Genomic DNA, 72,089 nt, shown 5'->3' on the forward strand with positions numbered 1-72,089 from the left:
ACCTTTTAAAACTAGTTTGGATTCCTTTAGACCTCAGCCCACCGGCAACTACGACTAACTAAACACTGATCTAGCTATATGGCTTTCATCAGTGCATCAACAGCAGCATAACTAGTATTAAAATAGTAATGAGTTTTTATTAAAGCATATATTCACATTAAATCTTGAATCTAAAGTCTAAAGGTGTCAAAACTAGATTTAGGTTAGGTTAGGTTAGAACATGAATACGAGGGGTGCCCGGCCACAGGCCGGGCACTTGGGTTCAGTTCAGTCAAAAATTATATATTATTTACTATTATTTATATTTGAATGAGAATGAAAAATAGCAATTATTTTGAATAGTTTTCAGAATGAGACAGACGGGTGTGGTAGGGTAAAATCTCCAATTTAAAGTTCCCTTATTGCGTATATGTTATGTGTGTTTGCATAGTAGTTTACTATAATGGTAAGCGGTTCGTGTAACGATCTTGCGCGTCTATATTTACAAGTGTGTGGGCAGTTCGTGTATTGATTATTCGATGACGAGACCTCGTAAGAGTCCCGTATCGTTATTTTTCGTCACTACCTACCCGTACCTCCCCCCCCGTGCAGGGAGTGGGTAATTTGCGCGCCTGCTGCCTTCCTTGGATGTGGTAGCAGTTTCTCAGGCTCCCTCACCGGAATCGAACCCTGATTCCCCGTTACCCGCGACAAACAATGGTAGTCGCAGAAACTCATTCCGATTACGAGACCTCGTAAGAGTCCCGTATCGTTATTTTTCGTCACTACCTACCCCCCTACCTCCCCCCGTGCGGGGTACAATATTGATATGATATTAAAAAAATACCATTAATAAATAACATAATAAAAGACCACCACTTTTATAGAGACATAACGCCACATAATTATAAAAAGTATAGTGTGTGGATCTAATCAACCACCACTGGCACCAGACCCTCAATGCCCTTAAATTTTACCTCGTTAAAATATTTAAAGTGTACTCATTCCGATTGCGAGACCTCGTAAGAGTCCCGTATCGTTATTTTTCGTCACTACCTACCCGTACCTCCCCCCTGTGCGGGGTACAATATTGATATGATATTAAAATAATACCATTAATAAATAACATAATAAAAGACCACCACTTTTATAGAGACATAACGCCACTGTGTGGCGCCGCCATCAGTCTCCTTAGACTCGGTACTTTGTCGTCGCCGTCGACTTCGCACCTTCGCCCCATATAGTAGTGGCGCGGCGCGACGGGCCTAATGTGTAAGTGAAAAAAAAAAAAAAAAAATTAAATTAATTGTTATTTTACAATATCTTCTAATATGAATAAGAGTACTTTGTATTGGTACGTTTTGTTTTTTGTTTTTTTTTTTTTAAACGGAACTGAACCTAAGTGACCGGCCTGCGGCCGGGCACCCGTCTTATTCATGTTCTAACCTAACCTAACCTATCCAAACCTTTTAAAACTAGTTTGGATTCCTTTAGACCTCAGCCCACCGGCAACTACGACTAACTAAACACTGATCTAGCTATCTGGCTTTCATCAGTGCATCAACAGCAGCATAACTAGTATTAAAATAGTAATGAGTTTTTATTAATGCATATATTCACATTAAATCTTGAATCTAAAGTCTAAAGGTGTCAAAACTAGATTTATTATTTATATTTGATTTATTATTTATATTTATTTATATTTGAATGAGAATGAAAAATAGCAATTATTTTGAATAGTTTTCAGAATGAGACAGACGGGTGTGGTAGGGTAAAATCTCCAATTTAAAGTTCCCTTATTGCGTATATGTTATGTGTGTTTGCATAGTAGTTTACTATAATGGTAAGCGGTTCGTGTAACGATCTTGCGCGTCTATATTTACAAGTGTGTGGGCAGTTCGTGTATTGATTATTCGATGACGAGACCTCGTAAGAGTCCCGTATCGTTATTTTTCGTCACTACCTACCCGTACCTCCCCCCCCGTGCAGGGAGTGGGTAATTTGCGCGCCTGCTGCCTTCCTTGGATGTGGTAGCAGTTTCTCAGGCTCCCTCACCGGAATCGAACCCTGATTCCCCGTTACCCGCGACAAACAATGGTAGTCGCAGAAACTCATTCCGATTACGAGACCTCGTAAGAGTCCCGTATCGTTATTTTTCGTCACTACCTACCCCCCTACCTCCCCCCGTGCGGGGTACAATATTGATATGATATTAAAAAAATACCATTAATAAATAACATAATAAAAGACCACCACTTTTATAGAGACATAACGCCACATAATTATAAAAAGTATAGTGTGTGGATCTAATCAACCACCACTGGCACCAGACCCTCAATGCCCTTAAATTTTACCTCGTTAAAATATTTAAAGTGTACTCATTCCGATTGCGAGACCTCGTAAGAGTCCCGTATCGTTATTTTTCGTCACTACCTACCCGTACCTCCCCCCTGTGCGGGGTACAATATTGATATGATATTAAAATAATACCATTAATAAATAACATAATAAAAGACCACCACTTTTATAGAGACATAACGCCACTGTGTGGCGCCGCCATCAGTCTCCTTAGACTCGGTACTTTGTCGTCGCCGTCGACTTCGCACCTTCACCCCATATAGTAGTGGCGCGGCGCGACGGGCCTAATGTGTAAGTGAAAAAAAAAAAAAAAAAATTAAATTAATTGTTATTTTACAATATCTTCTAATATGAATAAGAGTACTTTGTATTGGTACGTTTTGTTTTTTGTTTTTTTTTTTTTAAACGGAACTGAACCTAAGTGACCGGCCTGCGGCCGGGCACCCGTCTTATTCATGTTCTAACGTAACCTAACCTATCCAAACCTTTTAAAACTAGTTTGGATTCCTTTAGACCTCAGCCCACCGGCAACTACGACTAACTAAACACTGATCTAGCTATCTGGCTTTCATCAGTGCATCAACAGCAGCATAACTAGTATTAAAATAGTAATGAGTTTTTATTAATGCATATATTCACATTAAATCTTGAATCTAAAGTCTAAAGGTGTCAAAACTAGATTTATTATTTATATTTGATTTATTATTTATATTTATTTATATTTGAATGAGAATGAAAAATAGCAATTATTTTGAATAGTTTTCAGAATGAGACAGACGGGTGTGGTAGGGTAAAATCTCCAATTTAAAGTTCCCTTATTGCGTATATGTTATGTGTGTTTGCATAGTAGTTTACTATAATGGTAAGCGGTTCGTGTAACGATCTTGCGCGTCTATATTTACAAGTGTGTGGGCAGTTCGTGTATTGATTATTCGATGACGAGACCTCGTAAGAGTCCCGTATCGTTATTTTTCGTCACTACCTACCCGTACCTCCCCCCCCGTGCAGGGAGTGGGTAATTTGCGCGCCTGCTGCCTTCCTTGGATGTGGTAGCAGTTTCTCAGGCTCCCTCACCGGAATCGAACCCTGATTCCCCGTTACCCGCGACAAACAATGGTAGTCGCAGAAACTCATTCCGATTACGAGACCTCGTAAGAGTCCCGTATCGTTATTTTTCGTCACTACCTACCCCCCTACCTCAATAAATAACATAATAAAAGACCACCACTTTTATAGAGACATAACGCCACATAATTATAAAAAGTATAGTGTGTGGATCTAATCAACCACCACTGGCACCAGACCCTCAATGCCCTTAAATTTTACCTCGTTAAAATATTTAAAGTGTACTCATTCCGATTGCGAGACCTCGTAAGAGTCCCGTATCGTTATTTTTCGTCACTACCTACCCGTACCTCCCCCCTGTGCGGGGTACAATATTGATATGATATTAAAATAATACCATTAATAAATAACATAATAAAAGACCACCACTTTTATAGAGACATAACGCCACTGTGTGGCGCCGCCATCAGTCTCCTTAGACTCGGTACTTTGTCGTCGCCGTCGACTTCGCACCTTCGCCCCATATAGTAGTGGCGCGGCGCGACGGGCCTAATGTGTAAGTGAAAAAAAAAAAAAAAAATTAAATTAATTGTTATTTTACAATATCTTCTAATATGAATAAGAGTACTTTGTATTGGTACGTTTTGTTTTTTGTTTTTTTTTTTTAAACGGAACTGAACCTAAGTGACCGGCCTGCGGCCGGGCACCCGTCTTATTCATGTTCTAACGTAACCTAACCTATCCAAACCTTTTAAAACTAGTTTTGATTCCTTTAGACCTCAGCCCACCGGCAACTACGACTAACTAAACACTGATCTAGCTATCTGGCTTTCATCAGTGCATCAACAGCAGCATAACTAGTATTAAAATAGTAATGAGTTTTTATTAATGCATATATTCACATTAAATCTTGAATCTAAAGTCTAAAGGTGTCAAAACTAGATTTATTATTTATATTTGATTTATTATTTATATTTATTTATATTTGAATGAGAATGAAAAATAGCAATTATTTTGAATAGTTGTCAGAATGAGACAGACGGGTGTGGTAGGGTAAAATCTCCAATTTAAAGTTCCCTCATTGCGTATATGTTATGTGTGTTTGCATAGTAGTTTACTATAATGGTAAGCGGTTCGTGTAACGATCTTGCGCGTCTATATATTTTACAAGTGTGTGGGCAGTTCGTGTATTGATGTATTGATTATATATTTAACAGCAGCATAACTAGTATTAAAATAGTACTGAGTTTTTATTAATGCATATATTCACATTAAATCTTGAATCTAAAGTCTAAAGGTGTCAAAACTAGATTTAGGTTAGGTTAGGTTAGAACATGAATACGAGGGGTGCCCGGCCACAGGCCGGGCACTTGGGTTCAGTTCAGTCAAAAATTATATATTATTTACTATTATTTATATTTGAATGAGAATGAAAAATAGCAATTATTTTGAATAGTTTTCAGAATGAGACAGACGGGTAAAATCTCCAATTTAAAGTTCCCTTATTGCGTATATGTTATGTGTGTTTGCATAGTAGTTTACTATAATGGTAAGCGGTTCGTGTAACGATCTTGCGCGTCTATATTTACAAGTGTGTGGGCAGTTCGTGTATTGATTATTCGATGACGAGACCTCGTAAGAGTCCCGTATCGTTATTTTTCGTCACTACCTACCCGTACCTCCCCCCCCGTGCAGGGAGTGGGTAATTTGCGCGCCTGCTGCCTTCCTTGGATGTGGTAGCAGTTTCTCAGGCTCCCTCACCGGAATCGAACCCTGATTCCCCGTTACCCGCGACAAACAATGGTAGTCGCAGAAACTCATTCCGATTACGAGACCTCGTAAGAGTCCCGTATCGTTATTTTTCGTCACTACCTACCCCCCTACCTCCCCCCGTGCGGGGTACAATATTGATATGATATTAAAAAAATACCATTAATAAATAACATAATAAAAGACCACCACTTTTATAGAGACATAACGCCACATAATTATAAAAAGTAGTGTGTGGATCTAATCAACCACCACTGGCACCAGACCCTCAATGCCCTTAAATTTTACCTCGTTAAAATATTTAAAGTGTACTCATTCCGATTGCGAGACCTCGTAAGAGTCCCGTATCGTTATTTTTCGTCACTACCTACCCGTACCTCCCCCCTGTGCGGGGTACAATATTGATATGATATTAAAATAATACCATTAATAAATAACATAATAAAAGACCACCACTTTTATAGAGACATAACGTCACTGTGTGGCGCCGCCATCAGTCTCCTTAGACTCGGTACTTTGTCGTCGCCGTCGACTTCGCACCTTCGCCCCATATAGTAGTGGCGCGGTGCGACGGGCCTAATGTGTAAGTAAAAAAAAATAAAAAAATTAAATTAATTGTTATTTTACAATATCTTTTAATATGAATAAGAGTACTTTGTATTGGTACGTTTTGTTTTTTGTTTTTTTTTTTTTAAACGGAACTGAACCTAAGTGACCGGCCTGCGGCCGGGCACCCGTCTTATTCATGTTCTAACCTAACCTAACCTATCCAAACCTTTTAAAACTAGTTTGGATTCCTTTAGACCTCAGCCCACCGGCAACTACGACTAACTAAACACTGATCTAGCTATCTGGCTTTCATCAGTGCATCAACAGCAGCATAACTAGTATTAAAATAGTACTGAGTTTTTATTAATGCATATATTCACATTAAATCTTGAATCTAAAGTCTAAAGGTGTCAAAACTAGATTTAGGTTAGGTTAGGTTAGAACATGAATACGAGGGGTGCCCGGCCACAGGCCGGGCACTTGGGTTCAGTTTAGTCAAAAATTATATATTATTTACTATTATTTATATTTGAATGTGAATGAAAAATAGCAATAATTTTGAATAGTTTTCAGAATGAGACAGACGGGTGTGGTAGGGTAAAATCTCCAATTTAAAGTTCCCTTATTGCGTATATGTTATGTGTGTTTGCATAGTAGTTTACTATAATGGTAAGCGGTTCGTGTAACGATCTTGCGCGTCTATATTTACAAGTGTGTGGGCAGTTCGTGTATTGATTATTCGATGACGAGACCTCGTAAGAGTCCCGTATCGTTATTTTTCGTCACTACCTACCCGTACCTCCCCCCCCGTGCAGGGAGTGGGTAATTTGCGCGCCTGCTGCCTTCCTTGGATGTGGTAGCAGTTTCTCAGGCTCCCTCACCGGAATCGAACCCTGATTCCCCGTTACCCGCGACAAACAATTTATTTTATTTATTAAACTCTTTATTTGTATACCACAACATTTAAAATGTAACAAAAACAGAAACATCGAAAGAAGTAGTAATACAAAAGGCGGCCTTATCGCTTAATAGCGATCTCTGCCAGGCAACCTTAGAATTAGGAAAAAAAAAAAGAAGAGGAGAATAGACTGCTGGTGGTACAAATATTAAAATACATACAATGGTACAATGGTAAACAATGGTAAAAAAACAATGGTAGTCGCAGAAACTCATTCCGATTACGAGACCTCGTAAGAGTCCCGTATCGTTATTTTTCGTCACTACCTACCCCCCTACCTCCCCCCGTGCGGGGTACAATATTGATATGATATTAAAAAAATACCATTAATAAATAACATAATAAAAGACCACCACTTTTATAGAGACATAACGCCACATAATTATAAAAAGTATAGTGTGTGGATCTAATCAACCACCACTGGCACCAGACCCTCAATGCCCTTAAATTTTACCTCGTTAAAATATTTAAAGTGTACTCATTCCGATTGCGAGACCTCGTAAGAGTCCCGTATCGTTATTTTTCGTCACTACCTACCCGTACCTCCCCCCTGTGCGGGGTACAATATAGATATGATATTAAAATAATACCATTAATAAATAACATAATAAAAGACCACCAATTTTATAGAGACATAACGCCACTGTGTGGCGCCGCCATCAGTCTCCTTAGACTCGGTACTTTGTCGTCGCCGTCGACTTCGCACCTTCGCCCCATATAGTAGTGGCGCGGCGCGACGGGCCTAATGTGTAAGTGAAAAAAAAAAAAAAAAAATTAAATTAATTGTTATTTTACAATATCTTCTAATATGAATTTTTGGTTTTTTTTTTTTAAACGGAACTGAACCTAAGTGACCGGCCTGCGGCCGGGCACCCGTCTTATTCATGTTCTAACCTAACCTAACCTATCCAAACCTTTTAAAACTAGTTTGGATTCCTTTAGACCTCAGCCCACCGGCAACTACGACTAACTAAACACTGATCTAGCTATCTGGCTTTCATCAGTGCATCAACAGCAGCATAACTAGTATTAAAATAGTAATGAGTTTTTATTAATGCATATATTCACATTAAATCTTGAATCTAAAGTCTAAAGGTGTCAAAACTAGATTTAGGTTAGGTTAGGTTAGAACATGAATACGAGGGGTGCCCGGCCACAGGCCGGGCACTTACTTGGGTTCAGTTCAGTCGAAAATTATATATTATTTACTATTATTTATATTTGAATGAGAATGAAAAATAGCAATTATTTTGAATAGTTTTCAGAATGAGACAGACGGGTGTGGTAGGGTATAATCTCCAATTTAAAGTTCCCTTATTGCGTATATGTTATGTGTGTTTGCATAGTAGTTTACTATAATGGTAAGCGGTTCGTGTAACGATCTTGCGCGTCTATATTTACAAGTGTGTGGGCAGTTCGTGTATTGATTATTCGATGACGAGACCTCGTAAGAGTCCCGTATCGTTATTTTTCGTCACTACCTACCCGTACCTCCCCCCCCGTGCAGGGAGTGGGTAATTTGCGCGCCTGCTGCCTTCCTTGGATGTGGTAGCAGTTTCTCAGGCTCCCTCACCGGAATCGAACCCTGATTCCCCGTTACCCGCGACAAACAATGGTAGTCGCAGAAACTCATTCCGATTACGAGACCTCGTAAGAGTCCCGTATCGTTATTTTTCGTCACTACCTACCCCCCTACCTCCCCCCGTGCGGGGTACAATATTGATATGATATTAAAAAAATACCATTAATAAATAACATAATAAAAGACCACCACTTTTATAGAGACATAACGCCACATAATTATAAAAAGTATAGTGTGTGGATCTAATCAACCACCACTGGCACCAGACCCTCAATGCCCTTAAATTTTACCTCGTTAAAATATTTAAAGTGTAGTCATTCCGATTGCGAGACCTCGTAAGAGTCCCGTATCGTTATTTTTCGTCACTACCTACCCGTACCTCCCCCCTGTGCGGGGTACAATATTGATATGATATTAAAATAATACCATTAATAAATAACATAATAAAAGACCACCACTTTTATAGAGACATAACGTCACTGTGTGGCGCCGCCATCAGTCTCCTTAGACTCGGTACTTTGTCGTCGCCGTCGACTTCGCACCTTCGCCCCATATAGTAGTGGCGCGGTGCGACGGGCCTAATGTGTAAGTGAAAAAAAAAATAAAAAAATTAAATTAATTGTTATTTTACAATATCTTTTAATATGAATAAGAGTACTTTGTATTGGTACGTTTTGTTTTTTGTTTTTTTTTTTTTAAACGGAACTGAACCTAAGTGACCGGCCTGCGGCCGGGCACCCGTCTTATTCATGTTCTAACCTAACCTAACCTATCCAAACCTTTTAAAACTAGTTTGGATTCCTTTAGACCTCAGCCCACCGGCAACTACGACTAACTAAACACTGATCTAGCTATCTGGCTTTCATCAGTGCATCAACAGCAGCATAACTAGTATTAAAATAGTAATGAGTTTTTATTAATGCATATATTCACATTAAATCTTGAATCTAAAGTCTAAAGGTGTCAAAACTAGATTTAGGTTAGGTTAGGTTAGAACATGAATACGAGGGGTGCCCGGCCACAGGCCGGGCACTTGGGTTCAGTTCAGTCAAAAATTATATATTATTTACTATTATTTATATTTGAATGTGAATGAAAAATAGCAATTATTTTGAATAGTTTTCAGAATGAGACAGACGGGTGTGGTAGGGTAAAATCTCCAATTTAAAGTTCCCTTATTGCGTATATGTTATGTGTGTTTGCATAGTAGTTTACTATAATGGTAAGCGGTTCGTGTAACGATCTTGCGCGTCTATATTTACAAGTGTGTGGGCAGTTCGTGTATTGATTATTCGATGACGAGACCTCGTAAGAGTCCCGTATCGTTATTTTTCGTCACTACCTACCCGTACCTCCCCCCCCGTGCAGGGAGTGGGTAATTTGCGCGCCTGCTGCCTTCCTTGGATGTGGTAGCAGTTTCTCAGGCTCCCTCACCGGAATCGAACCCTGATTCCCCGTTACCCGCGACAAACAATGGTAGTCGCAGAAACTCATTCCGATTACGAGACCTCGTAAGAGTCCCGTATCGTTATTTTTCGTCACTACCTATCCCCCTACCTCCCCCCGTGCGGGGTACAATATTGATATGATATGAAAAAAATACCATTAATAAATAACATAATAAAAGACCACCACTTTTATAGAGACATAACGCCACATAATTATAAAAAGTATAGTGTGTGGATCTAATCAACCACCACTGGCACCAGACCCTCAATGCCCTTAAATTTTACCTCGTTAAAATATTTAAAGTGTACTCATTCCGATTGCGAGACCTCGTAAGAGTCCCGTATCGTTATTTTTCGTCACTACCTACCCGTACCTCCCCCCTGTGCGGGGTACAATATAGATATGATATTAAAATAATACCATTAATAAATAACATAATAAAAGACCACCAATTTTATAGAGACATAACGCCACTGTGTGGCGCCGCCATCAGTCTCCTTAGACTCGGTACTTTGTCGTCGCCGTCGACTTCGCACCTTCGCCCCATATAGTAGTGGCGCGGCGCGACGGGCCTAATGTGTAAGTGAAAAAAAAAAAAAAAAAATTAAATTAATTGTTATTTTACAATATCTTCTAATATGAATTTTTGGTTTTTTTTTTTTAAACGGAACTGAACCTAAGTGACCGGCCTGCGGCCGGGCACCCGTCTTATTCATGTTCTAACCTAACCTAACCTATCCAAACCTTTTAAAACTAGTTTGGATTCCTTTAGACCTCAGCCCACCGGCAACTACGACTAACTAAACACTGATCTAGCTATCTGGCTTTCATCAGTGCATCAACAGCAGCATAACTAGTATTAAAATAGTAATGAGTTTTTATTAATGCATATATTCACATTAAATCTTGAATCTAAAGTCTAAAGGTGTCAAAACTAGATTTAGGTTAGGCTAGGTTAGAACATGAATACGAGGGGTGCCCGGCCACAGGCCGGGCACTTACTTGGGTTCAGTTCAGTCGAAAATTATATATTATTTACTATTATTTATATTTGAATGAGAATGAAAAATAGCAATTATTTTGAATAGTTTTCAGAATGAGACAGACGGGTGTGGTAGGGTAAAATCTCCAATTTAAAGTTCCCTTATTGCGTATATGTTATGTGTGTTTGCATAGTAGTTTACTATAATGGTAAGCGGTTCGTGTAACGATCTTGCGCGTCTATATTTACAAGTGTGTGGGCAGTTCGTGTATTGATTATTCGATGACGAGACCTCGTAAGAGTCCCGTATCGTTATTTTTCGTCACTACCTACCCGTACCTCCCCCCCCGTGCAGGGAGTGGGTAATTTGCGCGCCTGCTGCCTTCCTTGGATGTGGTAGCAGTTTCTCAGGCTCCCTCACCGGAATCGAACCCTGATTCCCCGTTACCCGCGACAAACAATGGTAGTCGCAGAAACTCATTCCGATTACGAGACCTCGTAAGAGTCCCGTATCGTTATTTTTCGTCACTACCTACCCCCCTACCTCCCCCCGTGCGGGGTACAATATTGATATGATATTAAAAAAATACCATTAATAAATAACATAATAAAAGACCACCACTTTTATAGAGACATAACGCCACATAATTATAAAAAGTATAGTGTGTGGATCTAATCAACCACCACTGGCACCAGACCCTCAATGCCCTTAAATTTTACCTCGTTAAAATATTTAAAGTGTACTCATTCCGATTGCGAGACCTCGTAAGAGTCCCGTATCGTTATTTTTCGTCACTACCTACCCGTACCTCCCCCCTGTGCGGGGTACAATATTGATATGATATTAAAATAATACCATCAATAAATAACATAATAAAAGACCACCACTTTTATAGAGACATAACGCCACTGTGTGGCGCCGCCATCAGTCTCCTTAGACTCGGTACTTTGTCGTCGCCGTCGACTTCGCACCTTCGCCCCATATAGTAGTGGCGCGGCGCGACGGGCCTAATGTGTAAGTGAAAAAAAAAAAAAAAAATTAAATTAATTGTTATTTTACAATATCTTCTAATATGAATAAGAGTACTTTGTATTGGTACGTTTTGTTTTTTGTTTTTTTTTTATTTTTAAACGGAACTGAACCTAAGTGACCGGCCTGCGGCCGGGCACCCGTCTTATTCATGTTCTAACCTAACCTAACCTATCCAAACCTTTTAAAACTAGTTTGGATTCCTTTAGACCTCAGCCCACCGGCAACTACGACTAACTAAACACTGATCTAGCTATCTGGCTTTCATCAGTGCATCAACAGCAGCATAACTAGTATTAAAATAGTAATGAGTTTTTATTAATGCATATATTCACATTAAATCTTGAATCAAAAGTCTAAAGGTGTCAAAACTAGATTTAGGTTAGGTTAGGTTAGAACATGAAAACGAGGGGTGCCCGGCCACAGGCCGGGCACTTACTTGGGTTCAGTTCAGTCGAAAATTATATATTATTTACTATTATTTATATTTGAATGAGAATGAAAAATAGCAATTATTTTGAATAGTTTTCAGAATGAGACAGACGGGTGTGGTAGGGTAAAATCTCCAATTTAAAGTTCCCTTATTGCGTATATGTTATGTGTGTTTGCATAGTAGTTTACTATAATGGTAAGCGGTTCGTGTAACGATCTTGCGCGTCTATATTTACAAGTGTGTGGGCAGTTCGTGTATTGATTATTCGATGACGAGACCTCGTAAGAGTCCCGTATCGTTATTTTTCGTCACTACCTACCCGTACCTCCCCCCCCGTGCAGGGAGTGGGTAATTTGCGCGCCTGCTGCCTTCCTTGGATGTGGTAGCAGTTTCTCAGGCTCCCTCACCGGAATCGAACCCTGATTCCCCGTTACCCGCGACAAACAATGGTAGTCGCAGAAACTCATTCCGATTACGAGACCTCGTAAGAGTCCCGTATCGTTATTTTTCGTCACTACCTACCCGTACCTCCCCCCCCCGTGCAGGGAGTGGGTAATTTGCGCGCCTGCTGCCTTCCTTGGATGTGGTAGCAGTTTCTCAGGCTCCCTCACCGGAATCGAACCCTGATTCCCCGTTACCCGCGACAAACAATGGTAGTCGCAGAAACTCATTCCGATTACGAGACCTCGTAAGAGTCCCGTATCGTTATTTTTCGTCACTACCTACCCCCCTACCTCCCCCCGTGCGGGGTACAATATTGATATGATATTAAAAAAATACCATTAATAAATAACATAATAAAAGACCACCACTTTTATAGAGACATAACGCCACATAATTATAAAAAGTATAGTGTGTGGATCTAATCAACCACCACTGGCACCAGACCCTCAATGCCCTTAAATTTTACCTCGTTAAAATATTTAAAGTGTACTCATTCCGATTGCGAGACCTCGTAAGAGTCCCGTATCGTTATTTTTCGTCACTACCTACCTTCTAATATGAATAAGAGTACTTTGTATTGGTACGTTTTGTTTTTTAAACGGAACTGAACCTAAGTGACCGGCCTGCGGCCGAGCACCCGTCTTATTCATGTTCTAACCTAACCTAACCTATCCAAACCTTTTAAAACTAGTTTGGATTCCTTTAGACCTCAGCCCACCGGCAACTACGACTAACTAAACACTGATCTAGCTATCTGGCTTTCATCAGTGCATCAACAGCAGCATAACTAGTATTAAAATAGTAATGAGTTTTTATTAATGCATATATTCACATTAAATCTTGAATCTAAAGTCTAAAGGTGTCAAAACTAGATTTAGGTTAGGTTAGGTTAGAACATGTATATGAGGGGTGTTCCTGGTACGCCTCTGACGGAGTTTGGAGACCTTTAGAAGGTCCCTCTGTGAAGGGTCTGCCTCGGCAGACGCCGCTGGCTGGGATGTGGAAGATTGCGCAAGTGTTCCCATGTCCCAGTCACCAGGCGACGAGTAGGAACATCGCTGGGTTTTAGTGGGTATTCTGGCCGCTTTATGCCGGTGAGTCCCACATACCCCTCCGGAAACGGCGCAGCTTCGGATGCGCTGTTTCCGGAGGGGATGCATAAACGCATTGACGCGCAAACGACCTTGCGCGTCTATATTTACAAGTGTGTGGGCAGTTCGTGTATTGATTATTCAGTACTTTTGAAATATTTATAATTCTCAAACTTAACTCTATGTCATTACCAGTAATTGTACTCAAAAAAAAAATTCAAAATTCAAAATTCAAAATTCATTTATTTCAAGTAGGCCTAATACAAGCACTTTTGAAACGTCAAGTCTGTCCGTGTGTATTGACTCTACCACCGGTTCGGAAGGCAGATTCTACCGAGAAGAAGCCGGCAAGAAACTCAGCAGTTGCTCTTTTCCAACATCAAAAATTTACATTTTATATTTTAACATTCATTTTTCTATCTTGTGAGAGATGAAAGCGGAGCCGGATGCTTCCAAGCAACCTTGTCATTAAGAAACTCATCAATTGTATAATAACCTCGCTGTAATAAATGTGTTTTAACACATTCTTTAAACTTATGGATTGGTAGGTCCAAAATTACCTTAGGAATCATATTATAAAAGTGTATACTCAATCCCACAAATGACTTCTGCACCTTTCGCAGACGATATGCAGATGTCACTAATTTATGACCATTTCTTGTAAGTCGACTGTTTATATCCACTTTTTGTTTATAAAGACTAATATGTTGTCTTACAAATACTATATTGTTATAAATGTATTGTGAGGCTACCGTAAGTATACCAATTTCTTTAAATTTTTCACGGAGGAATTCACGTGATTTAAGTTTATATATTGACCGTACAGCTCTTTTCTGCAATATGAATATAGTTTCAATATAAATCAAGCAGAGCAGCATATTATGGAGCAGCTTTGCCCCATAATAATATCCCGTAAGACATCACACTATGAAAGTACGCGAAGTAAACAAGTCTTGCTGTTTCTACGTCAGTAATCTGTCTAATTTTCCTGACGGCGTAGGCAGCCGAGCTTAGTTTACCTGCTAGTGTATCTATATGGGTACCCCACTGAAGCTTACAATCCAAGGTCATGCCCAGAAAAACTGTGGAATCTTCCATTTTTAGTGATTCTCCATTTATTATTATATTTTTATTAACTTTCTTTACATTTGGTAAAATAAATTCCACACACTTAGTTTTTTTTGCATTTAAAAGTAAATTATTGACAGTAAACCAGTGCGACACATGCAACATAGCACGGCTTACATCGTCAGAGTTGTCTCTACCTCTATCAGTTTTAAAAATTAGAGATGTATCATCAGCAAACAGTACAATGTCACAGGTTTCACTGACATGGTGTGGTAGATCATTTATATACACCAAAAATAGAAAGGGACCCAAGATTGAACCCTGTGGGACACCCATTGACGTAGCCGACCCCTGCGACTTAATGTCTTTTATGCAAACCCTTTGGGTTCTGTCACTGAGATAAGAGGCAACCAAATTTAGTTACACACAAATTATCTCTACTTTTGTATATGCCAATAGTTGCCCAATCGCTAAACTTTATTTTTTTATTGAAATCTATATGTTTGAAATTGAATATTTTGTTAAATTCATTTTCTATAATATTAAAGAGCGTACCATAAATGCTGTCAGGATGACCGTTCTTAAAGACAAGGGCAGGAATTTTGGATGATATTTCACCTTTGAATCGCGTCAATTTGCTCTTAGTTATCGGCCTACACTTGACGATATGTTTATCTTTGTTTATATTATTCAAAACAGTAATTTGTTGGCCACAATGATCTGATCTTAAGTTGGTTATTATCGATTTACCTAAGATATCACAGTTGAGAAAAATATTATCTAAACACGATGCTGAGGTTGCTGTGATTCTAGTAGGTTCACTAAAAGCATAATTTAAATTAAAACATTTAAATAAGTTTAGCAACCTAGTCGTAGTTGCATTACTAAGTAAAATATCAACATTAAAATCCCCGCATACTATTGCTTTTTTTGTGGATACAGACAATCGCTTAAGCACATCTTCCATTACATCCTCAAAAAGGCTAAAATCACCTGAGGGGGGACGATATACACACACTATTATAAATCGCTCCAGCTCCACTCAAGATAGTTCTACAGTGCGTTCAACAGAAAGACTAACTATGTCTTTTCGCTCCTTACAAGTTATATTATTGTGTACAAAAATTAAGGACCCACCATGAATTGCAGTCCTTCTGAAGAACACACTTGACATTTTGAAATTCCTTAAGATAACTGCTGGATGTGCACCAGTGAGCCAATGCTCAGTAATACACAGAATGTGTATATTGAGTTTTTCCACAAACAGTTCTATTTCAATTTCTTTGCCGGTTAAGTTCTGTATATTTTGATGTACAATGTTCATATTGGAGAGCTTCTCCGTTGTCTGGCTATCTAGTTTAAATAATTATAAGAAATTTTCTTAGTACTTGAACAAGTACTTGGGTCATTATCAGAAATATTGGTACCTAAAGTACAATTTGTAAAGTTGTCAATAGACTTAGTTACAACACTTGTAACTGTATCATTTAAATTGTAAGCTAATAATGAGGCTATATGTTGCTTACATTTTTTTGACAGATAAAAAGTATCCCTAGTCAATAACAGTGGTGAAATAAATTTATTCACATCAAAATAACTAACTAAAAAAACTGCCTCACTATGACGGCATGTCAAGTTATAAATTAATAAATTTAAATTATAAATTTGCTTATTTCGCTTAGAACTAAGTGTGCCACAGTACGGAAAGGCACACATAAAAACTGTACTGGTACTTATATAGGATAATTATAAAAAGTATAGTGTGTGCATCTAATCAACCACTGGCACCAGACCCTCAATGCCTTTAAATTTTACCTCGTTAAAATATTTAAAGTGTACTCATTCCGATTACGAGGCCTCGTAAGAGTCCCGTATCGTTATTTTTCGTCACTACCTACCCGTACCTCCCCCCCCGTGCAGGGAGTGGGTAATTTGCGCCTTCCTTGGATGTGGTAGCAGTTTCTCAGGCTCCCTCACCGGAATCGAACCCTGATTCCCCGTTACCTGCGACAAACAATGAAAGTCGACGTCACCTTCGCATCTTCGCCCCATATAGTAGTGGCGCGGCGCGACGGGCCTAATGTGTTAGTGAAAAAAAAAAAAAAATTACTTATTGTTATTTTACAATATCTTCTAATATAAATAAGAGTACTTTGTAGTGGTACGTTTTGTTTTTTGTTTTTATTATTTTTTAAACGGAACTGAACCTAAGTGCCCTGCGGCCGGGCACCCGGCTTATTCATGTTCTAACCTAACCTAACCTACCCAAACCTTTTAAAACTAGTTTGGATTCCTTTAGACCTAAGCCCACCGGCAAAAAATGGTAGTCGCAGAAACTCATTCCGATTACGAGACCTCGTAAGAGTCCCGTATCGTTATTTTTCGTCACTATCTACCCCTACCTCCCCCCCGTGCCGGTAGTGGGTACCCAAACCTGTGTGTGTTGCATGTATTGCATAGTACTTTACTATAATGCATTCATTTAGCTATCGGTAAGAAGATTATCGTTTGATATACATTTATATATTGAAAAATAGTAAGCGGTTCGTCTAACGATCTTTCGCCTCTATATTTACATGTGTGTGGGCAGTTCGTTTATTGATTCTTCGATACTTTTGAAATATTTTGACGTGACAACGTCTTATAAATTGGTTTGCCGGGTGACACTTCAAGAAACTGCGTTACGCTCCGCTCACGTTATGCGCTCACAATGAGAGCGAGTGAGAGGCACGCGCCCGCCTAAGAGCGAGAGAGACAGACATAAAAAGTGAAAGGCACGCGTCCCTTTGTAGTAAACGCTGTTTCATTGTACGCAAATGTATTGCAAGTTATTGTATGTATATTTGTATATAAATACGTATGTATGTGTAAAGGTAAAAATAAAATTTTGTTAATATGAAATTCAGTGCGAGATTCTTTGTATAAATTAATGTTTTAAATATAATTCTTTGTATAAATAAATGTTTTAAATTGTTACTATTATTTCATCCTTCTTCCTACTATACGAATGAATATTCACATTAAAATTATTTTACCACTCAAAGTCGTTGTCACGTAAAACTTTCGCCCGTATACCGACTTTACAGGCAACCAATTTTTTTTTTAATTTTCAAACTCTATGTTATTACCAGTACTTGTACTTGTACTTGTACTTGTATAGGATAATTATAAAAGTATAGTGTGTGCATCTCTAATCAACATATATAACCAAACGACCAACCTCACCTGCAACTATTGCTAAGCTAACACTGATCTAGCTATCATTATCATTATCAACTCGGCTCACCGACGATATGCTCCTCAGACGTGTTAGTATCATCGCGCATACAAATGCAACTACGAGCTTTTTAATCGCAACAATTTTAGTATACGCTATTGGAGCTGGAATTACCGCGGCTGCTGGCACAGACTTGCCCTCCAATTGTACCTCGTTAAAATATTTAAATCCATAGTCACTGACCGTTAGGGACAAGCGAAATTTGTATGAGAGGCTATTATTTTCTCCTAATTGACCTATTTTTATTTGATAAAATAATACATTTTCTGTTTGTTGTCAGCGTGACTACGGCGTTTATTGATCTAATCTATTAAATTGCCAAAAAAAATAATAAAATCATTAATATTTTAGGTTTTATTGAAAAGAAAAACTGCTAGGGACAACATTTGGCAAGGAAAAGTTGATCCACCCAAATATATTATGATATTTTATGGTTTATTTTCAGGCAACCAGTAAACTCTTATTGCCCGTTACTTTTCGCAATCTGAAAGCAAGTCATCCGCAAACGTCTTAATCGTTTGCTTCCGTTAATTATAAATGACAGCTTTGCGTTCTAGTGTCTTTGAGGCGTAAGAGGGCGCCGGTATCTTCGCGAAGAATCGTTCAGTGCTGTTTTAGGTTGGAAATGGGAGAATAGGAACACCAATGAATTTTTAAATATTATTTACAACTTAATTATAAGTTGGCGCAAACAGTTAGGCCTTCCAATTGGTAGTTTGGCTTCGGCTCGGCATTTCACGTGATATTTAAAAAAAAAAAACAAAATACGCCGACCACATCCTTGCCTTTCACACTCTTGGGCCGTTCGATAGCATACTGGCAGACCTTTCGACCTTATTGGCCCGGAACGGTTCGATATTTTTTGAGTTATTTGAAAGAAAAAAAGGAATTACGCCGACCACACCCACCTTACCTTTCCCGCTTTTAAGCCATTCGATAGAATTCTGGCGAAGCTTCCGAAAAGTTTTAACAATGTTCGGATCGGCCTAAAAGTTTTCGGGATATTCTTGTTATAAGTTGACATAACCCAACACACATTTTTTACAATAGGTACATGTTTCACCCAACCGACGAAAGTCAGCGACATCAAACAAAAAAATGTGTGTGCCGTCACGGGACGCCTGGCAGATGTGAAACGTTGAAACTGTTTTTTAAGTTATATGCATAAAATAAGATATAGATTAAGCGTACTGAAAAGATCAAATTCAAATATCTGGCACTTTTGATGCGTACTTCACATGTAAAATATGACATAGGAGTGAGTTGATGGCGATAAATAAATTCGTCAACTTAAAACTAAAGCTACGAGGGTTCCAAACGCGCCCTGGTCTACGAAGAAGCCCACAACAAACTTAGCTGGTTGTTTTTTTTTTTCTTATCACCATCTCATATTGTCATTTAAAAAATTAAAGAAGCAAATTGGTTAGAGCAATAATTTACACCCAAGCATTTTTATCGTTGACGTAGTCCTTAATACTATAATAGAACTTTTCTATAAGCTTACGTTTAATACAAACTTTGAACTTTTTCGGAGACATCTCCAAGATATCAACTGGTAATTTATTGTAAAATTGTATACAATTTCCTTTAATGAATTACTTATTTTATGTAGTTTAGTATATTGTACTGCAAGTTTATTTTTGCTTCTAATGTTCAAATTATTGCAGTATTTCTATAAATTCAAAATTCAAATTCAAAATTCAAAATTTCTTTATTCATGTAGGCACTTATGAAGCGTTCATACATATTTGTTTACATAATTGTAACGGGATGGTGATAACTTCGTTCGCCAACTTAAATCTAAAGCTACGATATATATTATAACAATTATATATCTTCTCTTAAACTTAGATATATTTTTGTGAACATGCATTAAATTTTCAAATATTTATTGGCTAAAAACTGTCATTATCTTTACATCTTTAAATTGATCTCTCAATGACCCTCTCGTACCCATTTTATAGATCGCACTAACAGCCCTCTTCTGCAGCACGAAAATAGTGCCAATATCAGCAGCATTACCCCATAGTAAAATTCCATATGACATAATGCTGTAAAAGTAGCTAAAATCGACTAGCCTAGCAGTTTCTATGTCCGTTATGTGGGAGTATCTTCTTCACCGCATAGGCGGCTGAACTAAGCCTGTTCGATAAATTATTTACATGAGGGCCCCATTGAAGTTTAGCATCTAACGTTATTCCTAGAAAAACTGCCGTTTCCACCAGATTCAATTCCTCATTATTAAGTAGTAAAGTGGTTTTTACATGTTTAACATTTGATAATGTGAATTTTGTGCATTCGGTTTTTTTCCATTTAGAACCAAATTATTGGCTTCAAACCACTGTACTACTGTACACTTTACACTGTACTACTGTACACTGTACACTGTAATACTGTACACTGTAATACTGTACACTGTACACTGTACACTGTAATACTGTACACTGTACACTGTACTACTGTACACTGTACACTGTACTACTGTACACTGTACACTGTACTACTGTACACTGTACACTGTACTACTGTACACTGTACACTGTACTACTGTACACTGTACACTGTACTACTGTACACTGTACACTGTACTACTGTACACTGTACACTGTAATACTGTACACTGTAATACTGTACACTGTACACTGTACACTGTAATACTGTACACTGTACACTGTACTACTGTACACTGTACACTGTACTACTGTACACTGTACACTGTACTACTGTACACTGTACACTGTACTACTGTACACTGTACACTGTACTACTGTACACTGTACACTGTACTACTGTACACTGTACACTGTACTACTGTACACTGTACTACTGTACACTGTACTACTGTAGCGAGAGAGTTGTTTACATCGTCAAAATCGAATTCACGTCTATTTATTTTAAACATAAGTCATGTAAAATCATTAAAAATTTGTTCCAAAAAAATTACTGTTTATTACATTTTTATTAAAAACAAAATCAAATTAAAAAAAGAACAAAGAATTTATTTAAAATTGCGACAACTCAACTACGTATACTGCATATATTCCATGATATGTATTGCGCGGCGATGCGTCGCTACGGTCTGTGTCGCCACGCCAATAATCCTCCACCTATAGACGTTTCACATCAAAAACCAAAACATTTAAAGGGACCTGGATTTAATGAGTTTCATTCATTGTTAGGGTCCCATTAAATCAAAGTACAAAAAATACATAATATAAAATATTACAAGAATATTAATATACAAGATTGATGTAAATGATTGGAGATAAGATTATTGAAGATTAACAAAATTTATATGTTTCCTGACAGACGGACAAATTGCAATTTCACCCATGCAAACTCGGAGGACACGTAGGTTAAATGAATAAAACACAGTTTTGTAAAAAAATTGCATTTTAATTATCTAGTCAATACTATGAAGATCCTATTAGCTCACTCATTGCTTTTAATTTAATTGGTTACAATAATTATTATATAACACGAAAGTCTAACTAGTATACGTCGCTAATTATAATTCCAATTGAGATTTTTATAGTCTCCTTTTATAAAAATGGTGCTAGTAGGCCGCCCTGCCAGGCGTGCCGCAGGGGCCGCGCTGGAGCCGGCGTCGATGGCTCAGCGTGCTGGGCGTAGCACCCGGGGCCACTTGAGTCAGTCGGCATCTCGGTTTCATATGAGAATGTCAATGCCGGCTTTTTATTACTCATGTTCAGCAATACGTTTCTATTAAGAACCAAAAAAAAATTGAACTTTTTTAGAAAGAAGTAGTTGCAGGATATTATGGATCCTTTTTTCGCACGTAAGAAGAGAAAAACTAGAACTACTACACTTCACAGTCGCTTCTCGCAACGTTGATCGTAGAAAAAGATGGTGTAACTTCTACACCTGTTAATTTACTTTAGCGCCGGCGTACCTGTATGCTAGTTGTACACCGCATGCTACGTGACGTACAACGACTACAACAGACATGCCAGTCCAATAAAACAACTGGTTCATATAAACAGTATAATTAAACAAAACCATTGCAAACTGCCAAATTCTAAGTGTAAAAGTGGAAAAGTTATTGTATTGCATTATATTTTGCCGTTGACACCGACATCCAAATATTGAGATAAAATAATAACGATATATTGTCAGTATAGGTAATTAAATAAACCAAGTCGAATATTTTTGTGCAATAAAATTACTTGACCAAGGTTAGGAATAAAACAAAAATTCTTGCAAAAAACACAGTTTTAAACGGCAAATGTTCTCTCTTCAGCATCTGAATCAGTTGGTGCTAATCCCAGCGCTTGTAATCATAGTTGACCATTTGAATACTTTAATATTGTGTAACAATGTGTACTGTGCAAGTACTTAAAAGTGATCATAACGACTGAATGAACGAATTTGTGCACAAATGTTTACCAAATAAAAGTCACAAAAGCCAACACAACACAACTAGGGCATGGAATATTAGTATCAAGAGTTTCAGAAATTTTTAAATCTTCTGCATATCCTATTCCAATTCAAGACAAGTATCTCAAATACTAGGTTTTTCATCAATATTGAATCAAACAGACTTACCGTACTACCTATCTTAATATAACTTATTAAACTCTATCGGTCTATTTCAAGCAACCGACGACGCAGAATGCCAGATGCTAATTAGTAATTACCTCGCGGAGTCTTACCTTTTGTCAGTAGGACTGGCGACATGTCAGTAATACATCGAATGACGTGCATTACCGAAAAAAAACTATTGTAGTATAATTTTTTTACCAAAGTCATTGTGACTTTCGGTCTTCAATTAATTATAATTTTTGATTTAAAAGAAACTGTTTGTAAAAATTTTGTTTATTTTTCAATTAACATGAACCTCTATGATAGTTATTCATTCGAATGTTCACTTGGCAAACATTGAAGACGATTGGCATTCGGGAGCAATTGTATTCCATTCCTCCAGAACCCCATTTACAAACGCAAATCATGCAGTAGTGCGTGACTTGACATAATATGATATTTTATTGTCTCTAATCAACCATATTTGAACGCCTGTAAGTTCGTAGGTCGTGATATTTTATTTTTTACTGTTCAACAGAATTTTATGACAATTCAAGACAAGTTTCAGACAAAGTCATGTTGCAGTTTTGAATAATACATAGTGTCCTGGAAAGGTCTATAGTTTGAACATGAGCAGACTATCGTCTTCGGTTGATCTCGTTGTCATTGTCAGCGGCTGGCGCGGCGCTGGCGGGTTGTGCGGTGGTGGTGGTGGTGGTGGTGGTGGTGGTGGTGGTGGGCGGGTCGAGGCCTTTGATCTGGAACTGTCCGCGGAACAGCGGCCGGAACAAGCGCAGAAACGACTGGTAGCGCACCGCCGAGTTCTGAAACAGGCGCCGCGCAATTAACACACTTGCTTATTTTGCTTTCATTAATTGCGTTAAGGTTTTTTTTATAGTAATATTTGACGGACCAAGCAGGCTGACGGTAAGTGGAAACCATGGCGTATAAACCGAGCAACTCTTCACAGGGCATACAGGGAGCACGTCCTGTAACATGCCTAGTCCATCAAATTTAAGCCTCATGTGTCTGCCTTCAGACCGGAATACTGCATTGCAACAATGCTGCTTAGCGGCAAAAATAAACATGGTGAAAGCTCTGTCACAGAGAGTCTACTACTACTACGGTTATTACTACGGGATAAACCTTACTGGGATCCTTTAAACTAACTCTTTGCCTAAAATCAATTCGATTGGATGCTGAGTGAGGACGTAAAGTAAAAACAAGCAAACAAACACACTTACTCCTTTACTTTATTAGTATCGATGAAAAAATTAACTATACAAGGCTAGTTGGAATTAATGCAGTTTTTATATAAAAGTAAACCAAAATTAAGTGTATTGTTTTAATATTAATACATCCTAAATAGACTTTAACCGTTTTGCTGTCGCTCTAGTAAACCGGTATATCAATGGAAACAGCTGTTCTGGTTGTCACTGCGTACTTTTCATACCAAGTTTAACTCAAAAGTACAACTTGTCATGTCTTTGTTCATTCAAAATAATAAATAGAGGCCTCTTGTGCCTCTCAAACCTCGTATAAGATTGAGAGGGAGTCGGCGATATGGAAGTTCATGAACAAAGCAATAGTGTGTGAAGAAAGTGAAAAAGTCAACAAAAACTCCTTTAACTTGTTGCGTATAACATGTTTTATTATAACATGTTGTACAGTCAATTTTCTGACCTTCAATCATATGATTAAAGAAGTTATCCAATTGAATGCGAATGAAGGTCTTCGCGTCGGAACCTTCCATTACATTTTGAAATTACCTTATCTTGTCATGCAATTGTTACTTTTAAACGTGGTGTCGTAAATCTGTTTCGTTCCGAAATTACTTCAAAAATTCAGTTTAATTTGACAGCGGGAATGCTCTTCTCTTCTCTACTTCCTACAGCAATCTTCAAATGATATGATATTTCAACCTACACCTTTGGATTAAGTTTCTGATTCATTCAGGAATGGAATTCTAATGCGTAACAACAACTCTTAATTTCGGGATACAAGATATTACATAATAGGATAGGCAATCATCATTATTAGATCTTGCGTATCGTGAACCACCAGTGAAGTGCTCATTCGGCGCCGGTTCCCGATGGAATGACTCATATCAGGGACGCACAACTCATATCAGGGAGACAGCATCAAGATCGGCAAGTTGCCTCTCTAATAGAGAGTTATTTGCTCCATTTTGCGTGGTAATCCTAAGGCCATGGAGTCTAAGTGCAAAAAAACCTTGCGAGACACAAAACTGCGGTTGATTTATTCATCTGGTGAAAGAAGGGCTGGTTACCTGTCTATTTAGCGCAAAAATGCAGGCACCATTCCACACGGGAATTATTTTGACAGTATTCAGTTTAGTTAGTTTTGTTGTAAAATTATCAATAAAATCAGATAAGAAAGTGCTGGGTACCTGTATGACGTCGCCGATGATCTTAGTCGTCCGGATGAGGAGCGACACGGATGGTCCAAACAGGTTCCCCGGGAAGTCCAGGCTGACCTTGTTGCGGTCGAACACCGGGATATCGTCGGCGGGCGTGGACGCGGCCTGGCGGGTCACGCGCGCTGATCTGCGGCTGAGGCGCGTACTCGGCGGGCTCGGGTTCCAGCGAGTACGCGGTGCCTGCAGAACGCACGGGTCACAGGGGAGCAGGCTCCGGCAGCGCACGTGCTGCGCATTCGGTAGTGCTCAGATCATTAACTAATTTGAACTGTCTGTTCAATAAGTAGAGCCATACAAGAAAAGTAGCCGCGGGACAGTGAGGCCTTTAAAGAAGCCCTTATTGACATTTTAGTTAAGAATTTTAGGTTTTTTTGTCCCAACCTGGCATCTTCGTCATCAAAAACTAAAGTAAAAGCGACAATGCCAATTCTATTGTACACAATGTATAAACTGAATACCGCGAGTTACCGAAGAGTTGTTTTCTGACCGAAACACTGAAATGACTGCTTTGGAAGAAACTCACGCACTTCGTGCACGTTTCTATTGCAAAACTTCCCGTTGAATAATTATAAAGTAGAAATCATTCGGTCCACTTTTTATGACAATTTGTTTCGATACTTGAAAATAACTCAATACATGCATACAAATGCTCGGAGCACAAATGGTCTACTTTGTAACCCGTCATTTAGTTAAGGATGTGTGCACAACCAAATAGTCTCCAGCAGTATGTGCACAGTTGCCTGCGACAGAGCTTGTCATTCACGCCGGTGCAGTGTCATCGGCTGCGGCGCGCGCTCCGGCTCACCTCCGCCGACGTCGGGGCGGCCGGTGTAGCCGCCGCCATAGCGCCCGTACTCGGGCCCGCCGCTGAACGCGAACTCGCCGAGCTCAGCGCGTCCCGGAGAAGCGTGTCCCGCGTGCCCCGCGAGTCCCGCGTGCCCCGGCGCCTCCACGTAGCGCCAGTCTGCGCCACACGCGCCGCGTCAGTCGCGACGCCGCACGCGGTAGCGCCTTCAGCTCACGTCTCGCCGATATGTGTCCCGATATTGTGAATGTGATAGTTGTGAAGGCGATGAATTTATGAATCATGTACGTATAATTTACAGTAATTAACGCTGTGTTGTAAAAAGAAAAATGTTTAAATTCCTTTCCAAACTCTTTTTAAGTGTTTTGCAAATTATGTTTATTTTGTACTGATTTTCCTTTTCCGCAAATTTTAGTTTCGTAGTAAAATAAAGATATGGTTATTGTAGATAGAAATATAGGTTTAAAGTGTAATTTAAAAGTAGTCATTTAAAATTGTATGCAAATTTTAAAATGTTTGACAAATATTATTACAGAGTTAGCGCTGCTTAAACCGGCCTGTGTTCAACAGTGGGGGATTGTTGGCTGCTGATGCTGATGGGTTATTTCATAAACTTTTCTTGCTGCGTGACACTAATAAATAATTGGATATACTACTTACTTCAATGTAATTTCAGCATAATACTGAGTACTTAAACTTTTGAATTGAACTGGTGTTTCCTACAAACATACTAATTTGACGTTTCGAAGGTGCTTATAGTCAAAGCCTACGTTTGACATAAATGAATTTTGAAGTAAAATCCTGCTTTAATTTTTCAAGGTTTTTTAAAATTTACTTTGTTGTCATGATAATCAAGGTCGGTCCATTTCGATGAAATGGTAAATCAAACAAATATCAAACGACAATAATTTATTTCTCAGGTACACAGTGATTTGGGAATTTATGTGCGATCTATTGTGGCGGCGTCACGCGCCTGTCGCGTCGCACTCTCAGCGTTGGGTTTCGCTTTGCGTCAAACACCCACAATGCAACAAGTGCCTCGATAGTTTAATTGTAATCAGGAACCATACTACATTTGCTTTTGAACCAAGAAATATTCTGTGCGTGTTAAGTTGCCAAAGAGTAATGTTCTAAACATACAAGTGCACAAATGAAAGTGTGTCTACTACGCGTTAGGTAATGTAGTTCTACTTCGTATAAGTTCGGCTTAGCGGCCAAATGGCGTATGATATGCTGTGGGCCAAGTGATCAATGAGCGATATTATGACGCCCATGAATATGAATATTTAAATCGCTAAATAATTGGAAAATTGCCTGCTTGAAATAAATTCCAAAACAGGCGTTCTCGTGAAAATCATCTTACGAAATGGACTTTTTTTTTAAATAAACTTAATTGTGACATCTTCATGATTATGTGAATTTCAAGCTATAAAAAGTTCGGGCAAAATGAATAATCAGAAATCAAACCAGACATTATACTTTTTACCTCCTCCCGCGATATGGTTTTCAACGAATTCGGTTATCTAGTTATTAAAAATCTCAATCGATTTTTTTTATTCGCTGAAATGATTATGATATTGGTAACTATCTCACGTACAAAATAAAGGATCTTAATAAGATCTAAATATCGGTTCGGTATTATTGATAGCGGCCGCTGGGTCACTCTGCCCGCAGCATGCATACTGAAAGTGCAAGTCAGCGCGCTCAGCCGAGTGTGTGCTATCAGCCGCGGCCAGTCATGCGGAAGGCGCTACGCGTGCTCGGTACCCCGTACGGACAAACAACGTTATTTCATTGACACCTTTACATTTTTACAAACAAGACAATAAATTTACAATTTACTTTGTGGACGTCCATCATATACAATGAGCTTTGAGCAAAATTTTCTTTACTGGAAATCAAGAGAAATACTGTGCAACGTACAATTTCAAAAAAATTCATACTCCACACCGAATAGATTGCCCAGTTTACTCTCTGCGCACGTTTTGCTCCAACACCAGAGTCTCCTTAGATGTTAACTTTAAAATTCAAAGCTCAAAAAGATCTGTTTGTTGTTTGAAAAATTATAAATTGCACCGTACCTACAGACTCTCCAGCTTCTATAGTATAGCAGATTAGGCTTAAAATTCATTGTATAAGTGGAAGTTATTCTAATCCAGTCATAATTACACTACACTGCTTGGCCCTGACAAAACTTAAGTAACGAAATAAATTGCAATGCTATTGAGTATCAGGGCTGTTCATATTAATTCCATGGGTTTGAGTAGGAATATTATTGTAGACAATCGTATATTAATATAATTTGGATATACTCTCGTTAATGTGGGTCCATGTGTACAAGCGTTGGTATTTACTTGGGTACGCAAGATCTGGGGCAAACTTCTATGCGATAGGGAGGAGGGCTGGGTTTCTAGGCTATGGGATCAGATGAACCGTCGGACGGGATGTAAGCAAATATTGTACTACACACATATCAGATACGTATTTGCTAATGTTTTGTACAGCGTACCTACTATTTGATGTTGAAAAAGATACTAAGTTCAAAATAATATATTTGAGTATTTTTTTATAATTAAATATATGTAGTTTCTTAGACTCAAGATGAAATATTCAATATCAGTTAGTAGTATAAAAAAAAAAAAAAATACATTAAATGTTTTTTAAATAGCAATTACTTCCCTACTCATAAATAGGTAGTTCTAAAGTAAAGCATGTTTTATGCTTTAAATTATTGTTTTATTTTAAACACCCCCGGTATACACATGGCAAATTGTTAACTTATGATACCATAGGACTGGTACTGGTACTGGAGTAGACGGAGTTAGATCAACTCAACACAGCACGATAAGAAGTTCAGAAGCGACTAGGCAGGACTAGATACAACACCAATTATAAGAAGAAAAATAAGAACTCGCTGGCAAGTTCTGGCTGCAACTGCGCATTGGGAGTTCCTTGCCTTGGAGACAAACGTATAAATAATAATTCTATCAGTTAAGAAAACTTATGTACATATAGTAAAATATAAAAAGTACCCCATATTGTATATTCAAATGAAAATATTCCAAAATTTAAGTCTAACAATTCAGTGGTTGTAAACTGTAATATATAATAAGGTTGTCACAGTCGGATTTGGTTTCGGTTTTACGAACAGGTACTACGACTGCAATCTTCCTTGTTGTAAGGTTTTTATCGTAATACGATTTTTCCCTATCATCAGGATTCAAAGAGTTTCCAACCTTAGTAGTTTAAAGTGGAAATATTTAATTATTTAAAAAATATAATACAAAAATTAAAAAGAATTAGATATCTTATACCTAAATAAGAACAAGGTTATTTGGTAGCAAGATGGTGGCAAGATGGTATTTTGTAAGCGGGTTGTTCTAATGTGTCATTAATTTAAAAATGTAAATTTAGTTTTTTTATACTTGCTACTAAGAGGTCGAAAACATATATATTTTTTGATAATTCGATCCATTTTATGAACAACGCTACGCTACGCTATTAGGTTTAGAATATCTACAAACATGCAACTAAACAAAAATCATGCATTCTCTACTTGTATAAACACTACATACCTACTGTCCTGCTTCAGTTATAATCACTACTGCTATTAGTTGTTGCCAGAGAGGAGTAACGCCAGTGAGGGATACTCTTATTCCTTATTAATAGAATTAATTTGAAGAATTGAAATACTCCAATTCGTCGAATTGTCCGAAGAGAAAAAAACATTTACGGCAAATTCGGCAACGTCGGACTTGCCGGAAATGATTGCCTACGGACCAGATAGGAACTCATCAAAATAACTTCCTTACAATTTCTCATTGAAAAGCATCGCACTTGGCGTCACCTCAGCGACACGGTTACCGGTACATGGTGCAAACGAGGACACGGTGCAAGGAAACAAAGATTTGTAAAACCAAATACTATTTAATTATCACCACACTCACCTAATACTATTTACATATAAATACAAGCGCTGAGAGCGCGGCGCCGGACTGTACAGGGGCCTGCCGGCATTCAGGTCGCAACTCCACGAGCCGGGTCGTGCCGAGCACTGGCGGTGCGGGTGACAGTTTCCCCGACGTGGCAAGAGGGAAGTCGTAGGGAGTTGCGATATCAATGTCGTGGGGATGCAGGCCCCGGGAGGGGAGCCACTCCGCCGCGCCCGGCAAGAGCTGCACTGGGGTCAGGCCTCTGGGTCAGAGGGAGGCGAGAGCGCGACGGAGCGGGGTCGGGAGCGACACGTCACTCGTCGTCCTCGTCGGAGTCGACGGTCTCGACGGTGCCGCCGGCCGCGGCGCCGCCGGACGACGAGCCCGACAGCGACGTGACGAGCGACAGGATGGAGCCCAGCCCCGAGCCCCCACCTGCGCCGCCCGACGCGCCGCCCAGCAGCCCGCTCACGGCCTGCAGCTTGGGCGCCAGGAACTGCAGCTTGGGCCCGATGACCTGGCCCACGATGCCGCTCAGCGAGCTCAGCCCGCCGCCGGCCTTGGGCGCCTCGATGCCGTACTGCTTGTTGATCTCGATGTTCTGGCGGTCCAGGTTCTCCACCAGCCGCGTCTTGGAGTCGATCAGCGAGTTGATTTTCTGCAAGAGTGGCGAGCGTCATCATCGTGCCGTGCCGCGCGTCTCCCGCGCCGCCGCGTACTCACCCCGAACACGAAGCCGAGCACGGCGTTCTTGATGCCGAACTTGGCCTCCGTCACGCCCTCGAACTTGCGCTTGTCGCGCGTCTGCTCGGCGGCCGCCGCGTCCTGCACACACAACAGCGTCACTGCAGCGCCTCGCCACTCGCCACCACCGCCCTTACTTGCTACCACACCACCACCCGGGGACCGAGCCGCCTACGAGAAATGACTTATTCTACTGCGTGCAACTCTCCCAGTCAAGCGATGGATCTCGCCGGCCACATTGTAGAACGCTTCTACAAATTGCAGCTAATAAATGTTCTGCGTAATCTGGTAGATATAATGGAGGTTAGGTGCTCATATGAACATCACATCGAGACCTAGTAGGGTAATATTGGTTTCAGTGACGTCAGCGGCGGCAAAAGGCTGACACTGTCGCGTCGAGATCGCGACTGTGGGCGCGTGTCGCGGTCGCAAATGTAATGCAATCCGCGATGCATGTTGCGGACCGCGCTGCAACAAACGGCGGCTATTTCACACACGACGAAATATAGCCAATTACCGTAAACACTTTGGTCAAAACAATTATACCATTTCATATTTCAAAAAGTATCAAATTAGGTACTTACTGCGTGTGGACACAACGAATACTAAATTGAAAGGGAGATTATTTATTTGTTAAATGACTTTAAAAAGTGGGTTATGTGTAGTTGCAAGAGGCGTCGTAACATTCCATCGTTTCTGTTAATATGTGCGATTGCGCAAATACTTCTATATAAAATGGGTTTATTTATAATTTTATTCTACGTTTGTGTTACAAAACCGCTGATGTGTTGAGGCCAAAATTCATTTCATCATCGCGCAGGTCGCCCGAGCGCGCGGAGCCGTGTGTCGTGCACTCACACACACAGCGCGCACTAAACGCAAATTTATAATAAAGCTCAAATATACGCTTGTCTTGCAACCGTTCAATAAAACTCTCTTTATGAAGGAATGATGGATCATTAAACAACAGTTTAAGTCTATGTAGGTTTAATCAACGATGTCAAGTTGTAGTAAGAGCTGGCGGCAGATTAGTTCTTAGTCGTGAGGATAAGGTAATAAAGGAAAAACTTTTATTTAATAAGGCATTTATGGTTGGGAACAGTTAACAATAAACGAGGTGCCAAGGTCGGCCGAGAATTTAAAGAAAATAATGCTTTCCTAAATTGTTTGATCATCCTGATCGTCATCGTCAGACCCTAATAGTACAGACAGAGTTGGAACTCTCCACGCTGTTCCACTGCGAGCTTTCACATATTAGCGTCGGATTACTAATAGTTTTGTTTACGAGAGCACTTTCCGACGACCCGCATTTCTTCAAATCCTACGAGTAGATACGAATCCTCTACGAGTATACTCGGTACTGCACCTCTATACCGAGTATACTTTGAAGGTTTAAAAAAATAGTAAATTAAAAATGTATGCAATAGCATAGAAATTCTTGTAAAGTAATTTAATGGGAAAATTATAAATAGCACTTACAAACAAATAAACTAATATGTTAGTGTTCTCATGAAGTAATAATTAATGCAATAGCATCTCACCAGAGGTTTACTGTTATTGCTTGTATCAAATTTAATATGTGGGTATAATCAAAACTACACTATTTCCTAACTTCTGCGAGTACAATGTTTTTTTTTGCCACCGGCTCCCTTACTATAGTATCGTAAGCAAATAAAGTATACCTAAGTTTGATGATTGCTACAAGTGGTTGCATAGCAGCTGATGTGTGGAAATTGCACCGCTCGGCCGTCTAGAGAATTGCATTCAATATAAACCTAATGCTTGTCTTTTCGAGAAAAGGCTAATCTTGCAGACCCCGTGTTAAAAACTATTATATTTTTGAACGTACACGAACACAAATTTATTAAATTTATTATTTATATTCGTTCACATCTATTACGATTTTTACAAATGGGAAGGCAAATTAGTTACGATAAATAAAAAAGTTCTTAGAGTCTTGAGGTTAGAGCTTCGGCCTTCCTTCCGAGGAGACCGAGCTCGATTCCCGGCATATATTTCTAACTTTTCGGAGTTATGTGCACTTTTCTATCTAAGCATTTGAAATATGACTTTCTTAGCGGTCAAAGCAAACCTGCATACGCGCTCTTGGCGATCTTGGTGGACTGCAGTGCGGGCCCTTCTCAGTTTCCCGCGCCCTGTGGTGGGCCGATAATGGCTTGTTAATGTTTTGTATTATAACACTGTATTGTAATCACCGCCGCCCATGAACACCTACTTGACATGTGAATCTCTAAGTATAAAGCTTACACAAATAGTCTTTACTTTACGAAGGCCTACCTTACCGTCTCTTTCGAAAGGTCAAGTCTATCTGTTTATTGAGCAACTTCACTGGTTTTTTATTTAGTCATATATATATCATCGCGTAGGAATAAATCAAATCAAACACATGGAAATGTCAATAACGGGTTGGAATGTAATTTATTTTTTAATAAGGCATGGACAGATGGACTTTTGTATATGCACATCCGTATAGCCTGCTGCGCCGGGCGGGGTACATTTTCTCCGCGGGGAAAAGAACTAAATGTTCATCATCACACATTACCCACAGTTTTATCCACTCTCCGAGTGAGGGCTCAGAGCACACAGGATATAATCTCCGTATAATAAACGTGTAATATTTAACGGGGGTAAACTTGTCATAAAAAATATAAAGAAGGACACAGGTGCAGGTGTACAAGGACGTATTATCTCAAAAGAGATTTCTTCCAGAAGCCAAGATAAAATCGGCGACTATAACGTTAGTCTCCGGTCTGTGCCAGCCGAGTTGCGCAGGTGTCGCCGCGCTCGGGTCGAGGCCGCCCGCTGTGCGCCGCCCGCCGACTACACTCGCATAATTATCACACTTAGCCTTACTAGTAGTAGACCGAAACCACTTTCAATAACTACATCTAGACCATTTGCAATTAGGTATTGCCACACAGGTAAGGCCAATGTTATCTTTTTGCTTAACTACCGGAGGGTAGTCATAACTTTGAAAAGTGAAAGGTGCTTCCCGGGGTTCGAACTCGGCCCCCGAAAGTGAAGTCGAGCCCACTGGGCTAGCACCGCTTTGTACAGAACTCATGCACAAACACACACGCAATTAATGATTTAACCAATTTTTGGGAAGGCCCTCCGCACTAGCCCCTAACATTTGGTCACTGTTCAGAGATCAGGATTCCAAACATTTATTGTACCGAATAATTGGAACGAATGAAGTTTTAGTACCGAATACTGGTACGAAAGTGACATGTTTGCATTCATGCAAACATGTCACTTTCGCTATTCATAGCTTAGGCGGTGGATAACACTGCTTATCGGGCACACAATAAGAATACTAAACTACTGAAAGAACTGGTACATAATACGTAATATAATTGTTTTATTCTTTTTGTTGCACTGTGGGAAAACAAGTAATAGAACAACTAGTGTTATGTGCAACCGGTATCGGGTATTGATTAAGTACCTGCAGGTACTCGCGTGGTATCGACTGTCGACGAGTATGCGTTATAGAGTCAGCTGACGCCATTGTGCAAGCGCGCGGGAACCGCCGCAAAAACCTCTCCGTACACTTTCATTTGCGCAATACTCGCACTGTGCGACGAACGCGCGGGGGGACTGCGCCCACCTTCACTTTCTTTGTTTCCGCCGAGCCGACCAACAGTCTTCAATTTACCCTACACTGCCTCGCTGGTCTAGTGGATAGCAAGTACGGATCCCAAGGTACTGAGTTCGAAACTCCAGCTCGAGCTAAATGCTGCTATTTTAGGTTAGATATAGGTAGAATTGTGTTTTTCTTTTAAAGAATTTTCAGTAGCAACACGCAGTTAGGAAGTTGTCGGTGTCCGCCCCCTTGCCTCGGAGAGCACGTTAACCGTCGGTCATGGTTATTACTACTAACTTGTGAAAATAGATGTTAAAGCCCACCCACCCTTATTGGAGCAGCGTGGTGGGTGTATGTTATAAAACCGATTTCCTATCAGAGAGGAGGCCTGTAGGACTCTCCGTACACGCAAAACTATACATATTATATCGTGTGAACAGTCTTTGTCCGAGCTTTACGACAGTAGGTATGCCGGTTACTAACTGCCTTGAAAGGATTGAATTATATTATTGTCTATCTTATTATTTGTTTGTTTGTGTGTCCTTCCTTCAAGCTAACCTAACTTAGCAACCAATTGGATTGATTTTTGACTTTTGATTTTTGAGTTAGTTGACAACTGGAGAGAAACATATGCTACTATGATCCCAGGAAAACAAACAGATTGGAAAAAAAAACATTATAAACGCGGATGAAGAACGCTGGCTGCAATCTGGTATAAGCGCATTTTAAATGCATCAATCCTTGTAAGAGTTCAGATTCAAAATTAATTTATTTCAAGTAGGCTTGTTCTAAAGACACTTTTGAAACGTCAAGACTGTCAGTTTGTTATGACTCTAGCACCGGTTTGGAAGGCAGAATTGTACAGAGAAGAAGCCGGCGAGAAACTTAGTAATCTTTTCCTAAGTTATATCAATTTAATAGGAGTGCTATATTGAAATAAATCAAAAGTCATTTTGAGGCTACCAGTGTACCATTGTGTAGCATTTCATACAAAATACCTCCTCCCCTAAAGTACCAATTTTAGCAAAATAGCTTTAGTGTACGAAATAACAGATCACTAAGCGACTTTATTATGAGAGACGACGAAACCCTAAAACTAAGGGGCGTGAATAGAACGATTAATATACGCACTTACATAAATTGAGAACAGTGGTGAGCACAGAAGGCCATGAATATAAAACACCTTCTACAATACGAGTTATAAAAAACTAGGTAGGCAATGCTTTTATACGTTTACGACGTGAACGTTACGAAAGACTGATGCATATTTAAATTTAATAGGTATAACCTAGTAACTATAAAAAAATTATACTTCACATACACTAAAACAATTGTAATGCAAAGTATGTTTTAAAATAAAAGAAAAACAAATGTGTTGAAATAAATAAAAATAAATAAAATATATTGAAAGACTGTTTACTAATAATCATATATGTATCTTTGCATTGAAACAACTTGCAGCCACACATCGCAGCTTGTCCCCCGGGCGGCACACGCCGGGCGGGTACGACATTGGCAGACCTTCATATTGATTGGTTTTTGTAGCATGTCCGGAAATGGCACTTCGATTGGAGGTCACCTTGAATTATCTAATACTAGTCGGTGCGTGGTAGTTCTACCGACGCTTATTATGTCGTTCAATCCAAAACTCTATACCTTGCGATTAGACTTTTATTTATTACGAATGACCCTGGATTTATAAGTTGAATATGGTGCCAATATTATGGTGTTCCCCGTTTTACCTAATAAGGCAATGAACCTACTTCTCAGATAAAGGAGCTACTATAATATATGTGTCCTATATATAAAAATAGGTGACGTTTGACAAAGAAATGTTTGGAAACCAAAAAGTTCATTACATATTTTAATTTTTCAGTAATAATTTTAAATTAAAATTACGCATTAGAGACTTTTAGTTTGTAGTTATCACAACAAAGATTTAAGAGAGCAACTTTGAGTGTGTCGCGAGTCAATATAATAAAAAAGATTGGTGAAAATAGTGCCAGTCTCAATAATAAAATGAAAATGCGCTACATTGAAATCTAGTTCAGTTTAAGTTAGGTTAGGTTTAGAACAACCAAATTTACACTATCAACCTGAATGTGCACAAAAATCACTTGCTCGAGAATGACTTCGTATATGAAAATTATGATTAAGGATATGAGAGACGGAATGCCTCTCGATAAATTTGATTACAGATTACAGGATAAATTAGATTGGCAAAGTATACTATAAGTAAGAAATGGAATTGTAAATAGATAACTAACTAATCAAGACCTAGTGTAAGCCTTCCATTTTTGTGTACTAAAATGGATATGTCTGCTTTTTGTTGCGCGCGCGCCCCGCCAGCAGGCCGGGTCAGTATGTCAGCGAGAGTGCGCTCGAGGGCCTTGGATTCGGTAACAAGCTGCCGACCCGCTGCCCGAGCCCCCGGGACTACTCCCACCGCTAGAGCACGCACGAGACGCGCCGAGATAACTTGAACCTATTAAACTGTGCCATTGCGCGTTCTAAAGGTAACCTCTCCTGAGAATGCTCCGCTCTCAGTGCGAAACGTGCGTAGAGCATCTGACAAGATCTTTTTGGTGTTGCGTATACAAAATTGAAAATTACATCATATGGATATAATATATCTGTTGTTGCGTTCTTTGTCCGCATTCTCGTGGTAAATGCCGTGGGAACAGTTTTTTTTCTCGAATAAAAAATATTCTATATTACTCTCCGTTCTTTCAACAAACTCTATGCCAAAAATCGAGTTTATTGGTAGCTTAATTATGCCAAATAATTACAAACATACAAACAAAAAAACTATTAAACGCATTTATAATATTGGTTAGAAAGTAAGAATAACTTAGCCTTCGACTGCTTTCTCATGTAGTGGTAAGAGATCTACATTCTTAAAATGGTAGTGGACTATGCTGTTAGGGGTATGGCAGTTCTATTAATTAGTCGGTTTCTACGCGGAATCGCGGGTCGGCACGGCTTTGCCCGCAGAAGGGTAAATAGAGGAAATTCAGAAATTATGAATTTTTAATTGGTCTCCGCTGGGGATCGAACCTGAGATCTCCTAAAATTGTCTGGTTCTCACATACTCAACTCAATCTTCATTGTTATTCTGATCTTTTGAATCGCCGTCGCTAGAATGTTGAATCTACCGAGAGCAGGCCGATGTTATTTATTTACTGCTTTTAACGTTACGACGAATTTTGCGTAAGTAATATCATTAAAGTGAAACTTCACTTGGTGCGGTAGGAAATAGTTATTTGAAGGGAAAACTGTTTGACCTCGGGGTTGTAAATTATGTATCTGGTGTCAATATTTATGCGTGTCTCCAAGCTATGCTAACTTCTCTAGACTGCATTAGTGAGCCGCATTTAGTAAAAAGCCAACGAGAAAGGTTAAGAAGTAAGTTATTGGTTTGTTACAGTATCCTTGGGGCCAGGATTGCGAGCACATCTATCAACAAGTTCTAAGGCAAATCTTGCCTTAAAATTCGATCATCACTAGGTGACGATGCTAAGGTATAGATAAGAAGAAAATAAGTTTAAAACGTACCTTATAATGTAATTACTAAAGAAACTGTTATTAAATATACCTATGAGATAATTAAGTTATGGTCGATTTAGAAATTCGTTCGAGTTTGAAACTATTTTATGATTACTGTGATTTGTTATATTTAATTGAATCCCTTTTTTAAGTAAACTTACAGTACACTAATGAATTAAATTTAAATTAGAATTGAATTTAAAATTAATAAGAATTCTACAACTTTTTTCGTGCACTCATATACCTAGTGTGTATACAACAGAAACGATTATATTCCCCACATTGGACATAATACATGTACGGCGAAGTATTATAAGAAACCGCTAATTTTAGCATGATAAAGGTTAATCTGGTAATGTCGTTTGTACAAAGCAGGCATGAGATGAGACAAGTCATGTACGAACAGCGTATCAGATATTACAAGGTGGATGAAAATTATGTATATGTGCAGTGTTAGCGGCGAACATGAGCAATTAGTGGCGAGACGGGTGCTGCGGCGCGTGGGCCGCCCGGCACCGAACTTTGGACGCGCAATGCGATCAGTTTGTACTGCAGGTTGAATCTATGGGGCTCTCGCTAACCGTGAAATTGCATTTGTCCACATTGATAGGCATTTTGGCAGGGGTCGTTTCAGTTACTCTCATAACATTATGCATGACTCTATTCATACACAGCAGCTATTGTAGCTCTCACGAGGTCTTGACCTATAACGAAACAGTGCTAACATATGCAGCTATAAAGTTTACACCAAATAGTTATTTTCAACAGATACATCATAAACCCATGTTGACAAATTTAATTTCACTTTTAAGCATGGGTATCGTCGCCCATAGAGTCTCTCAGAATTCTTTATGCATATTTAGTCGTTATTTCGTTCGAAACATATATAATAATGTACATTATGACACTTCTTCACGCAACAAATTGATCGCACCGGCATGTCGAGTTCATGTGGCAATCAATAAGGGCAGGTTGGCTATGATCGCGGCGTGTCCAAGTATGGTGCTGGGGGCTGGATAAAGTGACTTTTCCAACAAGTTACAAACCGGTTGTCTGCGTTTGAAATACATAATTCCACAGCATTGTTCGTATACTCATCGCACATTTTCATAGAGTCAGAAAAGTCACTGATTAGCGCGTGGAGGTAGCGCGGGACTTGCCGGGAAGGCTCCTTCGCATTAGTTATAAGAACAGCAAAAGTGCGGGCCACGCCACAGCGTTGCATTTACACGTCTTCCTACAATTTAGTTTGTTCATTATGTGTGGACTATCACACGTACACGCGCAGCAACAAACGTTGACCGCACCGCACCAAAAATAAGCCTATGGAGTAATTTTACTAATAGACTCATTTAGATCACAGTTGCTTGCAAAATTTAAACAAAAGAAGCTTTCCATGGGCTACCTATTATAACAGGGGTTTACAAGGAAGGAGTTCACCCCGGATCCCTGACCATCGGATCAGGACCGCAAATACGTTGCGTGGTCGTCATCATCATCATCATATCAACGCATTACCGGCGCACGCAGAGCACGGGTCCCACCAAGCTGGCCCAGTGTTGATTGGTGGATTCCACAGGGCTTTGAGAACATTATAGGGAATTCTAAGACATGCAGGTTTTCTCAAAATGTTATCCTTCACCGTTGAAGCAAGTTATATTTTAATTTAAGCAATTAAAATAACACTTGTTTCAACGCACATTACTTAGAAAAGTTGAGGTGTGTGCTGGACTCGGCCCCAGTGAAGTCGAAGTCCTACCCACTAGCTATCACCACTTTGTTACTTAGTATTTTTGTACAATTTGAAAACAAAGAGAGACACCCATATCTTTCTAAGGGAGCATAAACGAGTTATTTTATCAGCCCAAAATTTTTGTTAATCTAGAGCAGTGATCCCAAGTTTTTTTTGAAGTTATTGTACTGTGAAACCACTGGTTTTATAATGGCTGGCGTAAGAAAATTCTATAAAATTTTAGGTGGATTCGTGTTTGATAGTCCATACAAAATATACTAAAGTTACTGGCTTTAGTAGCATTGTTATGCGTAGCAGCGCGGATACAAAGCTGTTATAATGCGAAGGAGCCATAATATTCAATGGACAAGAGCGATATTACGACACTTCGGGAGAAACTGTCCATACGGAGCGGTTCGATATACGTAATATTATTATACGAGGCGTTTGACGGTCGGGATCAGTTACGTCAACCGCCTGTGCTGTCGATGAGGGCTGGATGTGGTGCGAGCTGTGTGGGCTGGCGGCAGCAGTTCGCTTTGTGATGTTGCTTATCAAAAATTGATAATATAAATTATTTATGACCTTGGGGACGACTGCGTTGGCACCTCTTCTCCGAGCGTGTTCCAATTCAAATGGATATCACATAAGTAGCCTTACTGTAATTCATGTAAACTAACGTCACGTTTGGTGTCATTCTGTCATTTATCTGTAATGTAAATTGTTGACGACTCCATACAAATTTGATAGATTTACTTCTCTAGAAGCTTTTCTTATTTAATTATTATTTAGCAACGCCGAACAGAAATCATATTCTCTTTTCTCCTTGGATGAAGCGCAAGGCTGGTTTTCTAGAAATGTGTGGTTTCAACCTTTAACATTTCAAATTTGTGATCCATAGAGGCCTTGCATCAGTGCAAACTTATACCATTAGGCGATCAGCAAACATTGCGATTGTCGTTGTTTTTTACGACTGTGAAGAGTGTCACACAGGTGTCACGTCACAAATAAAAGTACATACTTTTTCAGATTGCATTGTCTAAGTAAATTTAATTACAGAAAAACTGGAATAATAATTGACGGAAATCTAAACTGCATTATTTCGGCTCCTAATTTCAAAATATACCGCAGAACATCCAACACACACTTCGGCCCGCAGAGTACAAAGTGTTGCACACTCTGTGAAATGACATATTAATATTTATATACAGTCTTGTTGCACGCACTTGATCATAGACAGATAAGAATATCTTTCTTAACTTCTGTTTTGCCATTTTTAACAGGTAGGGATCCAGATAAATGCATATTTGCATACAAATTTCGTTTGCAAATACTGGGAATGGGAATCTTGTGGTAGAACCAATCAAATCACTAGAGCCCTACTTTACAACAAAATTAAAAAGTGAACTTATTTGTTTGAAAGACCTGTTAAAAAACCCGGAACTTAATTTTTTAAAATAAATATCAACCACGAAAATTAAAGTTTAATATCCGTATGTGGATATAACTGAGCCCATTCAGGTACTGCGAGAACGGCAAGCAGACAAGAGAGCACAACGTGCTCGCGCCCAGTGCGTGCAGCAATCATTGTATAACACAATCATCGCAAACAATGCGCTGAAGACGTAATGTGAACCGCTCCGTTTTGTAGATCACATACTCTGCATACATTTGAATCTTGTACACGGACACACGAGCCGGCCGAGGAAACTCACCGAGCGCTGGCTCAATCCACGTAATGGCGTTACAAAATAGTTTATCTTTAATGTTCCAACCCGGACCGGCTCGGCTGATGGCCGCCAACGTTTCGCAATATTACCAAATGTTGAAACCAAGTTCACTTATGAGGGAGCTCGTTTGCAGCCGATCAACTAATTACATTAATTAGAATCCTCGCAGGATAGTGTGTCACGTGGAACTCGAGCAGTGAAATGTTAACGCCCCGGGAGAGACCGCGGCAAGTGAACCATTTATTGTAACCTAAGTTTTAAATTTGAAGAATGTAGTTAGCACTACCGTTGCTTAGCGCTACCGTTATTTTTTTATTCATGCAAGAACCCTTTAACCTAAAAAATCCATCAACTTAATCCTTGACCAATTAATGTACTACTGCTGGACGCGGGCCTCCTGTTCCGCAAGTGTTTGACTGTTATTTTACATTATTAGTGGACGGATCGAGCAGACATATACAAAGCTATAAACAAAGCGAAACTTCTGCGGCAGAAATAAGAATTGTGTACTAGGCTAAGACCAATATCGATGTTTTATAATCATTACTCAGTTACTTCATTTGATATCTATGTATACTTCACAAGGTTCACTCCTACAACGCGGCCATACAACCTCACACATATCCGTGTATCTCTGATCCCTTCACGAAAGCGAACTCCGAAGCTCATAACATTTAACTGCTCCTAATGAAGTTAAAGATAATGAAAGCATTTATTGCCAAACGGGCCCGAATTATGATTAAAGGCTGAAAGAAAATAGGATAATCGCAATAATACACAAGCTTATGAGGAGTCCAGGCTTCCGACCCACTCCATATATGTTGACAGCTATTGCCGGCTATAGCTCTGCGAAAGACAAGACCTAAAAGTTTTAATGTCCGATGAGTACACCCTTTGACCTATACTTTAAGCTCAATTTTTTTTAAAATTACTTTAGGTAAGTACGTACAGAATCCTTAAGATGCATGTGAAGTCCATTCATAGGATGTAAGAGGACGCAGGAGCAACAGGTGGCCTTTTTACCTTTTACCTTTTGTCCTGTTTATCCTGATGTGCTACTCATGAAGAGTAGCACATCAGGATGGGCACATCTTTTGTGTTTTAGCTGTACTTGGCTATGCTGGTTTTGTGACTTTGAATAGTGATGTTTACAGTACTTCAAATATCCTTTGCGCATGCACAGTTTTGCAATCAAATTTTGTAATTTCAACTAGAACAGACGGCCTTCACTGCCGTCAGTCCTGCATTCACAACCAAATCGTAAATTATAAATTGAATTGAGGACATACAGATACAAAATGTTTTAATTGAGCATGTGTCCTTTTGGAGACGGTATATCACTTTGTGTCAAAATCTCACCCTAAAATATGAATATAAAGCTCCACATTGTACGTATAAATAAGTCGTCCTCCAATTATGTCTGTTTATTTGCTAATATATAGTATATAATAAAGCCTAATTAAGTTTATTTGTAAGTAGAAAATATATTAATATAGCAAGTCGTCGATAAATAATGTTACATAACAAGAACTTCACTTTTTTTTCAAATTTGTAACTGTGCTAAAGAAGCTAAAGGTCGCTAGGTTTACTCTATAAAGTGTCTGAATTTAGGGAATTTTAAAAATGATGCACTTTAATGAAATGTCAGGTAAGTCAGCCGGCACTAGCTAGTCAGCATAGTGGAGGAGGGCGGGCGGCGCCGCGGGTACTCACGTCGATAGGCTGCAGGGCGTCGTCGTCGGCGAGCTGGCGGCGCGGGCGCGGCGCGGCGTACGCGACTTGCGCGGCGAGCAGCGCGGCGAACAGCACGGCGAACGAGCGTGCGGCGAACATGGCGGGCGGGCGAGCACTGGCCGCCTCGCAAAGCGCGCCCGGCTGGAGGGGCCGCGTGCGCTGACGTAACGCGCTTCGCGTCCGTTGCGCCACCCCCGCGACTCCTCCGACGCTGCGGATGCAGGGTCTGTGCCGCGCCACAATGATAAAGGTTCCACACGCCTTTGGAAACTTTATCGTGAACTCTCAGGCGTGCAGGTTTTCTGAAGAGGTTTTCAATGTCCGTTGAAGCAAGGGATATTTTAACAGCTTAAAACGCACATAACTTAGGAAAGTTTGAGGGGCGTGAAATCCTACCCCCTAGGCTATCACCGCTCTTCTTTAAATCTGATGATTAGTTGTGGTAGGAGGTTTCTGCCGTAGCTAGTAACCACGCGACTACAAAGACGTACCTCCAAGCGATTTAGCGTTCCTGTACGATGTCGCGTAGAAACCGCTTAGGGGTATGGGTTTAACGTAACTGTACCCCTATACCCCTAACAGGTTAGCCCGTTACCAACCTAGACTGCATCATCACTGACCAGCAGGAGATTGTAGTAGCTGGTAGTGGAATAAAAAAAATATTTAAATGAAATACGTCTCACGAAAATCTGGAACGCACTTCCGGTTTCCGTCTTCCCCGCTACCTACAACTGGAAGTTGTTGGGTTTCATCAAACGCGACACCTTTGATACTATAATTCAATTATTCAACGCGCTGACACGTAGCGCGCTGGAATACGCAGTCTCGGCGTGGAACCCTCACTATAAAAGCCACGCTGCAAGAATAGAGAGAGTTCAACGCTCCTTCACGAGGTACCTAGCCTTCAAAGACGTTGCTTGCCCATATAGAGCTAATTACGAATCAAGGCTCAATCACTTTAAAATTCAGTCCCAGAAAAATACTGCATCTCATAACTAAAGTTATTCATAATACTTAAGAATCTCAACGTCCCGCGCCGTATTCCCAGACACTCTCTCTCTTCTCACCTCATTTTTCAAGAAGTAATCCAGGCAGATTCGCTCCAATTAATCGTCTAGTAAAAGTTACAACAACCTGACCAACTCTGGCATTGATATCTTACACGCTACCCCAGAAAGTTTTAGGAAGAAAATTGTATGAGAATTAAATATAAATAATCTTCATTATAAATATCTAATTTTAATTTAATATAACTTATCAATCTGTTATAATAGCTTAATTCATATTAACATTGTATTTCTTAATAGTTTTTAGTTAAATACTTATTTTAGTTTTTATTTTTATATAATGTGACCGATGATAACAATAATAATACTGTATACGTACACCTATATTTGATTATTGTAATGGCACTAGACAGAATTTGTAATTCCAACACATAATTTAATTTTTTTAAGATTGTAGTTTCAATTAATTTCTAGTGTGTCTTATGAATAAATAAATAAATATAACAAGTTCCTTCAAATAAAGCTTAAATAAGAATCTGAGAAGATACGTGTTTAACTCTAGGTTGCATCCTCTCATCACTCATCTGGACTGATTGTAGGCAAATCTCGTTGCTATAAACCATATATAAAGATCAATAATTTCTGTTGAAGACGCCGCTACGACTCTTATGTCCGTTTCCACTAACGACGAACATGACTATGCCTAAATAAGTGACGCCTAGTCCAAGGAGATTCCTAGGCGTGCATCAACCGTACATCATTTAAGAGTTCATAAAACGTTTTTCTATTGACATCGCCTAAATCTCTAAAATGCTTAAATAAATGCTACGTTTTAAATTAGTACGGAGCATAAAATGATCATTGAAATTGTTATTAATTGGTATTTTTTTTGTTAATTTTTTTAGTTCAAATACAAAAAAAAACCTAGGTTTGACCGCAGCGAGACATACATAGTTCCTAGTACCTAGTGCCCACCCTGCTGGCAGCATGGCTCCTTTGAATGGCGAAACAAATTCCTTGGCCGAGGTAACTGCGAGCGCCAAACTCCCCGGAAGATAATTATAAAATAGCAATTACATGAATTTAATAAGTACCTTTATAATTATTTTGTTCAACTTAATTATATCATAGAAATCTTTAACCTCTAGCTTCCGAAGGAAAGATACTTCCGAATAATACTGGGTTACATTTTATTTTGTTAAACAACTCATGAATTAATGTTGGTTTGGGAGAGACTCAGAGGGTGCGTTGGAGTCCGATCGGGTTGGATTATATTGTTTCACAGCTGTGATTGTTGAAAAATTCGTCTTAGTGTTGTGAGTACTTGATATCATATGGATACCTACGGATAATTTGGCTACACCGCGAAGATCGGTGATTTCTTGCCGGTTCCGGTTTCCGCACCGCCTATAATTTGATTTCAATACATCAAGAATGAATAGGCATCTTCTAGACAAACGTGTTCCAGCATACGCTGCTTTGTCCTAGTTTAAAAAACCAGCGAAGTGTGGGTCAAATGCTTGTACCTTGGCTTAGGGTCGTCAATCGGTGTCATACATCAGTAATCAAGTCAACCGACCAATCTACACCAATGTTATAAATGTGAAAGTGAGTAATGTAGCTATCCAACCAATGTTATAAATATTGGTTGGATAGCTACATTCGGCTTCCGTATCGTATCCTTTTAACCGCGTGAGCAGCACTTTAACGATAACTTATATTTATGACTAGCTATTGCCCGCGACTTCGTCGACGTTCGTTTAATTTTTTTTTAATAAACTCGTAGGAACAGTATATTTGCCGAGTTTTACAATAACAATGTCTATCTCGTTTTTTGGGTTTAAAAATGGCCTAAAAGGTAAACCGGGAGCGCTTAAATAAGTAGTTTAAGTGGGATGCACAAATAAACATACAAAAGTCAAATATAAAATCTGTTTTGGGTGCTCTATCAATATTAAACTATACGTATACCGATATAATTATATATTAAATCTGAATAAAATTTTCAAAAAATATTTTATGTAGATTTACATGAGGGTCCCATTGAATTTTATCTAACGTTATTTCGAGTGTTGCATTCATTTCCTCGGTATTAAAAGTAAAATGGCTATTCATATTATATTTATGGAAATAAAGAAAAATCCTTAATTTCTATTTTTATATGCAATGTGTTTATTAAACTCTCTTAAATCGAAAGAAATCCATTTATGTTACAGGTGTTTGAGTCCGAAAGGTATTTGAAGTCGCTTTATCTTATATTAAAATATTATTGCTTTTCGTAAGTTCCACGGCATATGACCGACCTTTAACCTAAGTTCCTTTAAGATGTGGGCACTTGCTATATTTTAGTCGGACTTTGTGCCTCCGTCTCCGCTAATACTATTGACAGGACATTTTGAATGTTTAACACTAACTTTAAAACGAGAAAAACGGCGACCGATAGGTCCGTGCCGAAAATCCGGCAACAAATAAGTCCGAAATAAAAAAAAATAGGTGTATATAATTAAAACGTTTACGTTTTTGACCCTGCGCGTGTAAAAGATTATAATGATTGATATTCGGACGCGCCGAGGCATTGCTCTAATCTGCTAACGCGCACCTGAGGTCACCGTTACAACATGCTGTACACGAGAGCGTGACTGCTTCCTTTCCTTTCGGGACGCAAATATCCGTAGATATAATCATATCATTTTACTAGACTTAAGCTACTATAATTTTCGTCTATTTATAATATGAATATTATAAAAGCACGTTAGACGTCAATGACGGCAATGTGCGCTAGCCATTTCTCTGGCAAAAAGTATACGTCAAAGCATGTTCTTAATTCGATAAGCTTAAAAATGCAATTTCTTTTCAAATTTATACTAAGTACAGTGGCCGAACCCTGTGAATTGAGGCTAATGACAGATTAGAGAACTACTTCCAAGTTTAACACAGTGTCTATACAACGCAATGCTGTAATCTCCCACCTCTCCGCGTTCTTATGAAACACTAGAATACTTTAATCATCGATATTTTTAGGCCCTACATTATAGTTATTTGTGCTTGTTTGTAGGACAAAATAATTATTTTATAAACAAGCTAGTTTCGAAATTGACTTTAGTGTATATAGCTTGTATTCGACATACTACCCCGTTTTTCAGAATCAAATACCATACAAATTGTCATTAGCCTTTGGAATCCGGCATCTTCTTTCATTGTAGAAATATATAGGTTAGATCCACAACGCTGCCCCAAAACAGAGGGTTAGTAAGGTAACGAGACACACACAAACACATCACATTACCGAATAGGAAGGACGCAGCCAACTTTGCCCCGAGTAGCTCAAACTTGAGCAGAAGAATAACGAGTGACCTTGAATAATCTAATGCTACACTGTGAAAATCGTAGTAGATATAGCCTAGCCCTTTTGGGAGGTCAAGTCAGTCTGTTTGCTTCGCTCTACCACCGGTTCAGAAGGCAGATTCTACCGGCAAGAAAATCACCAGTTGTTCTTCTCCTAAATTTTACAATTTAACAATAGCTTTCTTTAACGAGATGAAAGGGGAGCGGTCAACTTTAAGAAACCAAGCCATTTAGACTTTCCATTAAGTAACCATAATTTATGTGTTTTATTATTTTTTTAAACTTAATCAAAGGTAAAACTATTTCTTATGTATCATGTTTTTTGTGAATCACACAAAAAAAACTAATGTCACCTGAAAAATTTAAACAAGTTTTAAATGAATAATCAAATAAAATAAACTAATGACATTAGCGGGGTGCAAACTGAAGCAAAAACTCTTAAAATATTTTTTCCTTTTTACTTGTCACGTGCTTGTGACTGACCGGCCTATTAGCTGCAATTACAACGAGCTACGTGCAAACACACTTCCTTATTGTGCAGCTTCCATGAGCTCGGGCGCAGCGGTAGACGGGCGTCTCACGGCTATGCCACATGGAGTTTTGATTACAGGGCCCATAAGCGGTGTAATCAAAACTTTTCCAACATCGAATTTTGCACAAACAAACGGCCTTACTAAGCGGATGATAGAGCGACCTGCTTCAAGCAACAATTCGAGGATGTTTTTTTAACGTATGATGAAAAACCATTTGCATTGTTCGAATTAATATTAAATTTTTCCGGTCCAAATTATAAATTCTCGTTTTCTACCGTATTTCATACCCCTCGCTCGCTTTTTGCACTGAATTTTAATTGACACAGCTGGGCTATACACTAATGGGTTAATAATCTTTAACCAAGCTCAGGTCTGCTCTGGCTGGGCTCTGACGGCACGGCGCTTTGTACTAATCCACAGGATACCAACTTTGTAGCCGTGGAGTCCTTACGATGCCTTGCAGTAATGACAATGCCTTGTAGTGGGGGAAACGTTATATTATTTTAATGTATTTTGTATTTAATATAATATCTTCAAATTTAATTCTGTATTGCATATTTTTTGTAGTTATCATTTAGTACATTGTACCTTTATTTAACCATACCACAATAAAATCCTTTCCTTTGCACACTTCTTGTTTCATATGTTCTCATAAATATTTTATGGTACATAAATAATAAATAAATAAAGGTTGACAGGACATAGGCTTACTTTTAATCTCAAGAAAATAAGCGGTTTCTACTGGATTTGTAAAAAAACTGTTAAAAATGCGGGTCAAATAGTTATGTATTTTTTTTGTTTAAAGCCAACCACGTCTTTCAGACCAGAACACAGCATTGCAACAATGCTGCTTAGTGGAAGAAATAATGATGGTGGCAGTTCCCCGGACGAGCTCTGCCACATAAGCTCTACTATCACTAAATATTATATAAACTATTTGAAACTGCGCAGCTGCGGGTTTGATTATGATCTTAAGCCCCAGCAGGTTGTAACGCCATCCACCATCCACGCCACCCCCGTAGTTGGCAGTGAAGTACTAATTTGTCGAGAAAAAATATTTGGAAACGATCATTGTTTAAACGAACGCATCGTTACATGTGACCCGCGACCTCTCGGCGCGGCCGCGCGTGAGGCAACCGAGCCTTCTCCGGCGCCCCACTGAGCCACATGCCGACCACCAAACTGAAAGATATTTTAATCGTAGATGTGCTCTTGCACTAGTTTATATGAGAATAATCTTCTTTATGTTTATTCCTTTTCAATTTATGGACACACTGGCCTCCCAAAATGATAGCGGTTCGTCAATAATTTTGTTTCTTCATTGGTAACAGACTAGCAGTCTACCCTGATGCAACTTGCGGATGTGGCCCAAGATGATGCCTACTCACTCTTGTTTTAAATTAGAGAACAGTATTCATATTCAGGTTTTAAGAATTAGGGAACAGAACTGGAAAGATTGCATATTATCAAAACTTACTTAACAATTATTCATTGTAAAGTCAACATCTCCTGATGATGCTCCGGTTTCGGAGCGAAACGTGCGTAGAGGGTATATTGCCGAAGATCTGTTTGGTGTGGGGTATAAGGATTGAAGAAATTATAAATTACACCACACAGATTCTCCTGCTTTTCGCGGAGTATAGCAAATTAAGCTTAATTTTGATAATATATCATGGATTTCCGCAAAGTAACGCCTGCTTCTATCCAATATTTGGAAAGATTGCTCCAAGCCCCAGCCACGCGTATAAGAGAAGAAGATGTAGTAGGTAGTTCTAGAGCTCTTTGTGACAGAGCTGGTCCGGGGAAGTACTAGCGCCATGCCTTTTTCAGCCGCCAATCAGCATTGCTGTGTTCAAGTCCGAAGGTTGCGGTGGCCAGTATACTAAGGCTGGTTCCATGATCCCAGGAAATTTCAGGCGAAAATAGTTCCCACGGGATTTAAAAAAAATGTAATGATCGCGGACGAAGAACGCGAGCAATAGCTAGTATGGCAATAACTGTTGAAAGTGAAGCACAATGTCTCGTTCCCGAGAGACCTCAGTTCTAGCAGTCGGTGTTCATGTGCTGTATGGCCATTGATGTCATCATCAACATCATATCAACCGATTGACGTCTACTGCTGGATTGACGTTTTTTTCTAGGGAGTTCCAAATACTACGGTCTTGTGTCAGCGGCTCTCTTCAACTCGTTTACACTGATTTATCTGATCCTAAACTTAGATACCTCCATTTTACGTTACCAAGCATTCTTGACTAGTGATTTTAGGTTCAATTATGGGGTCGGGCTGAAAAGTGTTAGGTATTGGGTTTTCCTTTCAATAAAGTTCAGGGGTAAGAAATTGGGTGTCGCGCCTCGGAAAATTAAATATTAAAGTCGTTGGTCATTTTTAAGCCGCCAACCCGCACTATAGCAGCAGGGGGGAACTCTGAAACCCTCTCTTCTATGAGAGGCAGCGCCACATTAGTAGGCTGGTGATGCCAACGATAATTTATCTACACTATGGCTATTCCAACACTTCAATCAGTTTTGTACCCAGTCAACGTAATCACTAAGTGAATGGATATAAATAACTTGGAAAATTCGTAATTCGTACCTAACTTTAAAACACAGGCTATTTCAAGGTTCGTGGTGTACATGTAAGTGGCAATTACATTTGGTGCGAATTAGTTTAAACGGTCATTTCCACACTCATAAATGCGAAAGTGTCTACCAGTCTGTTTATTATATTTCCAAAGCTAAGCCTTCTAACCGATTAATGAAACTTTGTATGTAGACAGCTGGCGATTGCACTAAAAATCTGTAGAAATTTCCTTCCGAACTCGTTGTAAAGTATACAACAGATAGACAGAACTGTCTATTACTAAGTAGGAATATGAAGAAGGGGCATGAATTTTGTCGCGCTAATGTTTATATCAACATACTCGCTGAAGCGAAGGGTGTGAGTGAGGTATGTATGTCATCATCTACTTATTAATCACTAGCTGTTGCCCGCAACTTCGTCCGCTTTTGTCTTTGTTCTTCGAAAGACATGTGCCTCATAAATGTGGCAGCACTTTAAGTATTTCTAAGTCTGGTGTAAAATCGTCAGACCCTTTCGTCTCCTCTCCCAAGGGAACTGAGCTTAATTTCGGGATAAAAAGCATCCTATATTACTTTTAATACCTTCAGGAATACGTGTACAAAGTTTCGTGATGATCGGTTTAGTAGTTATTGCATGAAAGCGTAACAAACAAACTTACATTCACATTTATAATATTAGTAGGGGTTAATATTCGAATAAACAACGACACAGTATGAAATAAAATAAAACAAAATAATGTTAGCTTTGCTGTGTAAAACCGCTAAGCTAACCTTGACAAGAAGCAACCCAAGTCGCAGCTGCTGCGCGCGACTGGCTAATGTAACCTTCTAGTACAATGTAGGAGCTTCAAAGTGCAATCTTTTACATCAATGATACTATTCCAATAAAAGCAAAATCATAAATCGTGAGCGTGTAGAAACCGCACACTTCTCACGTGTGAACCATAAGTGAAGTAATAATATGTACAATTCACACTTGTGCAATAATAAGTGCTCATCAAGGAAAACATAAAACATTTATAGTTTGCATACGCATATAGAGCTTTCAGCGATGTTCGAGGCAACCGAGTGATTTCAAGAAGCTTAGGTAGTATTAGGAATACTGCGTTCTATTTCACCAGAGTTTAGCTGATCTGTGAAACAATGCCCGAAAAAGGCAGAATATTTCAAATCACACTGGTGGTTCATGAGATGAACGCATTTAAACATTCGTTATAGTCTCAACTTTTTATTTTTCATTTAACTTGGCTCACATACCATGGTCTTCTGACGCTTGGGGCCAGCGGCCTTGCATTGTTTACCGTTGTATTTGGAACTCTCTAGAAAAGACCTACGTCCAGCAGTGGACGTGCATTGGTTGATGCCATGCCATGATGATGATGATGGGTCATACATTTTGCATTTAATTTTCTCCTTAATTTCTTAAGATAAACATTATGATATGTTATGTTTGCAATTCTTCTCAACTGAAGCAGCAGTAAAAACTCGTTTTAAAAGAAATAGTTGCACAGTAAAGGTCGCATTTTCTGTGTAAATAAATGATACATTACCTAATAATATATTAGATGATTCCTGCACCGCGCTCCCCAACGCAACCCCGTCACCGTCAGTCATGTAGCACGTTATAAAAAACCTACACTACCTACTTTACCTGGATGTTCTGTCGCAACAAAGCGTTTTGGACCCTTGACTTGACTACCGGCTTTCACCACTAGTAGTGTAAAAGTAATTTTTAATACCTACTACCAATAAATAGTGCTGTGCTGCCATTAATGACTGTAATCTAAGTATTCTTTCTAAAATGATATAGATAGGTAAGTTACAAAACGTTGCTACAAGCGATTGACGAACCGTCGGTTCGTGTTTGGCGTATTCTACCAGCGCCGAGCAAGCCGAGAGGTGCAAATATAGAAACCGATAGCAGTTTACTGCCGTTTGAGTGTTTTGGAGTAGAGAATAAGGGGTCATGGGGCTCGAGCTCTTTTTAAAGAATTGTCATAAATGGGTAACCATCCTAATGCTGGCAGTTACCTTGGCCAAGAAATGAGTTGGCCAGCCTCTTAACTGCCAGCATCTTAACCATTATACTTTGCTGCGCAGTTTCGAAGACGTTTTACATTTAATATTGTTACATAGTTTACTGTAGGTTATTTTTAATTAATTTTTTTTATGTATTTTAAGTGTAGTGTGTAGTACTAAGGATGTCAATAAATAGATATTTACATGAAAAATGTGTCAAATTACGATATAAAACCATTATGTTACTAATTAACATATCTTGTGCGTTGAGATAACAACTTAGAAGCACTAATACGTTGTATCTTTGTTGCGAATAATAATACAATAGGCACTTTTACTATTACAAAAGCATCAGTCTAGCTGCCCTCTTTATGTAATACTACTCATCGGATCTTATTGTAGTAACTATTGTTTAAAAAACTATAAAAAGGAAAGAGGTATACTTTATGCTATGCATAAAGGCCTGCACAATATTTATTACCTACCTTTTTCCACTGAGCAATCTTAACTTAGTGCAAAAGTAGTTGTTAAATAAAATATTGACGGAACAGACACAGTTTGACTGAGGAAGATTAACTCTATTAGATCTATTTTTGGGAATTGATAGAATTACCTAGCACTTTTTTTTTGATTAAAATAGAGTATTTTTAATTTGTACACCACTCAGAAAAACAAGACACAAAAAAGGGAACAAACACATGAAGAATGAAGCAGGATACAAAAGGCGCTAAGTAGCGATCTCTGCCGGGCAACCTTAGGATTAAGAAAACTAAAAAGAAAAAACCAATAGGTGGGGTACACTATATAATACATACATACAAATATCTACATACTAATACATAAACCAGACTACACAAATACAAAAATACTTTTGATAAATATACAAAAATAAATATATATATTATGTACTTAAACTGCTAATATTACACATAAATTTGTAATTATAAGTAGAAAGGCTATAATTGTGTTTTATTGTAAACAAAGTAGAATCAAGCACAATGTTGTATCGGGGTTAGGAAAGTAGATCTCGTTATAACACTAGGAAGACCATAATATAGAGAGAGGGAAATAGTAATGTGATAGCATGCCAGGTTATTGACACCACCTCTCCCCACCCCACCGCCCCACGTTCCACCTCCGCATCACCTTCATGTCGCAGTGGAACACACGGAGTTCGATTCCGGGCTGGTAACTTCTCGCTGGTTGATATGTATTCAGGTTTTCAATCCATGTGGTGGTGCTGGTTAAACACCGCATAAAAACTGATAAGGTATATAATTTAGCCCAAAACCTTCAAAATGTAATTTATAGGTTAGAAACCACTCTAGCAAAGAAACTGTAGTAAATTTTTAGTTTCTTGCATTTAATTTTTTTCAAGAGATTAGCTAAGCTAGCGAATGAAATAAATCATGCTTTGTGATTTACGTCTAAAATCTTTGAACACACGTAAAATTAAAGTTTTAATTGAGTAAACTCTGACCTGACCCTCCCTGATGATCATCTGTATCGAAGGGGACCTGTCTACGGTAATAATTATTTCATCATGTATGACATTACATTTTGGACGCGGCGGCCAAGCGCCGATGTCCGCAACAATTATGCAATCACTACAGTGCATGCAACTATTTGTTTGTACTGTTGTTTACGTCTGAGAATCAGAAAAGAAATCAGAAAGATCATAGCTCTCTACGAAAATAGTTAGTAAACAAAGTGTGACACAAATAAATTAATAAAGTTGATCATTCCGGCAACGGCCTGCGACTGTTGCGGCCGTCTCTTGCGTTTTGCGGCTTGCGATTGCTTGCAACTAAGAGGATCCCTAAATATAGGTCGTCAGGCGATTGCTCAGATTAAAAGATGGCTGGATCAAAAACAATTCAAAAGTTACGATACTTACGTGGAGTCATCATCATATCAACCCATTACGGGCCCACTAGAGGGCCCGTGTTTCCTCCCACAGTGAAAAGAGTTTAGGCCGCAGTCCACCACGCTGGCAGTATCGTACGTACCTGAGTACTTAATATAAATAAAAACAAAACGGCCAAGGCAGTATCAATACTTGCATTCGTTGTTACATCAAACATTAAGACTAACATTAATATATTGTAAACTAAAACTCTTTCAATGAAACTAAAATATTACATTAATGCGTAAATATTGCATAGAGTATACGGAGAAAACAGAGATCCTCTCTTTTTAGAAGTCAGTTAAAACATAACCTTTAAATTGAAATTCATCAAATTATGTAATCATCGTGGTTTTTTAAATGGCATCTTCCTCAGACTCCGAGTCGCGAAGGGCGAACAATGTAATTATCGTAAATAGTTTAGGCGGCGCGTTGAAGTCTTTTGTACGGCGACACGCGATGCGATCTACTCCGTACTCGTAACTACTCATCAGCATTGATAGTGGTGGCGACTGGCATACAAAGGTCGTTATATTTTTCTATGTATTTTGTATTTATTCCACTACAAGTTCGCCCTTGGCTAAGAGCGGACTAACCTGATCAGGGATATCGTACCGGAATGCTAAATCGCTTAGCGGCACAGCCTTGTCGGTAAGGTGGTAACTAGCCTCCAGTTAACCTTATTTGCATTAATGATTTTAATTTCATAAATCGGGAAAATTACTGTACTTAGGCGCTCAAGGAAGTATTTAGGAGAAGGTATATAAAATAATAATTAAAGTAAATAAGTAAGTATATATTGTGGCGATAGCCTAGTAGTTAGGACTCTGGCTTCACTTTCAAAGGGACCAGTTCGAATTCCAGCACGCACACAACTTTCTTAAGTTGTGTGCGTTTTAAGACCCGTGCCCTGTTTTGAGCCAGTAGCGGGTGATACGATGCATTAAATACATCGATCCTCGATGTAATGGCATTGTTGTGAACAGCAGTCAGGTCATTACATCACAGAAGCTAACTTCTGAAAATGCAAATTACATTTTAAATGAGAATTTAAAAACGGAAGAAACATTATGTTGAGTAACAGAGTGTTGTTCGGAAGGTGCAGAGGTTGCGTGCTGCGGGGTTCTCATTAGGCAAATTACATTCATAGCGCTCGCTAATTACCTCCGACGGAATATTCATGGGAGAGCATTGTGCGGGCGCCGAGGTCTGCGGGATCAATATTGTGCATGTGAACATATCTTTAGCAATCATTCATACTTGCAACAAGGCCGCACTGCGACGCTAAACAAAAACTATTAGAATGATAATAAACAATAACCTCTCACTCTCCCAACCAGCACTGTTTAAACGTGGCTTGATGGAGTTTGCTATGTTTTTCATTGCCTATATAAATAGAACATATTACGACATTCCCTTTAGCCCTTGCTTGCAATCATACCTAATAATGGATTATGTAGTCTGAAATGGTACCGGTCTGACTTGTGAGGCAACTAGCTGACCCGCGCAACTTCGAAAAACCTAGAAACGAATTGCAGCGCTACCTACCAGGTCCAGTTCTATTTCCAAACTATGTTATTCGCGGCCCGCTGTATTTTTTCTGCTTTTTGCGTTTCTATACCCGTCGCAACTTCTTAGCGATAAGTTCAATTTGAATAATTTATAAAGGAATTTGCAGGTATATCATCAAAATTAATATTTATAAAACTATGTATTTGGATAAGGATTAATATCATGATAGGAATGTCAACATCTTACGATTATACCCGTGTTTTGAAAGAAAATTTTAAGAAAGCAGTTATTGTGACTTAACCATAACAGTTCGACTTATAGCCTCGCGACTTATTTTGTAGATAATCACGATTACTTTAAACATATAGTGCATTATTTTTATGTATCATCAATCATTTTCGCGGAACTCCAGTAAAACTTTAAGTCGGTATGACATTAGAAAACATCGTTATGTTTCAGCCAATTTACAGAAGACCATAGTAAAATATACACTAAAACCATCCATCCATCCATACATCCATCCTCACAAACTTTCGCATTAAAAATATCAGTAGGATGGTACGCATGCATTCGATCAAATTCAAATTCAAATTCAAATACAAAATTCATTTATTTCAAGTAGGCCTAATATAAGCACTTTTGAAACGTCAAGTCTGTCTGTTTGTAGTGATTCTAACACAGAGTGGTTCGGAAGGCAGATTCTACCGAGAAGAAGCCGGCAAGAAACTCAGCAGTTGCTCTTTTCCAACATCAACAATTTACATTTTGCATTTTAACATTCATTTTTCTATCTTGTGAGAGCTGAAAGCGGAGCCGGATGCTTCCAAGCAACCTTGTCATTAAAAAATTCATCAATTGTATAGTAACCTCGCTGTAATAAATGTGTTTTAACAAATTCTTTAAACTTGTGCATTGGCAGGTCCAAAATCACCTTAGGAATCATATTATAAAAGCGTATACTCAATCCCACAAATGATCCCTGTACCTTACGCAGACGATATGCATATGACACTAATTTATGACCATTTCTTGTAAGTCGACTGATCGTTGTACTATATGCCTTCCGACTTGCGAGTATCTGTAAAGAGTTATGTTCTTTATCTCCGATAACATTTATCAGATCTTCATTAGACAATACATGCTTTTTAGTATACACTTTCAAATAAAATAAGAATTAGTAAAATCGGTTCAAATTAAGCGGAGCTATGAAGTAAAGTTGATAAAAATATTTATCCCGTTTCCCGGAGGAAACCCGGAATACCAGCTACAACTATACTAAATTTTATTTAAATCCGTTCAGTACTTTTCACGTGATGCCCGGACAAACAAACAGAACAAAATTTAATAAAAATCTGTTTAGACTCAGTATCGATTATAAAGCATTCCCCGATCAAAATTTTCAAAATATATTAAATGTACAGAAATCTTCCAGTCACAGTTTTGATATAAGTATAGATATAGATAGATTAACAATTAAAACATAAATACGTTTTCTGTGTGTACCCAAAATAGGAAAGTTTACAATTTCTGTTAATTTTTCGCTCGGTCATCGTAAGTTTTATTTCAATTAATTAAAAAAGAAAAATAATGCACTTCTAATTACAAACAATCTTTATTTTAGTGTAATGTTGTGTAACAAATGTTATGTATTTATTACGAAAACCTACTATTTTTATTATTAGCCTCCCACCAGAATAGATCAGAGAATTCACAGCTATTATAAATTCCCAAATTGGCTCTGCCGGAAATCGAACCCGGGACCTCCATAGCGCTCAACGCTGCACCGGGGAGGTCGACAAGAATAGAATGATAATGAACAATAGCCACTCTCCCAAGCAGCACGGCTGAAACGTAACTTGACGGTATTTATAATGCCCTTTCATTTCCCTGTATTAATACAACTTACGATATTCAATATATTTCAAAAAGCACGCAGAATCAAGTCATGATGTAACATGTCGTTGGCTGTTTATGTGTTACTATTTGTTGGTATTATTTGTGGCCACTGAAAGTTTTTTTTATGTAGCAATTGTAAGGATCCTAACCTAGACACTTGTGACTTGACCCTTATCTAACGCAATAACTAGACATGCAATTGTATTCCGCCAAGCACATTACTGTCAGCACGATGCCTTGGCATCACCGACCTGCGTTATATTCTGTTTTCCGCTAGACATTAAATTTGCCGCATAATTTAATTGACATGCACCACAGATTACAACTAACATGTGTTAAAATCCTCAAAACCCGTTAACCAGCGGCATGGTGGGTGGGCCCATTAGCTATGAGACATTAATAAATTAGTTATCATAGCTGGGACCGATGGCTGCTGCTCTTCAAGGCACAGAGGTCATTAACGCCTTTTTCCTAAATCCGGTCTAATAATCTATTACGGAAATCCTTAAAAGGAATACCGAATATCTAATGTTGCTTCTACCGCCGAATCAAACCTTATACTTCTCAATTTCTTGAGTGCTGAGTTAAAATCCTAGCACACACCTCTAACTTTTCAAAGCTATGTGCGTTTTTAAGCAATTAAAATATCACTTGCTTCAACGGTGAAGGAAAACATTGTGAGCTTCATGCCTGAGAATTCATTATAATGTTCTCAAAGGTGTGTCGAGTCCACCAATCCGCACTGGGCCAGCTTAGTGGTGGCCTTAACCCCTTTTCATTAAGCGATTAGGTCCGTGCTCTGTAGTGGGCCGTTAATGGGATGTTATGATGATGATGAGAAATGCAAAACTTTGCCCCCACAATGAAAGCAATATGAATAAAAATTGAAACCTCAATGAATTGCTTTCGTATATTTTTATGCAACACATTGCGCGGTTTGGCACCTTCACTTTGCTAAACTATGATTTATGATTTAAATTATTAGTTTTTGGTTTATAACCGGCCGTTAGCGCGGAGCTAGATGAGGTCACTTGGACGCAATCGCAGCCTAGTTGCATAACGCAACCTTTGGGCACTTCTATACCACTACCCATTATGCGGGCGATCTTATCTGTTATTATATAAAGTGTGCTTAAGAGCCTTTGCGGAAACCTGTCGTTATACAGCACATAGCGAATTGGGAATAAGCCAATACCGCGATGACTGTCACGGGCATTCTGTATCAACGCGTTCATTATATATTCTACTGCTATCATAGCTTTATAATGATTAAACGAGCAGTAGCTATGATGATTGAGCAAGAAATAGTTCTGATTTTACTTTATAGTAATTATTTACGTTAGTAATTCCCCGGGCGAGCTCATATGAGTGTCGCAAAAAACTTTAGTACTACAGCACTTTGTAAACTTTATGTACTGTACACTTTTTTTTTTCCTTATACACACAAACTGTGTGTGTTCAAACTTAGATCGACGATCTTGTTTGACAGCCACATGTTATAATGCCAGGTGACTGGTGGACAGTCAACAATAGCCATGACACAGCATACCTACTCATTATAATGAACTGGTCCGTCTGGACACAAGGAGGGAAGTTTCTGCTCAGTATTGGGACAGTACAGTTAAGAATAGAATATAAATAGCTACTAAAGCTGGCAATATCCCCCAGCACAACGGTAATTTAATATAGAAGAAAGAATAGACAAGACAAAAGTTGTGTAATATGAGGAATCTATTCTAATATTATAAATGCGAAAGTGTATTTCTTTTTTTTGATTTGTTTGTCCTTGTTTAAAGTCCTATGTAAGCAATTGGCTTGAGTTTTAACATAGTGTTAGTTGAAAAGACGAAGGACTATTTTTTATCCCGAAAAACATCGAATTCCAAAGGGTACAAAACTAACATATGTATTTTTACACTAGATATTATCTTTCTTTTACTAACAAAGCAACCAATTCACCGCGGGTAGCACCGCAGGGCGCAGCCAGCAATATATATACATAGTAAATGTAATTTGAGTAAGTGTGACCGGAATGTGCGACGGATGTGCGCCGCAACCTCACACGTCGCAAACACAGCATTACATCAACTATTATTTCCTGAGAGGCGAACAGCTTTATGTAATTTTAATCTCGTTAACTTCAGAGGTGCCAATCCGCATGATTTCATACAGTACCTTGAGTTACTAAATCTGGTTCAGTGACTCACGGCAGATAATTGGGTCGATTTTCAATATCTACTGCTAGGCGCGTAAATGTTTATAAATGTGAGATATTAAAATAGTTGATTGCTTAGAAAATCCAGTATGTATCATGATCATTCTGATTGGATAGCTTAATATGCAAGTGTTACTACGTTATTATGAGCTTCCGTATATGTGGAAAATTCACATTGAAAATGTCTGCATTGAATTAAATCGTTTTTCTTATGCGCTGTACATGCTTTCAAGGGTGGTTAGCCACAATACGTAGAAGTATGATAGCATATAATTCTTACGTGACTGCTACTTTGCGATATGGTATTATTTTTTGGAGAAATGCAACTGACAGAGAAAGAGTATTTAAATCACAGAAAAAATGTATACGTGCTATTTGTCACCTAAAACCAACAGACACATGCAAACCTCACGTCCAAAAATTAAAAAAATTGACTAGTGCATGCCTGCACATTTATGAAGTTGTTGTATTCATCAAATTAAATGGAAATCTGTTTAGGTTCTCTGAACAGAGAAGTGAGAGTGTAGGAGGCGAAATAAAATTTGTTTTTCAAAACATTCATCTGCGCAGTTTTATAAAAGTATTTTTAATATGGCACCTAAGATTTCCAATAAATTACCGGAGGAGCTGACTGATAAAAATCTTAGTACATATAAGCTGAAACATAAATTAAAACAATATCTTACTGAAAAATGTTATTATTCCGTAGATGAGTACTTTGCTGGTACTTAAGGCCTAAATTAAATTCATTGTCATTATATAGTATCGGCCATAAAATTGACATTGTAATTAATTAATTTATATTATGATTGACGTACCTAATCTAATTATGAATGTTTTTTATTATTTTTAAGTTAAGATTTACATGCCTCTAAATGGGCTAAAACATTTCACATGTTTTTTGCAAATAAATGATTATTATGATTATGTTGCCCGCGTACTTCGTCCACTTTAATAACTTGGGAATCGTTCATTTTTCGGGGATAAAAAACCTGTGTTATTCCCCGCCAATCCAACTAACTTTATGCTACAAATCTTTTATTTATTTAGGGCGTAAAGGAAGAAAAAACAGCCGACGGCCGATTGGCGCAGTTTGCAGCGATCCTACTTTCTGAGGCCAAGGCCGTGGGTTCGATTCCCACAACTGGAAAATGTTCGTGTGTTGAGCACAAATGTTTTTCAGTGTCTGGGTGTTTATATGTATATTCTAAGTATTTATGTATATTATTTATAAAAATATTCAACAGTCATCTTAGTACCCATAACACAAGCTACGCTTACTTTGGGGCTAGATGGCGAGATGTGTGTATTGTCGTAATATATTTTAATTTGAAATAATTTAATTTTAATTTTGGAACTTAGAACCCATTAATTTCCCGAGATAAAAATAACGTATGTAGCTAAATGCAATATGTACTATTTATGGGGCGTCCCCACGATGAAAACTGTCTGTACTAGATTCCCGGTGCAGTGGCCAAGTCATCATCCCACTTGTTACCGCACCACGGCTATACAAAAGCTTCCATTCTCATACGAGTTTAGGAGCTCGGGTAAATGGAAATAAGGAAGTCACTTCCCTTGTTATAACTCTATTTAATCTGCGCGTTCGCCGTGTGTACAGCGCAGTGTACCGATTGCAACTCTCGTGTTAAAATTTAAATTTTTCCTATTAAAATAAACGGTCGCGGCGGGGCGACTCGCTGTATCAGCAACAGGAGTCGTGTTGCACTATGCATATGTTCCTACACGAGGGAGCGATTCCGGAATAGTCTAGAACTTTCCACGCTATTCCAAAGTGGTGTGACGGGCTCCACAAACAAACAAAACGCCACACATGCATTTCTAAAATTAAGTAATTACGGATTCCGGATTCCTTCTGTTTAATTTGTAATAGATTGCTAACGAATCTAGGTCGAAATAACAGTGTAACAGGGAAAAGCCTCTCTAAATGTCAGTCTAATTATGAGTAATCTAGTTAAGTATGCATAATATTGAAATAATTCTGTGGAACTGATTATATCAGCGAATAGTCTTTCACAGTAAGAGCAAACTATAATGATGTAACGGATAAGTGTTATTTTGAAATTGGGATTCCACTTCCTCAAGCGATAGTTAGCAAACAGACATTTAAAAAAAACAATCGTTCGCATCCGAAGTGTCGAAAGCTGAGCACACAGCAGTCGCGATAACACAAAGCCTGAGCGATGAGTTCAACAGACAAATAGCATCCGCAGTGTGGCAAGAGCGGCACACGACCTGCCCAAATACTTTGCGTGTTCGCGATTGTGTTAGCTGTGTAATCAACTAACTCGATCATGTATAATTTGGGGAGATATTTTCATTTTTTACATAAAAATGTATAAAAAATAAACCAATTTTCCCAACCAACTATCGTGGATTCGTTAATATTCTGCAGTATCAATAAACTACGGACTTAAATCTCAAAATATCACATAAGAAGATAACTTTAGTAAAAGCAGATATTAATATTATATAATATAATAATATATATTCCTATACGTTGACTACACGCGTGTGATTTCATCTTTTATAAATCCCCTGGGAGCAATTTTTTCCATTCCCGAATACAAGTTATCTGAGCTTTATCTCAAATCTAATCATCAAATCAATCAATCAATATCATCAAGATCGGTGCAATGGTGGAGCCAAACATAGATAGCAACAAACACACATGCGTTTGCATTTATAATATTACAATTATATTAGTATGACAATTTTAAATACGAATAATGCACACTATTATGTAAGTTGTTTTTGTGAATTCGTAGCAATTACTCGATTTTATGAGTGTATAATCCAATGCTTTAAGCATTTAGCAAACCTATAAAATTGGCTGTTAATTCTTATTGTCATCAAATGATGACAAAAATTATGAAGTGAGGCTTCGTGTCTGACAGCAAAACTCGGCAGCATAGCCTGCGCTCATACTGTGCGGTAAGGGCGATCGCACGCTTCTAGACATTCTATTGAGCGACAAAATGTCTCAATTGTTTTTGCACAGTTACAAGGCATAAGAATTGATTTTAAGCGAAATCATAGCCATCATATTTCTAGGATTCATGTCTATGTACATAAACTCTTACAATTCGTAAAAATATAATTTTTATAAATTTTTGGAGTAATGCAAAATTTAACGGTGGGGGAAAACTTCGTTAAGAAACCTGCATGGCTGAGAGTTCTTAAGGGCGTGTGGAGACCACTAATCCACACTGGGCCATGGTGGTGGGCAGCTGCCTTAACCGGGTCGGTAATGGGTTCATACAACTGATTGATACGCTAATAGCCAGTTAATAAGTTGGCAGTTAGGAGCGCAAATAGCGCAAATTACAAACTTACTACGCAAATTACTACTCCAAAGTGGATTGATGAGCTCCACACTTGCTAATAAGAAAATCGCAAATTTGCTCACAATAGGTTCTTTTTTAACTGTTTATTATTTGAAAAAACTTATAACAGCCATTTTTTCTGTAATATGCAGTTGGTGTAATTAACATAATAATAATATATTCCTTTCACACAACACTCTTCAGTATTCGAATGGCGAATGATAGGTTTAGATACGAAGATTCTGAGGATGAGAAAGAACACTTTTTAGGTGCAAATGCCTCGTTTCAACTTAGAGAATACAATCTCTTTTTAACTTGAATCATTGCACCACGTTCTAAACACTCAGTCATTTCAATCTTGCATTAGCAACTAGACATTTAAGTATTAATATTGATACGTTCTTAAATACCCATGTTTACATTTATCTAAAATTCTTGATTTAGTTTGCTTTTTGGCTTACCTATTAGGGGTATAGTTATAAATAAATTAGACTTAAACGGACTAAACGCTCCGATTTAATAAGAAGTATTATTTATAACTATTATTATATTATTAAACTGGTATTGTCTGCGGCGATCGAGGCGCCTTATGTTTAAACAAACATGACATTTCTGATAATAACTGCACCAAAACAAGAACACAGCTGTCCAGCGATGTGGAGACAATTTTTGCTAGCTACCTTTTGCTTACGGCTTCGCTCTGCTCGTTCAATTCTGGTTGTCTGTTTCACAAAGCTATTTTTTCTATTCTCGGGTTCCGTACTTTTATTCTGAGTGAAAAAGAACCATCGACCGCAACGTTTCATGATGATCGGTTGAAAAGTGAAGATTTGAAACTGTAACAAATTCACGTTATATGCTAACGTGAATTTGGCAAATATCGGGACCTTATAATTTGACATGTGTCCTGCCAGTTCTTTTCGCCTTAGATAACTATAGGCAATAATCTTTTTATCTTTTGGTAGTTAGCGTAGATTTATGCCCAGCTCTCGCAAGGTTTCACCCCTAACATGTGTGTTATATTTTCGTTGATTAAGATCGCCCGTGTTTCATTACACCTAGATAAAATGATGAAGATAATTTAAACGTCTTAATCCTTACATAAAGTGCATGAAAATTAGGTCAAGGTTGACATTTAAGCATTTTAATGTATAATACTTAATTTTTCTAACTAATTTGCATGAAGAACGTAAAACAAGTTTACAGAGATTAATCTTTCTCCTAAAATGCAAACCAAAAGCAGGTTTTGGAACAGGTTGATTAATTCACATGTTTAAATAAAAATTAGATTAATGACACAATTATTATTAAGTAATCTGATAATCACAAATGTTTACGTCTCTACGAGTAAAAAATATAGAATGCGTTGTGTAGGATATATGCCAGAGCTTCGTCGTCAGCCGTAGAGTATTGCCAGCCTTATTAACATCCTCGGTCGTAGGTTCGATACGGACGGGCCCGTGATGTCGCTATAATCACCACTAAGATGTTTTAATACTTGTTTAAGCACTTGATTGCACATCGGAGCAACGTAGTGTGTCAATTCTATATGGCTATATACAGCTATGTGAAATAAATGACTTGCCATGTTGTGACGGCAGATCAAAATACAGTGGACACCAATTTTCCTTTGTCGGGTGTCGTAAGACTAAGGGAACACCCATTCACCAACCCGTCAGGCCAGCGCAGCGTGCGATATGTGAAACGCTCCCGTTGAGAGAGACCTTTAGTACAGCAGTGGACAAATGTTGTGATGATGATGATGATGATAAAATGGCTTGCGCTGTGGCAACCTAGCCATTTTCCCATTTCCACTGCAGACCAACGCGTTCTCGAAATACACTTTAAGAATTTACTTGCTTAGACGAAGCATTCTTTCTGATGAAACTGAAAACATTGCATGAAAGCTAAGAAACCCTTTCATTAAAAAAGTCATCAACTATATAAATATCTCACTGCAGAAAATGTGTTCTAACACAGTTATAACTTATGTTTTAGTAGGTTTATTATTATTTATGGTGCGGTGATTGCTGTGGCTTTAATTTGATTGATCCGGGTTCGATACCCGGCATTCATATTTTTGGTTTCCTTTCAATAATAATTAAAATACTGGAAACTTTAGAATTACTCCATCTGTCTACGCACGGCCTATTGCCTTGGAAACAAAAATTTTATACTATTATTTTATAAATGGAAACGAGTGTTTATTAGTTTGTCATACGATCTCGATAAAATATATTATCGTGGACATTACAATATTGGTGTTCAAATAAACGTTAGTAAGCCCGAAACTGACCAAGTTAAAACGCTAAATAATTATTTAAATAATTATTTTCGCTAATACTTAATTAATTTTCACGCATATAGAGCATATTCAACGCTGAAGAGGTAAAAAGGTAAACCTCATAAGAAAAAAGTCAACATTAAGGTCGCAGGAAGCAATTGTTTGATATAGATGCGGAATAACACCGTCGACACCGTTTTGACATCCTTTTATGAGACATGTAGAATAAGTACCTGCTGCATTTACAAATCGTCCATCGTTTGAGAATAAACTGATGAGAATGTACATGCGCAATAAGGGAAACTAAGATTATTCAGCCACCCATCCAGTTGATCTAGCAATCAACTAGTATCCATATTTCGCTAATCTCAGATAATGCTGTTTCGATTTTGTTTTTTTTTTGCATTGGTAGTATAAATTAAGGCTATAAAACATCACGCTACATCCAATCATCATTAATGCAAAAAATATCCGATGCGTGCGATGCGTGAACGGTAAACGTTACGCCAAACGACGGAAATATGTAGTAAGTATATCGGAATTGTTTCTTTAAAGTTCTATAAAACACTCCGCGACAGCATACGACTACTTTTTGAAGTTGACTCATTCGCGGACAAAGTCGCGCGGGTCCGCTAGTTTCAATAATGTAAATAACCTATTCAACTCTGGTAATTGCACGTTTGTTAAAAATCCAAAAACGTTAAAAACTCTCGTATCCATTTACGGGGACCGATTCATTTGAACGCGTTGGTTTCGCTTCTTTGCGGCTTTGGACGGGTTCGTTGAGAGACATTAAATTACCATTTTGACGATCCGGCCGGAGATGTGCGGCCACGCAAGGCTTCATTAGTAACCTCAATATTCAAACCCAAACGTAACACAGCCTTTTGTAAATGACCATGATCTCGCAACCCGACCTTCGAGGCTTATTTACTGTATTGTATAAAGCAATCACTTTGCACTAATCAATTACAGTTATATCATGTCTAATTAAATTTAGTGTCAATTAGCGATTGAGTATAATGCAAAAAATATACCGAAGCCTATCTGTGGGGAAGTCAGGTTAAATGCTTATGAGCAATTTTTGATGTATTGTGTATATTTTATATAACTAAGTACTCCCCTTTCCTCTTGAGCTAAAGTTTGTGGTAGAAGTGAGTCTGGCAACAAAACAACATTGAATACAATGTTTGGTATTTTATACATTTTATTAAAGTGTTTTCACCTACCCTTGGCGAAAATATCCATTTTAAAAATAATAGTATAAGGGCCGTTCTAAGTGGGAAAGCGCTCAGGCCGCGAGTGCCAGAGAGTCGCATGTTCAAATCCTGTCAGTTCCAAAATGTTATGTGCCTTTTAAAATTGATAAATTTCCTTGAATTGAGTTGAGGCTTGTAAGTATTCTTCATCGTATTGAAATATGCTGTGCAGGGCGTGGCGCCCCAGAGGGTATTTAACCGATTGTCGACACCATCTAATAGTGTCTGTATAACATTGGCTTATTAGTGACTTGCTAAGCTCGCTTTTGTATAGAACATTCACTCTTTACGTTTCGTTACTCTGTCTGTTAAAATTACACACGCCAATAAATCGGCTTTGGTTTTATTCCACAACCAGTTAGCCGTCGACTGCAAATTCACATGACGGTAAGTGAATTGGCAGTCTCAGATGATAGCGGGCAATTAGGTATAAGTTCGACTATGTTTTAGTATCGTTTATTGTATAGGTATTATTGATTGGAACAGTCCGGTCCAATCTAGGTTTTCAATTCGATTGTATGTTTTTTTTTTCTTATTTTGTATATTTTTTACTCGATTTCTCCGCCAATAAAGATAAGCCGATTTTCACGATTTTTTTTGTTCGATACGTTATACTTCAGAGGCGGTCCCATTTTATCTTGGTGAAGATTTATTGAGTAGATACATATTTGATAGATGTTTAGGTATTTGGTAGATAGATTGAGTAGATTCATATAAGCACATCTAAAAATATTCAAAAAGCACAACATGTAATGGCCACTGGAACAATACAATAATAAGAATTACAAGGGTTGCGTTTCGAATATGATATGTGTACTAAATAATTGATGCTCATCACAATAAAAAGCTATTGGTGAAGTGCTGGAAAAACTCCTTAAAGACATAAATATTTTCTACAACATTTTTAAGTCGGTGCCAAGTAAAATGTAGAAACTAGGTACTTTCTTTGTTGTTACTACAAACTTAGTAATTTTACATTTTACTAAGCAAAGTCTTAAAAATGTAGAAAATATTTATATCTTGTTTTTAAACGAAATAATAGCGAGATAGCTTAGTGGTAAGGACTTCAGGCTAGCCCGGCCTCGGCAGGGATATTGGGGGGAGCAGTTTCGATCGATCAATCGACTTTATTGTCAGCGTGCGGTTCGTTGAAAGGAGCAAGAGTAACACAGGCTACTTTATAACCCAGGAAAACCAATGGTTCCCGCGGGATTTCTAATAAATAGTGTTGCCCAAATGCAAGAACAAGACGAGACTTAGCCAGTCTTGGTCTTGGTCTTGCGCCAATACACCTGGTCTTGGTCTTGGTTTTGGTCTTGCGCTCCCAGTCTTGGTCTTGGACTTGGTCTTGCAGCAAGAGTCTTGCAAGTCTTGCAATTACCTATTAGTCTATTACTATTTATTAAAGTTTACTTTAAATCTTAGAAAAACGTATTAGAATTGGAACATTGTGAGCTTGAATTAACATAGCCATAGTAAAGATCAAGCAGATTAATAAATAACTGAAGATTTGATAAGAAATTCGAAAAATCAACTGACCTATATGTCGTTTTCCATGGAAGTAACTGTTTCTTAATAAACATTTATGATTTATAAGCTTACATTTGCTAAAACATGTAAAAAAACAAATTAATTACAATAACTTGACTGTATTTTAAAGAACAATACTTATCTGTCTAGAAAGAGATTGAACCCTCAACTTATAAGAAATTTAATAAAAGAGTATTACGATTTATCATTTATTTGAATAAAAAATAAAATACAACACAAATCAACAGCTTTATCATTAGGTTATGATACTTTATATCAATTCTTTTGACCAAGAATTAATACAAAGTAACCATCTGGCTGACTCATCACTTAACCTATTTCTATGTTTTTTTCTAATTACTAATGATGCTTTAGAAAATAACCTCTCAGCAGGTACTGAAGTTGCAGGTATTGAGAGAAAATCACGGGCCATTTTCGATAAAATCGGATACTCTGTCTCATGCGTCCTCCACCAATCTAAAATGTCTTCCGAGCTGGCAGTTCTGGGTTTTCTCAGGTACTCCTCCAACTCGTCTATCACTAAGCCTTGAAGACAAGATCCAGATGACGTCGAGGGACATTCATAGAGTTTATCAAAGTCTATTACGTCTTCATCTTCATCACATACTTTATTGTCTTTTTCTGGTAATTCCAGAGATTTGTTCAGTGAGTGTAGACTTTTATATTCTTCATAAAGTTCATTGAACTTGCGCAGACTTTCTGTTTTAAGTTGCTTCCCCCACATTGTCAGGTCAAAAGTCTGAGCCTTATGCCTTGGGTCTAAAATTAAAGAAGTACAATAAATCCAGTTGCTCTTCTTGTAATGTTTAAGCATTTTGTCTCGAGCTGCTTGGAAAGCTAGAATGAGCCTTTCATCCACTTCAGATCGATTAGGTTTCTCATCTAACTGTTTTACCATGGATTCAATTTTATCTAGCAAGAGATTAAATGATACAATGACTAGCGGTAACGTAACATATTTGTCTCCACCAAGTTTTGTACTTAAAAGTTTAAAGTTTATTAGAAATTTATGTAATTTTTCGAGTACCTGCCATTCATTAGCTGTGATTTGAAAATTATTCAATTCGGTGACAGAACTGCACAATATGTCAATGCCCGCTCTCACTTTTAAACCAAATCCAATCATATCATGTGTGGAATTCCATCTCGTTGGACAGTCAAGAATGGCATTTAGATTTGATGGCACGCCAGCTGCTTCACAAGCAGACTGAAACTTCTTCTTCACTATCTCACTTCTTTTTATTTTACTGGAAATACTGCGTAACTTTGTTACAGATGTACGCGAGTCAGCAATATTTGGTGCAGATTCTTCATCTTCCTCATCCTCAGTTTCGTCTGCATAGTCTTCGTACTGCTGATCTTGCGCGTTAGTGTCAGACTCACAGTGTAATGCTAAGGTCTTTAATAAATCTTGTACACCAAGGTTTAAAATGTGAGCAAAGCACCGGAAATGTTGATTGTCTGAATCAAAGTGTGGCGGCAGCTGTTTGCCCAGTTCATACATAAATTTGGTATTTGCAGTTGCGTTGTCGACCGTGATACCTTGTATTTTATCAATTATGCCATATTCCAATAAACATTCATGGAAAATCGTTGCAATATCTTCCCCAGTATGTCGACCGCGTGATGGTATAAAATCAAGAACTACAGATCGATACTTCCATTCGTTGTCTATATAATGAATAGTAACCCCGTAGTAACTCCTACCAGCAATTGACGTCCACCCATCAATGGTAAACGACATTTTAGATGATAATGGTTGAAGTCGTTCCTTGAGATTCAATTGGAGCTCTTCAAATCGCTCTTTGACTTTCCTTCTAAGTGTAGACCTTTTAGGAAACACCATATTAGGGCAAATACGTCGAAAATATACTTGTGTAGCTTCGTCATCGAAAAATGAGAAGGGAAGATATTTTTTCACCACCCAATCAACTGTAGCTGTCGTGATGTTGTCACTGCTGTTTTCCGACTGAAACAAAACAATAAATCTTGTGTTATTATTTAAAACATACTAGGTTTGAGCGTATAAGAGGAGGAGGTTTGTTGTTGTTAAATCGAGAAAATCGTTAAATTGATATTTGTTATATTAAGGTTGCACTGTACTGTAATTTACCAAAATAAAGTACTTAGTTGTTACTGGCCGATTAAATGAAAATATGGGTGTTTATAAAAAATATTTAAGACGATAATTACATACTTAATATGTCGCACCCCTAGATGAAAACACCACTAACTCAAAAATACTTACGTAAGTTAATGGCGTTTTTGAAAGTATCGCATGAATAGCTACGCGGAGTTAAAATTCTTTTAACTGTTAAAAAAATATTCTTACCTGTCCACTTCTTCCAGCGGTTACTAAAAAGCTTGTGATATCTCCACTTAATTTTGGTTTAACAGGAAGAAATATTTCTGATTCCTTTTTGTGGAAAGACATTAGATGTTTCCTTAAGCCTGAAGTGTTTCTGTTTTTCATTTTTATTTCAATCTTTTTATGTTGGCACAATTTACACAAGGCAGTTTGGGATGCATGAATTATTTCGAAAAACTACTCAAATTTGCTTTTGGGTCTTTTAGATCTGTGACTCAAACTCTCGTTACTCGGACTAGAATAATTTGAATCTTCGTCACTCATATTAAATTGTACACGTGATACGTTTTTAGAAAACAACGAGAGAATTAGTAAAAACAATTATTAAGTTTGAATCGAAGCACAGCTCAATTGGAAATGACTGGAATTAAAATAATTCCTTCATTTATAGTACGTTTCCTTGCTTTTTACCGCGCCGCCTCGCCACGTGCCGGCTCTATGAAAAGGATGCCGCCGCAAATCGAACGATGCCGCGTGCGGCGTACAAACACACACTAAATATTACCTACTTGTACAGACGCGACCCGTGAATAAAATATATGTAAAGAATTAGTGCCAATCACTATTCTTTACATATAAGTGAATGTTTTGGCGTGCATCTATACTAATATTATAAAGCTGAAGAGTTCGTTTGTATGTTTGATGACAGAAGTTTTAAAATAAATAAATAAATCCTGAACGTCACTATACCTCCAAAGTTACTATTCCTCGTGGACGAAGTCGCGGGCACAGCTAGTAAATACTTACTCTCATCATCTCTCTCAGAGATATTCGAACACTTTTTTGCTATTTTTTCTTGTAAAAACTTAAGAAATATAATGACTAAATGTACAATAATAGTACCTAAGTAATTAGTTTAAAACCATATAAGTAATCAATATTATAATTACTTACTAGAATGAATTATTATGACATCTACTACCTATCCTCACCATTTTATCCTAATCATAATACTACTTGCGTGATCAGTATAATGTATTCATTTTCATTCTAAGCACTCTGAAACTTATTTATTCTTTGGAACACCTGTAGGTACTCTTAAAATTCGAAATTATTTTGCATGAATAGTGTCAAATGTTATGATTTCGGCGCGGCGGCAACGATTGTTTTAGATTTCAAAAGAAGCCGCCGGCGCGTGTATCATAACCATGTACTTCCGAAAAGCGGCAAATTTCTTTGAGAAGTAAGTACAAAACCTTTGATGCCGCATTATCAAAGTGCCGATGGTTAAAACATAACTATGCATGCACTCAGTTTGATTTTAATAGATATTTTTTTATTCGCTATGTTTATGGTATTAGTCGTAATGCGCATAGGTCCAGTTTTTCATATTCTTTGATATAGTTTTTTGCGTCTCATAGAATTCCTAAGCGTACCTACCTACCTATACACCGAACTGTTACACCTAACTACTCCGTGAAAT

General features: G+C 38.3%; 2 protein-coding genes across 2 annotated transcripts; both read right to left on the bottom strand.

Moving 5' to 3' along the window:
* Positions 1 to 23,215: 23,215 nt before the first annotated feature.
* Positions 23,216 to 25,702, bottom strand: LOC120633947. Its single transcript, XM_039904382.1, has 3 exons — positions 25,688 to 25,702; positions 24,988 to 25,245; positions 23,216 to 23,401 (listed from the first exon to the last, which is right to left on the bottom strand). The coding sequence occupies exons 1-3, from the start codon at positions 25,700 to 25,702 to the stop codon at positions 23,216 to 23,218; spliced, it is 459 nt and encodes a 152-aa protein (XP_039760316.1).
* A 4,365-nt stretch (positions 25,703 to 30,067) lies between these two features.
* On the bottom strand, positions 30,068 to 43,916 carry LOC120633948. Its single transcript, XM_039904383.1, has 4 exons — positions 43,912 to 43,916; positions 42,824 to 43,070; positions 30,478 to 30,579; positions 30,068 to 30,412 (listed from the first exon to the last, which is right to left on the bottom strand). Exons 1-4 carry the CDS (start codon positions 43,914 to 43,916, stop codon positions 30,068 to 30,070), a joined length of 699 nt encoding a protein of 232 aa, XP_039760317.1.
* Positions 43,917 to 72,089: the final 28,173 nt, after the last annotated feature.

This window comes from Pararge aegeria, chromosome 22 (assembly GCF_905163445.1).
Source record: "Pararge aegeria chromosome 22, ilParAegt1.1, whole genome shotgun sequence".
Lineage (NCBI taxonomy): Eukaryota > Metazoa > Arthropoda > Insecta > Lepidoptera > Nymphalidae > Pararge > Pararge aegeria.

Bases quoted from the DNA above. Each gene is read 5' to 3' on its own strand.
- LOC120633948 (XM_039904383.1), bottom strand. The intron at 30,580-42,823 runs GTGAGTACCCGC...TTGTGTGTGCAG, and splicing joins ACGCCCTGCAGCCTATCGAC to GACGCGGCGGCCGCCGAGCA. The intron at 30,413-30,477 runs GTGAGTACGCGG...CCACTCTTGCAG, and splicing joins TGCTCGGCTTCGTGTTCGGG to AAAATCAACTCGCTGATCGA.
- LOC120633947 (XM_039904382.1), bottom strand. The intron at 23,402-24,987 runs GTACCCAGCACT...CGCCTGTTTCAG, and splicing joins TCATCGGCGACGTCATACAG to AACTCGGCGGTGCGCTACCA.